General features: G+C 44.9%; 1 protein-coding gene and 1 long non-coding RNA gene across 3 annotated transcripts; both read left to right on the forward strand.

Annotated features, from left to right (window-relative positions):
- Positions 1-9,416: 9,416 nt before the first annotated feature.
- Positions 9,417-30,405, forward strand: SIAH2 (siah E3 ubiquitin protein ligase 2). The gene is made up of 2 exons (XM_045903553.3): positions 9,417-10,473; positions 27,837-30,405. Exons 1-2 carry the CDS (start codon positions 10,039-10,041, stop codon positions 28,392-28,394), a joined length of 993 nt encoding a protein of 330 aa, XP_045759509.1. The 5' UTR covers positions 9,417-10,038; the 3' UTR covers positions 28,395-30,405.
- Positions 30,406-33,949: 3,544 nt separating this feature from the next.
- LOC135363858 (uncharacterized) lies at positions 33,950-55,982 on the forward strand. 2 transcript variants are annotated; one of them, XR_010410082.1, is made up of 3 exons: positions 33,950-42,605; positions 43,561-43,730; positions 48,157-55,982. It is a non-coding gene; the product is annotated as an uncharacterized LOC135363858 (long non-coding RNA). The 2 variants fall into 2 exon arrangements; XR_010410081.1 differs by having other exon boundaries at positions 43,594-43,730; positions 48,157-55,981.
- Positions 55,983-72,031: the final 16,049 nt, after the last annotated feature.

Raw genomic sequence — 72,031 nt, forward strand, 5'->3', positions numbered from 1 at the left:
AAAAAGGTAACAATAAAGAAGTGAAATTATTATTACTATTACTATTATTTTGAGAGAGAGAGAGAGCAAGAGAGCAGGAGTTGTGGGGAGGCACACACAGAGAGGGAGAGAGAGAATCTTAAGCAAGCTCCATGCTCAGCAGAGAGCCTGATGCAGGGCTCGATCCCACCCTGAGATCAGGACCTGAGCTGAAATCAAAAGTCGGATACCTAACCAACTGAGCCACCCAGGCACCCCAAGAGGTGAAATTAATTTTAAAATATATCCTATTTAGCTAATATATCCAAAATATTATCATTTTAGTATGTAATCAATATAAAAACATTAATAAAATATTCTATTTCTTAATAGTAAGTCTTTGAAATCTGGTATGTATTTTACACTTATAGCACATATCAATTCAACCCACATTTAAAATGTCCAATCACCACATGTAGCTAGTAGTTGCCATATGGGCAGTTTAGCTCTAGACCTAACTTCCAGTTTCATGGAAATATGAGAAATAGAGGAAGGCCTCTCTCCATCAAAGAATACAATTAGCCTAATCTGCAATTTGTGAAATTCTACACGGAGGACTCAATTTCTTCAACAAAGAAATGGTTTAAGGGAAAATAAAAGGCAGGACAAACTCATATAGATTAAAGGATTCCTGAGAGACATACTAACCAAATGCAATCTTTGGACCCTGTTTGAATTTTGAGTTGAAAAATAAAACTGTATAAAGATATTTTTGTAGTCATTTGGGGAAAGTGAATACAAGAGATTCTCTCCTTTTTTTTTTTTTTAAGATTTTATTTATTTATTTGCCAGAGAGAGAGAGCACAAACAGGGGAAGCGGCAGAGGGAGAAGCAGGCTCCCTGCTGAGCAGGGAGCCCGATGTGGGACTCGATCCCAGGACGGTGGGATCACGACTCGAGCTGATGGCAGACACTTAACCGACTGAGCCACCCAAGTGTCCCAAAAGATTGTCTTTTACATGTTATGAAATTATGATTAATTCTGTTGGATGTGATAATATTATTGTGGTTATATTAAAGAAAAAAGTTCTTATCTGGTAAAGATGTATACTAAAGTATTTATGTGTAAAATTGTATCATATCTAGAATTTGCTTTAAAATAATCCAGAAAAGTAGGGGCGCCTGGTCGGCTCAGTCGGTATAGCATCCAACTCTTGATCTCAGGGTCATAAGTTTGAACCCCATGTTGGGTGTAGATATTATTAAGTAAATAAACAAACAAATAAATAAATAAAAGATATTCCAGAAGAGTTAAAAAAAAAAAAAAGTAGGAGGGTGGTAAATGAAACAACAATGACAGAATGTTGACATGATGGGTGATGGTACGTGAGAGTTTATTATACTCTTTCCTCTACTGTTGTGTATGTTTTATATCTCCATAATAAAGTATGAGAGAGTTTATTATACTCTTTACTATTAGTATGTTTTAATATCTCCTCCTAATATTTCCTCTACTGTTGTGTATGTTTTATATCTCCATAATAAAGTATAGTAGCAACAGGGGCCCATGGAGGACTTACTCTCTCCACAAGTATTAAGGAATGCAGCTGATAAATTCCTCTATAGACGTAATTCTATAGCTGCAGGATCAAGGAGCTCACATGATGCATTTATGACTCTATCTCTGAGCTCTTTTGTCTGCTGTGTTGGCATTACTACTCTCAGACCGACTCTTTTATGTGGTACAATTACCTCTCATTGGCCAGACATGGGTCACTCCCCTTTCCCTGATCTGTGGCCAGGGGTAGACTGCTTTAGTTGGCCAGGATCGGAGCAGCTCCGTATAGCCGGGCCGGTTATGCAGTACGCAGAACACCACATGTAAGGAGGCACTATTCATAACAGATACCATTGATCTATATACGAATTACAACAATTTACGACAGATGGAAGTAAAATGCCCTGAGGAGGGTACTGTATGGTTAGTCCTGGCCAGGGCCATGTGTCTATCCCAAACTGGGAGGTGAGGTCAATCCTACCCAAACTAGAATGTTTACCCAAAGTGACACTGAGGAGCATTTCTCAGTAGTGGGAATGGATGCTGGGCAGACAGAAACAACAGATGCTCACTAGAAGCCAGTACTCGTATCCCTATTTTCTAGATGAGGATACAGAGGAACCTGTCTAACTCACATAAAACTATAAGAAGAGACAGACTCAGAGATGTGTGTCTGATTCCAGAATACACTCAGTTTCCATTTAACCATCCCAATTCACTGTCCTTAATAGGACAAGTCTAAACCTATTTGGTGTTCAAATTCCTCCAATGCATATCCCCCCCTTACTCATTTAATCTCAACCCTCACCATTCAAAACTGAATCTAGCCCAGGAAGGAGAATTTATCGCTCTCACGCATTCCTGCTAGGAACCAATGATCCTTCTATTCTACTCATTTGAAGTAACCATTCTCTCCAAAACTCAAAGCCTTATGCTTCCTTAGAGTCAAGGTCAAAACTTCCATCACAAACTCCAACTTCTTTCCACAAAAGCAAAGATTTTACATTAGTTTGAAGTAACCCCAACTCACCACTCAAATTCCCCAATGGGGCTTACATGCTAAGAAGCTAGAGGTCATGGCTTTCCTTATAACACAGATAGCTTTTAGAACATCTAACCGGCCCCAAACTCACTTCTTAGAATTCTTTCTCTCCAACCCCCCGCCCCCAACAAGAGTGGGCAGCCAGCAGCCATGTTTGCATTGAGGGAGGCTGCCAGCCTGGCCTTAGTGATTGGACAGGACATTTCCAGCCTACCTAAGCTAGGCCAATCATATTTTCATCTGAGACCTGGACTTAAAGCCAAGATCTGGCAGTGCTTCAGTCCTTAGGGGAATGAGCTGGAATAGAGAGAACCATAAACTCAAAATGAACAGGCTAGCTATATCTGACCCTACGCTCTGGAAAACAGAAAGAGGAAGAAAAATAAATATCCTCTTTATGAGGAAGAATTAAAGAGCACAAGTTGACTTGTCCTGGAGGCCCCACTGATCCTGATTCCAATGTCAAGGCCTGCTAGCAACTGCCTACCCTTTTGTCCCATGTGAGACCCCCCAGATTAGTCTGAAGTAAGTTCCATCTTCTGCATTCAAAGAGCCTAGGCATACCTGGCCTAAGGCAGGGCACACAGTAAGCACTTAATTTTACACTTGGTGAACGCAACAATAAGGTAAATGATTTGCATGTTATCTCTCATTACATGGTATCCAGCCATTCATTTACCAGGGTTATTTATGTTTGCACTTCAGAGGTGGCAAAAGAGGTGCTGCAGGTGGAAGGCTAGTGGCAGGAGGCAGAGTCCCCAGGTGACTCAGGCAGAGCCTCAGGAACAGCAGGGAAGCAGGGATGGCATGGAGGGGTATGCTGTGGAAGACTGAGGATACAGAACTAGGGAGAGGTGAGCAGGACTCCCCACGTCCCAGCCAGGTAAATAGGGGCAATAACGGGACCACTTACCCAGTCTGACCAAGTAGAAGGGGAAGGAGCTCGTCTGCAGGGAAGTGAGGAGAACTGGGGAGGAGATAGGTGCACAGGCTTTTCTACCTTCTCTGAATCTCCAAAGCACAGACAGCTGGAGAAACCAATTTTAAAAAATCACCTGCTTTCCATTATGGAGTCAGATTCTTCCTTTTATTACCATCTCTTTTCTCAGACTCAATGACAGCCTGTTATTGGATTTTTAATCTGATGAAATTGATGTTGAAGGAGAGGAATGTATTATTTGAGGCCTCAAGGTTATGTCAATTTTGCTGGTTCTCAATGATCCACATTCCATGTCAGGCCCCTACATGAATGAGGCTCTCTGGGGAATCTAAATGAGGCTGGGGAGGCAGGGAGAATGGGGAGGGTATTCAGGACTCTCTCTCCCCTCTGCCTTTCTTCACTTCTCACTAAGGACTAAACCTGGTTTGTCTCACTAAGGGAGGGATCCAAGAATAAATAGTCCAGGGAGAGTGCCTAACATGCAACTCTACCTCAATAGCTAGCTCAGAAAGAGGGGGAGAGCAGGGGTCTGATTTGGGGCGGTACGTAAAGGGATAGGACAGAAGCCTCCCCAGGGTAAATAAAAGTTTAAAGAGCTCCATACCTTCATGTGCACGGCTCCCTCTCCCTGGACTGCCTTCTTTACACCCTTCTTTGCTTGTCATATTCCTACTCCTGCTTCAAGACCCAAATGAACAAAACTGCCCAATCTTTACATTTTTAGTTATGTTACATAAAGACATATAAAGAAAAAAAACCACTCAACTGAAATAATGTCCCTTTTTCTTAATATCGTCCTCATACTTATCCAAGAAACACTAGTTTCATCCTCCTCTCTTTTCCCACCTCTATTATGGTATTTATCACACTGTTCTAGAGTTTCAGAAAGATTTCCTGCACGATGGCCAAGTGATTAACAGCACAGATACTGGAGTTAAAACCACCTGGATCCAAATACCAGTTCTGCCATGTACCAGCTGTGTGACCTGGGGCACGATTTAAATCAATGGGGTAACAGTCCACGCATCATAGGGTTCTTGTAAGAATTAAATGTTATGTGTTTAAAAGGGTGTCTGATATATAGTTAGCACTGTGTAAGAGGGAGCTACCATTAATATTATTCCCCCTCTGAGCTACTGACTCCCCGAGAAGTCAAGCCTGGGTCTGATTTTAGCCTTGGCCTCCAAACTAAATAAATCTTTGCATTTAGTCTGCTGACCAATGGTCACAACTACTTGGCTCACAACTCCACCCTCACCTTTGCCCCAGGACTGAATTCTGGCTTGTGCCAGGAAGCATCCCTTGGAGCACTGGGCGCCCCCCAGCCTGTCTAGTTTCTTTCCTCCATGGTCTACAAGTGGTACTCACACACTGCCTTTGAGTTACTCTTATTGAATTACCAATTTCAGCAAGTCACCTCCCAGACGCAAGGAACTGACTGAAGCTCCTGGTCCCTTCCATGCAGTGTAAGGACCACCTTCTTTGGCTGTTTGGCCTTTTGCACATCACTCATTCTGGCACCAACCCTACAGCTAAAGCAAGGACAGACAGACAAGAACATCTTTTTTTTTTTTTTAATTACACATGAATAAATTCTCATTGCAAAAAAAGGAAACAAGTAAAGAAAAACAAAGATGAAAGAAAAGGTGAAACTACAAAAATATAGAAAATACAAACTAAAAGCTTCCCCACATCTCTTCATACTCCCCTCCCTAGAAACCATCACTGTCATCAGTTCACTGGCTCCTTCTAGGCCTTTCTATGCCCTTTTTGGGCATGCAAAGAAATAGTAGTTTTGCTTGGCTTGGTTCTTTATACATAAATGGGATTTTTGGCGGGTTTCTTGGTTGCAGCTTGTTTTTTCTGCAGAGCAATTTGTCTTCGAGACCTTGCCCCAGTTGCAGAGGATTTTGTAGGATGGCTTTACATAGTCTGTTTTCCTGTTGATGGACATTGAGGCTGTTTCCAAACTAAATGATGATTTCATTTTAGCACATCTTCCATCATATGAAACTATCATTTAAAAAGTATGACTTTAAATCAAAATAAGAAACATGAATTCTTGATTTTTTTTGGTATTCTAATTTTTTGTTTATAGTTGTATACAACAATAATCATAAAACTTTCATTCCTAGATTTGGTTCTATATACTTAAGCAGCATTATAATAAAAATAATTTAAGATAAAGTAGGGGGTTATACTTTGCATCTCTTTTTACAGACAAGCTTTTGGACTTTGGGCAAGTGTATTATTCCTATAATGCTATGTAAAAAATTACCCCCAAACTTAGTAGCTTAAAACACACATTTATTGTCTCACCATTTCTGTGCATCAGCTTAGCTAGGTCCTCTGGCACAGGGTCTTACAAGTTCAATCCAACTGTCAGCCAGTCCTGGAGTCCCCCCTGGCTGTTGGTCAGAGACCTCAGTTCCCTGTGGTGTGAGGCTTTCCGTAGGGCTATTTGCAGCTTGGCAGCTAGCTTCCCACAGAGCAGACTTAGAGACAGATAGATAGAGAGTGAGGTGGAAGTCTTAGTCTTCTTGTGACCTCATCTCAGAAGCGACCTTCTATCACTTTGGCCACAGTCTAGTCATTTCAAGCGAGTTAGGAGGTCCAGTTCTCCCTCAGAGGGGGAAGGGGGATTACACAGGGCGCAGACACCAAGAGGAGGGATCACTGGAGCCATCTTAAAGGCTCCTTGCTACCAATATCTTGGCCTCTCTGTACCTGTTTTATCATCTGTAAACATACACCTTGTAAGTCATGGTGAAGTTTAAAAGAATTCAGCTATGCAAAGTGCTTAGAACAGTGGCACAGGACACAAAACCAATGCAAATGCATAACATACACCGTGCAATACACAATACTAAGTCCATGATGGTTGTTCAAGAAATACCCAAACTTACTCACAAGTTTGAGCATGTGGATTTACCCCAGAAGCAAAAGTACTTTATAAAAGTAACAGTTCCTACCATAATTGCCAGGAGGCCTCACCGTCACCTCCAGAATTTCCCACAAGCTTTCCCCTTATCAGAAATTTCCGTGCAGCATGCTTCAATGCACTCCTGAGTCATCTTTAAATCTCAACAGAAAAGGCCGACCACACTTTGCTCTGAAAATGCACACCATTTGCCTGAGTGCAGAAGTTGCCCAATGTGCAAAACCACACAATTTGTAAACTACAGAAAGAAGAGCAAGAACTTGTCCATCTAGCTGGAGCATTTTTCATTGTGCTCAGCAGTTTAAGGGAGATTAGGGGCTCACCTGGGAGTTGTTTTTTTTTTTTTTAAACAAGACCCATCCTGGTATTTTAAAGAAAGAAAGGTTACTCAGTAGACCCCTTGTCTTTAAACTGTAACACAAAGGGGGAGAAGGGTTAAGGAGAGGGGTCCTGCTTCATACATGTCCCTTTTGTGCAATCCGGACTCAGTGGGTGGGGGATGGAAGCCAACCCGTCCTCCAGCAGATGTGCTAAATGAGTCATCAATCAGGAGATCACAAAAGACTGGGGGACCCCCCCCCCGCTACCTCCCCAGGCCACAAAGTCATGCATAAAACACAAGCCTGGCAATAGCAGCAACTCCCAAGGACAAACACACAACTCCACGGAACACACATCCCCTTGGGATAGAGAGTGTTCTCGCTCACAGTGCCCACGGTGCAAAGTCCACCTTCCTCTGATTCAAAGCCCCAAGGAAGGAAGAAGAAAGAAGCAGGACCAGAAAGGCCAGTCTGGCAGCCTGGAGAGGTCACTGATGTGGGTCAACCAGCAGGCCTGTCCACTCTTGTCCCACATACCTTCAGCAACTGCCCAGAGGAGATTTTTTTTTTTCTTTAATCACCCTGGTCGACCTAATCAAGAGGGCAATGACGTAAAGGAGGAAACAAGAAGAAATTTCTTCATACCACGGGAGGCATCTGACAGGGTAAGAGTGGATAGGTTAGTTGTATTTTTAGAAAAATAAACCAATTGTCTCTGCGGAGAACTGTTTTTCTTGTTCTTTGTTTCAACGTCTCCAAAACCAAATTGCTTTTTGAACCACCATGGCCTAGCTGGCTGGAACACTGGAAGCTCATGCCAACATGGCCAGGGTGGGAACCCTGCTTGTCCAGTAAAAGCCAGTATAAGCCCTGGGAGCGTGGGGTACCTGCACTGAGAGGCGAGAGGTGGAGGGAAGGAAAATAAATTCTGGTAAAAAATTCTACTCACTTGGGTTTTAAATTAAAAGTGGAAAATATATTTTCTCCAACAAAAGTGAAACCATGGGTGATTTTTTTTCTATCGGTGTCACTATTATGTTCTGGGTGCTCTAAAAAGGTAAAAATGAAATAAATACAATTTAATTTTTTTCCTCGCAAGATCTGCTGAGGAAAGAATTTATGTAAAGTGTGCCCACCAAATTCGGTGCTTTATTACAGGCTCTATAACTGTTTTCTGACCGTGTTGAGAGTGCTAATCTCAACTCCTTAACAAGACTGTAAGTAGGAGTTGGGTATAAATGAAAGGGATATAGACTAGTAGTGAAAAGGGGGCTCTGGGGCATTTTCCAACATTATCAGCTGTTTCATCTTGAGCAAATTAATCCCCCTGTGTCTCAGACTCCTCAACTATAAAATGGGGAAACAACAGTACCCATCACGTAGGGTTGTTACAAAATCCTTAGAACCATCCATGCCTGGCACATAAAACTAGGCAAAACCATTCTCAGAGCCCAAACAATGGCTGGCACATAAGTGTTCAGGAAACATTTACTGAATGATTGAATGACATCATGTCTATTAATTTTTTTCAAGACTTAGATCAAATTTCACCAATTCTATGCAAGTATTCTTTCTGGATGCCTTTCTAAGATGAAAGTTTATTTCTTCTGGGCTCTAACAGGATATTTCTTACATGATTTTATTCATTAAATATTCACTAATAGTATTTTTTTAAATACCTGACAATGAAGAAGTGCTTAGGATACGCCAAGTTCTTGGCATTTATCAAACTCATTTAATCCTCGCTGTCCCACTTATAAGGTAGGTACTGTTTTTATCCCACTTTTACAGATGAGGAAACGGAAGCGCAGAGAACTTAAAAGACCTTGCCCAGAGTCACACAGTTGGCAAACGCAGGGGGCGGTTCTTCACCCAGTCCTGACTGCTATTCCTCACCACTGTCTGTCCAACAAAGAATCATCCGATTCCCATCTAGGTAGCACCTTTCCCCAATTCCAGCGTCAGTGGCTCATCTTACGCCGAACAGCAATTCAACTGGGCGCATTCAGTATACATTAAATTAGTGCGTGGTTCACTCCGGAGTATCATCACCTCTCTAGGGCTTCGGCTGGTGTGCGGGGCCGCATCTACACCTTGCCTTCGACTTCCACGGGATTTCCAAGACGAGGACGCACCGCGTTGTACTGGAGGGTCTCCCAGTCTTCCTGAGGCCTCAAGACCCAACCCACATTTCTGGCACTCCCTCAGTGATCTCGAACTCTCCTTTTAACCAACGCCTTCCAGGATCTCCCTCTCCCTGGCCGGCTATCACGTCAGAGGCGCTCCATTGAACGTCGCCAGGTCCGCCGGTAAATCAAAAAAGAGTTTACCTGCTCCCTCCCCACCACCCACCACCCCCTCCCCGGGGGACCAAGACTGAGGAGTGGTCCACACCCACCCTTAGCAGCCCAGCACCAGGTCCCGTGCCAGCTGCCGACCCAACCCGAGCCCCTTGCCCTGCGCCCGCCCAAAGCTTCGCGCCCTGACCCAGCGTTCCAGACTCAGCCCGGCTGGCCGCGGCGCACTCCTCCGCTCGCGCGAGGGTGACTCAACCCGGGGAAAGAAAAACCTCACGGGTTTTTCCGACCTGTCCAGGGGCGCCGCGTCCCGCCCCGCCCACCACCCTAGCCCCCGCCCGCCTGAAGTCGTCCTTCTGGTTTGCGCCCGGGGAAACGCCGGCGTGACTCCCCGGGGTGTGGCCTGAGGACTTCGGCGACGCCTCGCCAAAGGGCGGCCCCCTCCTCAACCCGGAAGGCAGAGCCCGCGAGGCAGCGGCGAGCCGGGCGTGCTCACTGGCGCGGGCCGGGCCCGCAGCCTGGGCAGAAGAGACCCGCGCTAGGCGGCCCCCTGCGCGGCCAGCTGGACGCGGGCGGAGTCGGCGCCCCAGCGCAGGGTGGCTCTGCCAGTCCCCGCGCGCCTGAGCGGCCGCACACGTGTCCAGGCGTCACGTCCGCGCGCGCCCCCGGGGCTTGCGTCAGCTGCCGCTTCAGAAGCTGGTGGGCCGGGGTTCTGCGCACCGCTCGGGTTCGGGGCCCGCGACGCCGCCGGGAGGAGGAGTCTGGGGGCGCGGAGGGGTGTTGGGAACGTCGGGGGCCGCGGAGATCGTTGGCGCAGCCCAGTCCCCGGCCTGCCCGGCGCCGGCCGTCTCCGCTGCTCGGTTCCGGGCAGGGCGCGGTGGCGTTGCCTCGGAGCCTGCCGCCCGCGGGGCGTGCACCGCCTTGACCCCGGCGGCCCCGCGGCAGGCAGGCGCCCGCAGTTCCATGGTTGGTTCGGAGCGCGATGAGCCGCCCGTCCTCCACCGGCCCCAGCGCTAACAAACCCTGCAGCAAGCAGCCGCCGCCGCAGCCCCAGCACGCTCCGTCCCCGGCTGCGCCCCCGGCCGCCGCCACCATCTCGGCTGCGGGCCCCGGCTCGTCCGCGGTGCCCGCCGCGGCGGCGGTAATCTCGGGCCCCGGCGGCGGCGGCGGCGGCGGCGGCGGCGGCGGGGCTGGCCCGGTGTCCCCGCAGCACCACGAGCTGACCTCGCTCTTCGAGTGCCCGGTCTGCTTTGACTATGTCCTGCCCCCCATCCTGCAGTGCCAGGCCGGGCACCTGGTATGTAACCAATGCCGCCAGAAGTTGAGCTGCTGCCCGACGTGCAGGGGCGCCCTGACGCCCAGCATCAGGAACTTGGCTATGGAGAAGGTGGCCTCGGCAGTCCTGTTTCCCTGCAAGGTAAGCCCAGGTGCCACCCGCGCACCTTCGCCGGGCGATCTCCCGGAACTCCTGTGTCTTCCAGCCCACTCACAGGAGCTGAGAGGCAGGCAGGTGGCATCTCTTATTTTTTTAAAAAACATGTTTACACTTGTCCACCCTCCCCCATGCCCACCTGTCCACTTTGGGAGTAACTCTGAGCTGACAGTTGCCCCGAGCGCTGACCCCGGACTAATTGGCACGCGATCGTTGTAGAACACATCACAGCTCTCGCCGCCGGGTGCCTGCGTACCCTGCAGAAGTGTGCTTGGTGTGCTCGGTAGGGCTAGGCTGCACCAGTGAAACTTGGACCGGGAAGCTGACTGGGGGGGATTGAGGAGGGAAGAAATGGGCCAGCTAAACGCACCCTTTACCAGCGCTCGGCTTGGAAGGATTGGTGCTCGATTCCTCCTGCGCCCCGCGCCTGCCCTCTGCGCACGCCTGACACGTGGGAGCCCTCAGGAGTGTAGCTAAAAAAAGGGCGCCTACAGCCTGTTTTCCTCCAGCAACAAGAAAACCCTGCAAGCCACGCCTTTCCCTCTCCTAGCCTTCCAAGGACTGGGGAGATTTGTATTTGTACTAAGTGGGGGTGAAAACAAGAGTTGATCAGGAATTTAACTGGAAGGACACGCAAGAGCTGTTAACAGTGCTTCCAAGCCTACCACTTTATTTAGTTTAAAAAGTTATAAGTGCTCTTGCAAAAAATGCAAACCACTCAGAGTCAAGAAAAGTCAAGGGAAAGACCAAGACCTCTCTCCCCCTTTTCCACCATTACTGTGTATCTTTATAGATTTTTTTCTAGCCATATTTTAATACATTTTCACAGCTGAATATAAAATCGTGGATGTCGGTGTGTGTCACAAAGGTTCATAAGCACACACAGTAGACGCAAATTCTCCAGAAATAACTTGTGCAAATTGCTGTTTTAAAGTCATATTATCACGCATATTTTTCTACATCTGAAACGTAGCTCTTTCTCACTGTATTTTAAATGGCTGCATAGTTTTTGTGTGGTCACATTATAGCATCTGTTTACTTACATCTACCACTTGAAAATCTTCAGGAGTAGTTTCAGAGACATACCTCTCTACAGTGCCTCATTATAATCTAGGGCTAGACCATAACGTTCATTTTCTAAACTTAGAAATGGAAATAATGTCATTAATACTTTTGAGTTGTTTTTCTTTTTTCTTTGTAATAGGAACTGTTCTGCCTCTTGGGCCATCTGAGCTGTCTTGCATTTCTCCTTGGTGCTGCTTATTTTTATAGGGCAAGAGCTTATTTTTAAATTAAAAATAGTCACCAGAGAATTGAAGCTTGGGACTCAAGTCAGTAAAATGAGTGATTTAATTTGGTCTGTGCCCTGCCACAAATCCAGTTTAAAATAGCATATTCAAATAAAGGGTTGAATCTGTGTTTGGGCTCTGGGTTTTCAGTTAACCTTAATGAATTACTCTGCTTTCAACCACTTCTCATAGAATGCTAATTCACCCAGCCCAGTAGTTGTTTCTCATCAAATTTGGATAAAATATTTCTATAATTTTTAGGGTCATGAAGAAGGTGGCAGCCTAGTGATCAAGAGAAGATTTGGCAATAGTTGACATAACAGTGGGGGGTATTTGATGTTTGAGATATATTGTGGGGGCTGCCGGGGGTGCCCCACAGGATTTCTGGGGAGCTATCTTTTCAGCTCACTTTTTCCCAGAGCTTCAGCAGCTAATAGAAGAAATGGCTGTAGGTGAATTACAGTTCACAAATGAGCATTTGGTATCAGTCAGTATTCCGTAATTTATTTTTAAAAAGCAATCTCATACGAGCGTTTTGTTGGTCCCAAGAGGACGAGAAGCAAACAGTTGTGCTATATAAAGTGTGAAGTTTCACTTTCAGGGTCTAGGATTCTGGTTCCTACTGAAGCATGTTTTCTCCTAATGTGTAATATGCTAGTGAAGCCCTTCTCGAAAAACAGTTCTCTTGGGAATCAGGGGTACTCCATGTTTCTGACCATGTCAGTGACTCTCTGTGTCCCTATTCTGTATGAATGCAGTTAGGGAACACCATCACTTTGCAAGCTGAAATTAAACAGTCAACCATTCCCTTAGAGCCCAGGTGCCAAGTTCAGAAAGTGATCTTGGGGTCACTTGTGTGTGTGAGATTTATGATGCAGGAGAATGCATGCCTCAACTTTGGTTGACCAATAATCCGAACTATTGACAGGGCAACTCAACCAGTTAGTTTAGATAAACCAAAGTTGGCTTTATACAGCAAGCACCAAAGATATGTCAGTTGAGGAGGACTGAGGGAAATAGGGAGTAGTAAGACCTAGGTCAGACTTCAACAAAATAGATCTGTGTAGCTAGCTAGCTCTTGGCTTGTGCTTGCTCCTGGTAATCATAGGGATTGCCCTGTGACTGCCCCTGCCTGCTCTCAGAATCTCTCTCACGTGGGCTGCCTCATGTGAGAAAAACAATGTTAGACTGAAGTACCAGAACCCAGGTCTGAAGAGTAGCCTGGTGCTGCCATTGTTTGCCTGAGAGACCACCTCTTGGGGGCCTTCATTTCCTCAACTGTAAAGAAAGGGACGAACTGCTTGACTTCTAAGGACCTGTAGCTTCTAGAATACCATGAAAACAAGGGAGGCTGTCTGGAATGGTTATTGGGTGCCCTCTGTGTGCCAGCTACTTTGTGAGGGCCATCGTTTTTTAGTTTGCCTTTCTTTTTTTCCAGGTGAAGAAACAAAATGCCTGTAGAGAGATTAAGTGACTTGTCAAGATCAGTAGGCCAGTTCATCAGCCTGCGTCCCAAAGGCACGCATCCTTTGTGCTACATAGTGATTATGTATATGAGCCTTTATTCCAGGGCTCCACATTGTAACTTAAGGTTGACACCAGTAACAAAACCATCTGATCGGATGAATTTACCAGCTCTGACGGGAATATCCCAATGAGACAACATACATGTTCACTATAAAATTCACTGGCAGGAATTTTATAAGACATGTGGGATGGGAAGGCCAGGGGGAAATAGCCTGCAAACCTAATACTGGGGGGCATGTCACCAGTCCACAGCTCTGGACTGCCTATGCTTCCGTTGGCCCAAAAACAGATTTGTTGCCAAATAGCTTCCTTACAGAGGTATGGGGCCACTTAATTAAAGGCTAGAGTATTGCCAGCGTCTTTGATAGAGGGCATCACGTGCATTGTTAGCTCAGGTCTCCTTTTAAGAAAAGGATCTCTATCAGAGTAGGGCTCTCTTCCACTTGTGATATTTTTAGTCCATTCTATGGCTTGCTCTACTCCTGAGAAGTTTTGACATCCTGTTCCCATATCTCAAACCCACCGTCTCTCAGTGGAGCGTGGGTATAGGGTGAGAAGTGAAGGTTGACACATCTGTGCCCCCACTCAACAGTGTATTTTATTTTAATATCAGCCAAGTATTTCTCTCCACAACTGTAGGGAATGCTAAACCACTTCAGCCCACTTACACTATGATACATTTTCTCTCCTTTTTTTTTTTTTTTTGATTTCTTTTCTCTAAAAGTTTCCAGTAGCACATCTCCAAATAATTATTGAACTGGAAAGCCTAAGTGAGACAAGTCTTCCCTGCATTTGGGTTGTGACAGTGTTGTTTTTATTCCTTAAAATAAAAAGCCAGATAACCCCATTGAAAGTTCAAGCCTCTTCAGTGTGGACAAACCTAAATGCCAGCAGGGACAGGTGATGCAGGAGAGAGGTACCTGACTCGTGGCCCCAGAGTTCAGGAGACCTCAAGGAGCAGTAGAGATGGGAGCCAGAGAACACACCTCCGAAGAGGACAACTTGTGCTCAACTCTGGATGATTGGCAGGGGTGGGAGTATGGATGCAGCAGGCCAGACCTTTGGGTTTTTTCAAGAAAAGCCAGAAATCTGAATTTTTAAAATGCGAAATATCTCTATTTTCTTAACATTGGCCGAATTCATATTTAAATCCAGAACTTGCAGGCCAAACCCACATGTCTGCAGACCAGATTCTGCCTGCCAGTGTGCGACCTCTGATCTGGTTCCCTCTCAGAAAGCATTCACTGAGCCTGGAAGTTTTCATTTTACTCTTACCATACATGAACTTTGGAATTCTGAGAGGTCCCAACTGTAAGTGATTTTATAGCTTATTTTCATCTGTGTTTTGCCAAGAGAATATTCTATTCTGGCCCCCTGGAAAACCTGAACTGTTGTCCTAGTGACTAGATGTTTGACTTTGAACAGGTCAGTTTATTTCTTTGGACCTGAGTGTCTTTAAGAGAAAGAGTTGGACTAAATCATTGTATCAAGAATCCTGTAGGGCGCCCAAGTGGCTCAGTCGGTTCAGTCTCCCTGTGGCTCATGTCATGATCTCGGGGTCCTGAGATCAAGCCCCATGTCGGGCTCCCTGCTCAGTGGGGAGTCTGCTTCTCCCTCTCCCTCTGCCCCTCCCCACCACCCATGTGCTCTCTCTCTGCTCGCTCTCTCACTCTCTCAGATAAATCTTTTTAAAAACTAAAAAAAAAAAAAAACCAATCTTTTTGTGCCCTGAAATTTCAGAATCTAGTAAACTGTTCCAGGGAAGAGAGCACTAGGCCAGAGACAGAACTGGGTCCCCATCCTGGCTTTGTTTGACCTCGGTCCAGTCACATAGTTCCCTGAGCCTGTCTATCTGTCAAAAAGAATGGAGGTAATACCTAGCTGATGGGTGCTCTGAGATCAGATTAGAGCTATTAAGTCTTTTGCTTCATCATTTCAAATGGAAGGTGGGTGGTATCAGGGTGGTTGCTAGGTGATGGGTGATCAGTCACCTAGAAGTCTGAAAGGATACGTCAATTTTCCAGAACCATTTCAAAGATCTTTTCTTCATCTAAAAAGTTCCCCTAAGACAAAGATCATTTACTTGGGATATTATCCCTGTGGTCCTCACTACTGCCTGAAGTTGGACAGGCTTACTCGTGAAAGCATGCGCCAGCAAGCACTGGAGTCCACATACACTGATGGGGAGGCTCAAGATTTTCAAGAACACAATTGACAGTTTTTCAGTGTAAAATTAAGAACATAAGCACTAGGGTGCCTGGGTGGCTCAGTTGGTTAAGCTTCTGCCTTCGGCTCAGGTCATGATCCCAGGGTCCTGGGATCGAGTCCTGCATCAGGCTCTCTGCTTAGCAGGGAGTCTGCTTCTCCCTCTGTGCTCTCCCTCTCTCTCTCTCTCAAACAAATAAATAAAATCTTAAAAAAAACAAAAACCAAAAAAAACAGAAGCACTAGAAATGCTGTGTCGGAGCACTAACATTTAATGCTGATTCTTCACGTAGTTGGCAGCCACTTTTCACAGGTCATCACCTCCTACAGCCAGGAGTCAATCATTGTTACTTAAAGTTGACCTTTGGTACGACCAGCAAGGGGGAGAACCAAAAGGTACAGCAGGTCTAGCCTATAAAATCCCCATCCTGAGATTAGATTCTGCTGTTCTGTGTTAGATCCCTTTTTTGAAGCTCCATAAAAAGTGCCATATGTGTTTGACTACAGTAAGACCTCCCTATAAAATGTCTTAAGAGGGGACACCTGGTGTGGCTCAGTCGTTAAGCGTCTGCCTTCGGCTCAGGTCATGATCCCAGGGTCCTGGGATCGAGTCCCACATCGGGCTCCCTGCTCGGCGGGAAGCCTGCTTCTCCCTCTCCCACTCCCCCTGCTTGTGTTCCCTCTCTCGCTGTGTCTCTCTCTGTCAAATAAGTAAATAAAATCTTTTTAAAAAATAAAAAATAAAATGTCTTAAGAGCCAGACCTGGGCATCTGACAAAATTTGCAAACAGTGGCATCTCTCATTCAAACTCATAAGGTCCCCAATCCTGAGAGGGGTACACAGTAGGTACACATTTGCTGAAGTGAATGCCCAGCCTTCGGGGCCATTGTGTATTGCTAGCAGGTTGTGCAGGGCGTGATTATACATGGGGCAGTAGAATGTGACAACACTCTGCACATCCTGAAAAAATAAGAAAGCTAAAACGTTTTCCTGATTAAGTGTATCTTTATATTAAACCTGAGGGTGTACTTTCAAAGGCTTAGGAGAGATACTGAAAATTCTCTAGCAGAATTTCATCAGCTTTACCCCAGATGCCCATCTAGCTCCATTAGTTTTTTAAAAATTGAGAAACGGTTCTCATTTCCAGTTTCTGCGTGATTTTTAGATGGTATGGTATCTGTGAGTAAAAGGTTACCCGCCCCCCCCCCCAGTTTTCAGCCACAGATACTGTAGATGGATGAAAGATACACCTGTGTTAAATGTGTGGGCCTGGGCCCTATTTTAAAACTTTGAGTCAACAAAGGTAGTATTTTTGGGTTACTCCTTCCCGAGGCTACCTCTTACTCTAGTAGTTTGGAGGGAGGCCATATTTGAACCTCCTAGTCTAGATCCCTGCTCCATCCCCACACGAGGGGTTTGGTGACCTCTCCAAACCTCAGTGGCTCCTTGGTAAAATGGGGTACAGATTGGGTTGCCATGAGGATCAAACATAGTAAGAATTCATGCAAAGAGCCTAGCACAGCCCCAGCACAGGAGAAACACTAAATAAATGTGCACAGTTAGAAGCTAGCAGAAAACAAATGGCAAGTGTCTGAGGTCAGGTCCAAGCATAGACTTGAAAAAGAAAAAAAGAATGTTTTCTGCCACAGATTCCCCCACTGAGCTTCTCTTCCCTCCTCCTAATCATGTAGGTTTTCATACAGCTGGGTACATTGGCCCTGGCATTGGTTTTCCAGTGATAAGACTTACTTTTTTCATTTCTTTATTGCTTTTAGAAGAGAAAGCCTAGTCAGATTAGGCAACGCTTTTTAATGTGTATATTTTATTTTATACATTATAAAACATGGGTTTGGTTTGTTTGTTTGTTTTAAGTAGGCTGCATGCCCAGCATGGTGCCCAACGTGGGGCTTGAACTCATGACCCTGAGATCAAGACCTGAGCTGAGATCCAGACTTGGGACGCTTAACCAACAGACACACAGAAGCCCCTATAAAATATGTTTTTAAAAGTTATGATCATTATTTTTAAATGTAGAATATATAAAATATAAAATCTCATAACAATCCTCCCACCTAGAAATAACCACTACACCATTTTTGCATAAGTCCTTACAGGAGTTTTTTCACTCAAAGAAAAGCAGGTAAGATAGGGAAACCACACGCTATTTTTTCGTCTAACACATCGTGACTGCTTTTCAAGATTGGTAACTAGTCTTAAAGGTCATGTTTAATGGCTGCATAATACTACAATAGGACCAGGATTATTTAACCAAGCTCCCGTTTGTGGTCATTTAATCATTCTGTTTTCTTACTGTTGAAAAAACAATTTTTTAAAGTACTGCTATAACAATCCTTGTGCATAAGAAAGTAATTATTACCTAATGATAACTTCCTAGAAGTTGGGTGGTAGGGCCCAAGGGTATGTATAGAAATCAAAAAGCAGCCAAATTGCGTTCTCACTTGAGATCCTTCACAATTGAGTGTCCATTTCTCGCCAGCCAGCATCACCTACAACGGGTGTTATCCTTTTGGTTTTCTTAATGCTACTGCCTGCCTTTTCTCCGTGGTGTAACCTCAGGCCAGAGCTGGCTCCTTCTGATTACCTACCAACTTTTCATCACATCCACCCTTGCCTGGGAATCTCTTGCAGCCTCTCCCTCCTACAAACCATCTGCCCAGCCAGTCGTTGCCCCATCCCCAACCTCACCCTTCTGAAACTCTGAGTCTAACGGTGGAGACAGACGTGTGAACAGCGCCCTTCGGAAGTAGTAAGAAGGAGCAGAGGAGTCTGGAGACCTCCCAGCAGTGGTGGGGTCAGAGCTACCTTATGAAGGACAAGCTGCAGTTTGCCCAGGAAGAAGAAAGGGATGTTAGATCCTGAGAGGGTTATGTAGGGAGGCTGGTGGAGCTGCTTGTACAGAAGGTTGTTTACCTTGTCTGAACTAGGTGCATGATCTCGTTATTTTCCTAATACTTTGTAAAGGAAACAGGACACAGTATCCTCTCAGAGCGATTTGCCTGAAGTCATGCAGTTTGTAAGTTCAGGGGACAGAAACTCCAGAATGGGCGTTGTATTACCCACACAGTGTCTCTTCTACCTCAACCTCGTGCCTCTTCCGCTACCCGCTTCACCCCACTTCACCCCACTGAGGAACAGTGGTTCCCCCTTCCCATTCCAAAATCACATAATGGCTTTTGGAGGGATGACAGTGGTACCAGAAGGGCCCTCTTATTGGGATTGCCAGGTAAAACACGGGATGCCCACTTAAAATTGAATTGCAGAGAAACAATTTTTGGGGTAATTTCTTTTTTTTTTTTTTTTTTTTTTTTTTAGTGTAAATATAACCCAAACATTACCTGAGACGTACCGGGCATCTCATATTTTTAGTTGCTAAATTTAGCAACCCTAACACTTAAGTCTTCTGGTGAATTCGATTGCTTTAATTGAGAAATAAAGACTGTGGAGGGTTGTAGCACTGTTTGAAGCATGTCAGAACAGTTAATGTGATTATGCAGGGGGAGGCTGGCCTAGGAGAGGAAAGGCATATTGAAAAAGAGGGGGCAAGGTACTAGGAGTGTGGCATAAAGCCTTCAACTCCGGCTCTTATGTTAAGGTGCTTTTGTTTGCTTGAACCTACACTCCGAAGGGACCTTACCAAACTGGTTCTCCAAGACAGTGTGTGGTCCCTGGCTAACTCTGGCCATGGTCAGGTGAGAAGCGTTATTTGGTCAAAAGTCAACTTTTGCTTAAACCTTCTACAATTAAAAACCAGCCCCTGCCAGCCCAAGGAGTCTTTGTAAGGCCAGATGCACCTTGCCCCCCAACCCCCCAATAGCAGGATGTTCTCTGATGACTGCGCTTTTATAATACGCCGAAGTCTTCCACCAAGACACCTTTAGTAAAAAAGCTATCTGCAGCAGTGGGCTTGTCAGGGTTCTCTGAGGCAGGAGGAGGAATTTTTGAGCCCAAGATTTGAATTAGAGTTGCCTTCTCGGGAAGAAAAGTAATGAAGTTTAGATGTCAGTATTTTGTTAGTCTCACCACTGTTTGAGGGTCCCAGAGCCCAGTGATACCACCTTCTCGTGTTAGTATCCGTGAAAGCTTTATGGCATCACTGGCAGAGAATTCTCTCTCTGCACCACCTCATCGTGGAGGTAAGGAGTCTACCATTTGGGTTAGGGAAGATCCACCAAGGTTCTTAGAGGAAGGATGCTAGACAGATGCAGGTTGAGCATCACAATTAAGGCACAAGAAGAGAGTTCACTTTCTCCTGTTGCCCGGGTCTGCACTTCATCAGAGTCCAGGGATGAGTTGACGGTCTCGTGGACGCACTCGGAGCTGATGTGGTGGCCTGCATTAGTGCCCACAGACACAAGGCGCCTGAGCTCTAACTATATGCTTTTTTTATATATATCAGGAAGGATATAGAACATTTTTTTATTTCTTTAAGATTTTATTTATTTGACACACACACACAGAGAAGTGCGCTCACAAGCAGGGGGAGCGACAGGCAGGGGCAGAGGGAGAAGCAGGCTCCCCGCTGAGCAGGGAGCCCGATGCGGGACTCGATCCCAGGACCCTGGGCCGAAGGCAGACATTTAAGCGACTGAGCCACCCAGGCGCCCCGCTCTAACTGTATTCTACCAGTGGTTGTAAACTCACTTTAAGCAAGAGGAATATATAGCCGTCTGAATGACAACAGTATCGTCGTTTCTCCACCTATGTGAGGTTTCAGAAAAGCTTCAAACACGCCCATCCCAAATAGTTTATGTAAATAAAATATGTGAAAAGCATTTATCAAAAATAACAAACCCACACTGGCTGAAGTCTGAAATAAACATTTTTCCTCATATAATCTTAAGGTCTATTGAATTTTTTAAAATTCTAAGTTCCCTAGTAAGACTTCTAATTAAAGTAAAATTAACACACAGTGGAGAACAGTCATCTTCTGCAGGTAAATCTAATATGTATTCATTTATCTACACATATCAGGTGGGTGGGAAGCAGGCAATAAATCAGTAAATCAATAAAATTAATAGACCCATAAGTTAACTAGAAAATAACCTGGGATCATCATCCACTGATATCTTGAGGCCAGATTAACACACTTTAGTCACGAAGGAGCTAGTTTGAATTGCTAGAAGTCCTTTTTAAAAGTGGTAAAGTCTAAGTTCAACCTCTGGTTAAAACGTAAGTTTCACCATGATTTGATTCTGTACAAGGCTTAGCTACAACTCCCATTCGAATAAGTCTCAAGAGTGTTGAGAAGATAGAGACCTCTATCAGTAGTCCCCTAATTATCTGCTGATCAGTCATAATAAGTTATACCACCAGGAGCTCATCCTTCCAGCCAAACTCATACAACTCTGATTCCATCTATGGGTTCACCCCGCAGTAGTAAAAGGGGTTTACCTGTGTAAGCAAAAGGGGGTGTGGGTAGCTTCATTCCTGGAGCCTCTTTCTAACATGTCTGGAGTCAAATAGAGGAGTTTCCCATGGACCACTAAGCATGGTGGATAATGAAACTGCAGTAGCCAGAAACTACATATAGTCCAGGCCCACAGATTTGTAAGGTGCCCACAAACTTTTAAAGGATCAGAGGAGTAATGGAGAAGGCTTTATCTTCCATGGGGTTGCAGGGAACTCAGAGAAGTGTTGGTTATTATAACAATGGTGTCTTCTTCATTGAAAAATTTGACTGGTTCACTACAATGAGTTCCAAGAGCTTCTCGTAAAAGAAAAACTATTGACTGACTTCTGTTTATCTGTAGATACGCACTTAAAAGTGTATTTTCTTAAAAAAAATAACCTAGTATAATAAAACAATTCATTCAACCTTCTCTGCCAAAAGAATCTCTATTCCATAAAGGATAAATACGCTAACTTAGTCTCTGAATTTTTTAACACATTTTTATTTATTTATTTATTTTTTATATATTTATTTGAGAGAGAGAATGAGAGATAGCACGAGAGGGAAGAGGGTCAGAGGGAGAAGCAGACCCCCCGCGGAGCAGGGAGCCCGATGCGGGACTCGATCCCGGGACTCCAGGATCATGACCTGAGCCTAAGGCAGTCGCTTAACCAACTGAGCCACCCAGGCGCCCCACGTTTTTATTTTTATATGATTTCAAATGTCCACAACAGTCATAATAATACAAAACTATTCTTATATATCCTTTATCCAAATTCACCAATTGTTTCCTTTTAGCCCCATTTGCTTTATCATTTTGGGTGCTCTCTATTCATACATACATTTATTTAGCCATTTCAATGTAAAATGCAGGTGTCCTGCCCCTTTGCCGCTAAATACTGCACTGGGTTTCTCCTAAAAACAAGGACGTCTGCTTGTATAATTATGGTCCAGTTATCAAAATCAGGAAATGTGACATGCATAGATACTAGTATCTACTCCACAGTCCGTATTCAAACTTCAGCTGCTGCCCCAATAATGCCCTTTGTGGCAGTTTTGGTTTCCCAGTCTGGGGTCCTGCATCACATTCAGCCATATGTGTGCATTTCTTGATCATTACAGCTCATTAGATGGACGGAGAAGCTCAGTTTGCTTGTGGTTACTCTCAGACAAGGTCATTGCTTGGATTTAATTCAAAAGTTGATGAGCATCAACAACAAAATACTGAGTGTGTTTTGTCTTTCCTGAGACACTCTCCTTTGAGGCGCTGGCAGATACTTTGCTAATAAATTTCAGTTTCCTAGGAGGTGTAAGCAGGCAGACGCAGGGCGGTTACCCCCCAGTCCCCGAGCAGGGACGTGCCCCTGCCCAGAGCTCAGGGCGCCTCCATTGTAGTAGACTGTTGATTGTTGAAGCTCAGGAAATCGTTCTTGAATTGCACGGACTCACATTTAATTAAATAGATTAAGTGACTTGTTCTAAACCAGTCACAAGATCCGTGACCTTCACTAGCACCCCAGCTAAGCAGGGTTATTCTGTTGATATACTCATTCCATAAACAAATACAATGTGACTGCGTTTATTAGGTAAATAACAGGTGTCTAGTGTTTGTTTTCTGACGTACCTCATCATATTTGTAAGTAAACGGGTTTCTGTGCCAAAAAAGGAAACTCTCCCTAAATTCAACTGAAATACAACCTTCATACCCCATGCCCAGGAAAAGAATTGGCACTATTTACTGCTTTCTACAAAGACTTAAAAAGGAGGCACGGGGTCACACATTGCCCTTTATGGCAGAACGTGTTTGCACAAGACTTTTGAGCCACCGCAACCTGAAAAGTTGCTAAAGAGAAGTCAGAAATGTTATTTCAACATTTGTTTCTCATTCTGCTGGGTCAGCCTCCCGCTCCCTATGTCTTCTTGAGCTTTGGGCTTCTGTGCGTGGTTGTGTCTCTGTCCCCCTCCCCCGAAAGAGGTTGACTTAAAGTGAATTTCCTCCTCACCCCACCCCCAGGGGACATGCGCAGCTGTTCCCCAGTGGAGAAAGCTCATTTATAGCTGTGGACGTGTGCCGGGGGCACACAGGCAGCCCAGGTGTGTGCAGGAAGAGCCAGGCATCTCAAGGGAAGCAGGCATCCTCTGAACCCTCCCTGTTTGGTGGGGCAAAGCCCTAGGCAGAGTGTGCAAAGTGAAACCTCAGAACCTTCTTGCCAGGTACCAGCGAAGTCGGGAGGGCCTAATTACTGGGTACTTACTGGCAAGGCGCTGCTCCTCATTCCTTAGGGAGAGGCGCTTTCAGGGCTGTCTTTCTCCCTGCAATCCAGGGAAGAAGTCAGTATTAGGACCTGCTTCTAGAAGCAGTCCATCCGTGGACCCTGGGTCTTGTGTGTGGAGGGTTGGGGACTGGAGGTCCAGGCAGATGTGAATTCTTTCTTTTACTTCAAAATGTTCCTTGACTCCCAAGCGATTGTGTACCATGAAAGAGCACTCGATGAAGAGCAAGGGAGTGCAGGGCTCTGCCTGTAGTGTGGCCTCAAATGGCCGAGTAGCCCAGTAGCCCGGATGAGTCAGTCAGGCTGTAAAACGGGTAGAACTAGCAGCCTAGCCTACCTCCATGGTTTGCAAACCACCGAGTTCTAGTTGTGTGTCTCAGCTGGCAGCTGGTGTCCTCGGTAGCGCCTGTTGGGCAGGGCAGTGACCAGCCTGACCTGCTTACTGGTGTGGGCCCCTCCTCACAGCTGTCATTGTGGCTGCCCAGGCAGGTTTTGTCATCCGTCAAAATCAACCCCAGGCCGTTTTGCCCTTCCCCAGACATTTGGCCATGCCTGTGACATTTCTGGTTGTCACGGTGGGGGAGGGGAAGATTGCTACTGGCATCCAGTGGGTAGAGACCAAGGATGCCGCTAATCTGCCTACAATACACCGCACAGCCCCCACCACAAAGGATTATCTGGTCTAAAACATCAGTACAGCTATTCCACCACTTTTTGAATGTTCACTTGACGTTACTTTGCTTTTATAAAAGACCTGTTTGTGCTAACCAAAAGAAATCCGAAGAGGATTTTCAGTATTACCAAAAAAAAAAAAAAAAAAAGGCAGAAAGGGAAAATAGCATTCAGCATTTCTCTTGCAGTGTGCATCCTGAGCAGCAGGAGTGGCCTCCCCAAGCTCCTTTCCTGGGACCTACACTCAGCATCTCAGCATCAAGACTCCATAGCTTTGAACTGCATCTGTGAGCATCTGTGCTTTATCTCAATTGATTTTGTGCATCCGTTAGCAAGATGTGTCCTAAGGTATCAGAAAAGCCCAAGAGAGGTTATTTTTTGGAACTAGGAATGCTCGAAAATTTTTCCATATAAGTTAATGGTAATTGCTTCTTTGCCTTCTGCCATTTGTCTTCCGAAGGGTTTCATGGGAACACTGTACTTTCAGATATCGGGGAAAACCTGTAGTGCTACCGTAGAGAATCCCGGAAAATAAACTAAATTGTCAGTCAAGTCCCCGAAGGAATCTGGACCTGCGTTCTCATTTAGGTTGTATCCCCCACTGTTTGCTCCGCTCACCCCATGCTAGAACCAGATGGAACTGCTCCATCCATCATCTACTTTGCCCACAGTGAAACTTTCCGTCTCTCCTCCTCATCCCATCCCCACTTTGAAATCACCTGTCACCCCTCTGGTCATACTTCGCGTAGCTCTCTGTACTTTTGATATTTGTGAGTTGTTTGTTGCTTGGTGTGGCCCCTCTCGACAGGAACCACCACAAGGGTCTGCAGTGGATTCCCTCTGGGTGCTCTAGGACAGAGGTTGGCAGTTCTTAGGAACCCTTGGCGCCTGTCGGGAAAACGCAAGCTAGGGGCCAGGGTAATTTGGGTGTGCTGCTCAGAGGCACCTAGATAGTTCTGCAATGTCAGGGAATCCATAGACCCTGAACCCTCCCTCCGATCCCTGGATGAAAGCCCCTATTCTAGAACAATGCCGAGACGGTAACAAGGCTGAAGTGTGGCGTAAGAGTGCGTGTGTCTGTGTGTGCATCAGTGCACGCCTATTTAAAGTGTAGATTTTTCTTTTTAGAGATCATCTCTTACATAGTCATCATAAAAGTAGCACCAGTGGTCATGAAGACATGCCCTCACCTATGATGGAAAAGAGAAGGAATAGATTGGCTTTAAAGTTCAGCTTGTTTAGGGGCACCTGGGTGGCTCAGTCGTTAAGCATCTGCCTTCGGCTCAGGTCATGATCCCAGGTTCCTGGGATCGAGCCCCACATCGGGCTCTCTGCTCCGTGGGAGGCCTGCTTCTCTCTCTCTCCCACTCCCCCTGCTTGTGTTCCCTCTCTTGCTGTGTCTCTCTCTGTCAAATAAATAAATAAAATCTTTAAAAAAAAAAAAAAAAAGTTCAGCTTGTTTAGAAAAAGCAGAGTAAGCACCTCATACTTTAAAAATGTATTTATTTAAGGGGCGCCTGGGTGGCTCAGTTGTTAAGCATCTGCCTTCGGCTCGGGTCATGATCCCAGGGTCCTGGGATTGAGCCCCACGTCGGGCTCCCTGCTCCACAGGAGGCCTGCTTCTCCCTCTCCCATTCCCCCTGCTTGTGTTCCCTCTCCCGCTGTGTCTGTCAAATAAATAGTCTTTAAAATATATTTATTTATTTATTTAAGTTAATAGAGGCTGTAGCAAGACACTTTTTTGTAAGGTCATTGTCCACACAAATGCTCAGTAATGCCTTTTCTATTTGTGTCGCTTGGGGGAGGTTCCCTGTTCTCTATATTTGGGTCGAAGGAAGAGTGTCTGGCTTGTAGGGCAAACCACATAATCCCGAGTATAAATAAATATTCTACCTGAGCTACACGAGAAAAAGTTCTAAAATAATCGCTGGACGATAAATATTTGTCGTACATCTGAGTCCGTGAACGTGGAGTCGTTTGGGGCTTTGGGTCAGGGAAGAGGTGCAGGTGGTACTTTTCTGGACGCTCTTTGCCAAAGTTCATCGCGTTCCTGGAGCTGTTCCTGGGCAGCTGTGGTAAACAGCCCATTCTGAAACTTCTTCAGATCCAGAGATTAGGGGCTTGTTTCGGCCAGAGAATGTTCCAGGCTTTGGGCTAATTCTTGCTATTTTTATTGTGTGTAATGTGTGCGTTTAAAGTGGGCATAAATGCCTCACCCCTCACTCACAGAAGAACATCAGAAGGTTCTGTATTCCTAACCACACTCTAGATTTAAAACAGAGTTAATAGGGATTTGGGTGTTTGAAGGCTTTACTGTTAGAAACACCAAGTAGAAATATATATGGATAAATTAAAGTTTGTTTCTCCTTCTGATGATAAAGTTTTTTATACCCCGTGCTTTTAAAATTAGTCCATGGTTCAGAAAGGCGAATAAGCGCTCCCTATGGGCAAAGTAAATAGCAGGGAAATACTTCTACCAGTTTCCACCGAAGGTTGTTATAATCCACTTTAGGTATCGGGGAGGAGCCAGCTGCATTTCTTTCTTGAAGCCAACCCCTCCTTCCTTGCTGGGGAGATTCATCTCCCTAAGAGTGGAGCTGGCCCCCCCAGTGACTGTAGCTTAGGGTCCTGTATGGAGAAGGTGCTCGGTGTCTGCTTGTTGCGAGTGATAAATTCATCTACAAAGGTTAGAATTCGACTGACTTAAAGTTTATAAGGGGTTTATTCCTTCCGCAGGATATAGAGGCTTTGTTTTGTGAGCAGATGGACACCGCATCGTAGGCATAGGACCTGGCCCTGCCCTCATTTGCTGTCTTCCTGTCTCGGGAAGGGGTGGGAGAATCCAAGTGAGGTAACCCAGACAGTTTACCTGCCAGTGCTCCGGCTCCCTAGTTTCACCCAAAAAGGTGATTCAGCTCTCCTTATTCTTTACAAGACAACAGCGCAGTTCTCTGGGCAAGTGTCTACTTGTGGGCTGATTCCCCATCTGGTATCTAGGAATTAACACTGTCATTCTTGTGAAGGTTGGGAGCAGGAGTCTAATTCCTTTTGGTGTGGTCTTTTCCCAAGATAGGTGCGATTTATTCATCAGAAATGTGATCCCAAGTGCAGGGGAGAAAAAGGTTTTGTCCCTACCCTATTATGGCAGCATTGGGGACTGGCCATATCCCAATCCTCGCCTGGGAGCCTACCCTGGGACCACTTTAGTTCCCCTGCCTCCGGGGCCTGGCATGAGGGCCTGACCTATGTGGTCATGAAGATGGGCGCTGGGACTTGAGGAAGCGGTCTGGACCCTTCTCATTTTTAACCTCCACTGGTTGGAACCAAACTAGCCAACAGGGTCCTGAGTTAGTACCCAAAAAGTATGTCCAAAGCCCCTTGGGGTTGGGGGGTTAAAAGGTGGAGAAAATGAGGTAATATTTCTAGCGATGTGAGGGGGGTCCAGCCCTCTCCTGCCCTGGCTGGTCACTCCGGCCGGCAAGAGCGGGGACCGTCCCACAGCCTTCCTGCCAGTCACTGATTTGAGCCAGGAAGAAGGCGCAGGGGACAACCAAGAGGGGCTCTACCGCTTTCCTAATTGTCTTTAGGGGAAAACCAGTCTGGAGGCCACATATCCCTTGCCCAACCCTATGCCTAAGCCATTTTAAATTTTACAAAATTCTTTAAATTCACAGAAAACATGGGGCAGGCCAGGTTTTCTAGGGCTGGCTCAGCAGTCACTGGTACGTTTTCGGCGATGTTGGAACGGCATGCCGTCCGTTCCTGGGGGAGGAAACTCCCCCGATTTTCTGGCCGGCGGGACCGATGACCCGTACGAACGGAGGCTTGTTGGTCGTAACTCCGGCGCTCCCCTGGAGCGAGCGTAGTCGGAACGAGCCTAGAGTTCCAGGCCGGCAGCGCACGTGGGTGAGCCCTCTCGGCGGAGCTGTGCGCAGGCGCGGCGGCTCACGCGTTTCTTTCCGCTCTTGCAGTACGCCACCACGGGCTGCTCCCTGACCCTGCACCACACGGAGAAGCCAGAGCACGAAGACATCTGTGAATACCGCCCCTACTCCTGCCCTTGCCCCGGGGCCTCCTGCAAGTGGCAGGGGTCCTTGGAAGCCGTGATGTCCCATCTCATGCACGCCCACAAAAGCATCACCACCCTGCAGGGAGAAGACATCGTCTTCCTAGCCACGGACATTAACCTGCCGGGGGCCGTCGACTGGGTGATGATGCAGTCGTGCTTCGGCCACCATTTCATGCTGGTGCTGGAGAAGCAAGAGAAGTACGAGGGCCACCAGCAGTTCTTCGCCATCGTGCTGCTCATCGGCACCCGCAAGCAAGCCGAGAACTTTGCCTACAGACTGGAGCTGAACGGGAACCGGCGGAGACTGACCTGGGAGGCCACGCCCCGGTCCATCCACGACGGCGTGGCGGCGGCCATCATGAACAGCGACTGCCTTGTGTTTGACACAGCCATAGCGCATCTGTTTGCGGATAATGGCAACCTTGGAATCAATGTGACCATTTCTACGTGTTGTCCATGAGGCGCCGCAGTTATCTGGGCCCAGGGCTCTATGGGGAATAAAGGTTTTTACAGATGTTCTATTCGCTGTGTCTTCACGGATCAAGACCCACAGTTAACCCCATGTTCTGTTTGAACAAGCAGCTTCCCATCTGGCATTGGCCCAACAGAGTTCGTTAAACAGGGATGAATGCGGTTGGCCTGCTAGTCATTTGGAGTCTGTTCTGTGATCTAAAATCAACTTTGTTATTAAATTTTATTTACTTCCTGAACAGCACTTGACAGGTTGCTCAGGGCTCCTGTAGACCAGTACGTTAGGAATGGAGGCTCCTTCCTGCCTGACTCCCTCTCTTGGTTCCTCCAAGTGGACAAAAGCACAGTGACTGTCGATAGATTCCTTAACTTTTACCTTTTTAGGGGAGTAGGAATTGTTTTAATGCATTTTAAACAGTGTTCTCAAACTGGATGGCTAGCCAATAGACAGAATCACCTGTAGTTCTCATCTGAAACATCCAGATCTGGGGAGCCTGTGAATTTAACAATCTCGTCAGGTGATTCTGTTCGACAATAAAGTTTGAGAATTGCTGGATTAAATTGTGGAAAGGGTCCAGATTTTAAAGGTGCTTTACGATTGCCCTCTACTGATACTGTTTGTCTTTCTACTATTTCATGCCCCCACCACCTACCATTCCCAAATTAAAACCAGAACTGCAGATCCCCATGAACACACTCCTGAGATTTGGTCACTCTCTTGTGTTTGGGGTGAATTGCCTAGGAAAGCAAATCATATGGCCACTGATAGTTACCACATAGTTTTTGCTCATCACTAGTACAGATGACCTGTTTACATGTGGCTTCCCTCAGAGGCCATCCTTGACTGTAGATGGTGGGAAAGACTAGATCAGTAGAGTTGGAAAAGCTTTATAACCGGTGTCATATGCTTGCTATTTAAAGGTATGTGTTGGATTGTTGTTGTTTTTTGCCACATTCACTTTAGTTTTTTAATAAATACTTTCCAAAAATGAATATCATGCTGCTTTTTCCCAGTTGTATAATGTTTATGTATTGGGTGCTTACTGTGTACAGGTACGTGAAACCTCACCACTACCTTGGGCTTGCAGCTATCACTATTTCCACATGAAGAAATAGTCATTTGTCCCAGGTCCTGACACGGGTCTGTCTTAGAACTGGGGTCCAAACTCACTTCCCTGCACCATGCACAGTCCTCGGTGTTACTGGTCTCTTCCTTGGAGATGTTCTTTCAAGTGCCAGCACTTGTGGAAGAAGAGTATTTCTCCTGTGTTACAGAATCAGAAGGAAGAGCCTTGGCTAAAGCTGACGTCCAGAGTGTCCCAGGTTTGAGCCAGGGTGACCCACTCTCTCAGTCCCAATCCTGAACTGTCAGAGGAATTCCGAACATTAGCCCCATATGCCTGGTGCGGATGGAAGACTGCTTAACTGAGCGGCCCAATGACATTAGCATAGCACCCAATGGAAGGGATGGCTTTAAAGTTGTTTTCGTCTTTTAGGTGAGATGCAGTGTTGAGTTTTTGTCCAGGATAGGTTCTAGAAAAGGTTCTAGAAAGTTTCACTGTACACAGCTCGGCCACAGACATTTCTGCCACGAGTGTTATTGCCACAAACATTTTCACTGCCTAACTAATTGGCCATAAGGCAATTTTGCCATGAAAGACAAAAACCACAAAAAATAAAAGTGGGAGATTCATTAAAAAGGACATAATGAAGGGCGCCTGGGTGGCTCAGATGGTTAAGCGTCTGCCTTCGGCTCAGGTCATGGTCCCAGGGTCCTGGGATCAAGCCCTGCATTATTGGGCTCCTTGCTCCACAGGGAGCCTGCTTCTCCCTCTCCCACTCCCCTGCTTGTGTTCCCTCTCTCGCTGTGTCTCCCTCTGTCAAATAAATAAAAGCTTTAAAAAAAAAAGGGCATAATGAAACATGAAAAATAACAAAACAAAAAGATTATTGTGGAATACAAAATATTTTTTTAGAGAGAGAGTGTGGGAGCGGGGTGGGAGGAGGGAGAGGCCAAAGGAGAGGGAAAGGGAGAGAGAATCTTCAGCAGGCTCCATGCCCAGCATGGAGCCCAACACGGAGCTCTATCTCACGACCCTATGATCATGACCCGAGCCAAAATCAAGAGTCAGACGCTTAACTGACTTGAGCCACCGAGGTGCTCCAGAATACAAAATATTTGAATACATTTAAAACGTGTGTAAAATGTGATACTGCACAAATAACTGATTTTAGTTGGTGGATTATACCTAATCACTGGTCTTCAAGTCTTTCATTCATAGTATTACACTTTTTTTTGCTTGTTGATTAGTCTCCTTGTTCAGCATCACACTTTTTACTTTTTTGCTAAAATTTCTTCCTTCATTAAGAAAGGTAGCAGCGTGGGCGCCTGTGTGGCTCAGATGGTTAAGCGTCTGTCTCCGGCTCAGGTCATGCTCCCAGGGTCCTGGGATCGAGTCCTGCATCGGGCTCTCTGCTCCTTGGGAGCCTGCTTCTCCCTCTGCCTCTCTCTCTCTCTCTGTCTCTCATGAATAAATAAATAAAATCTTTAAAAAAAAAAAAAAGAAAGAAAGAAAGGTAGCAGCTTCCCAGTACTATGGTACATACTTGTAAGCTTTGTATCATGTTGCAAAAGCATCTACGCTGTTGTTTGTTCTTGGCATCCTGTCATATGTTCATTGCTAGACCTTCCAAAGTTGTATGGGCAATGTGCAAGAAATGCCAAAGGTATAATGCGCTGTAACTGAGCTTTGTTATCATTGTGCATGATGGGCTATCATTTTCTGGTATAGATTGTAATCTGGCTTTACACTCATTTCACACTTCCCATAAGTTTAATCACTGTACTTTCTGTTAAGTCGATCTATTTGTTACAATCCACTATTTCAAGACCACCACATCTACTTGTCCCTGTACAGACCATTATGAGGGCTAGCTAAGATTTATAGCATACAGAAATGAGAACTTTGTCAATGGAGAAACAAAATAGACAACTAGTTTCAATACATTAACTCTGCCAAAAGCAGTTGATTTATCAATGGAGAAATGAAACCAGTTATTTGATCTTTTATGGCAAAATTGCCTTACGGACAATTAGTTACACAGCAAAACTGCTTGTGGCAAAGCTGTCTGTGGCAAAGATGTTTGCAGCGAAGATACCAGACACAGTTAAGGAATTGCTAAAGTAACTTATCTTCCAGGCTGTTCTTCAAATAAAGGTGAAAATTTGTGCCCTGAGCAAAAGAAGGTGCTTATAACAAGTTTGGTAAATGAATGAGAACTATAGCTCTTGTTACCAAGAAAAATCACACTCAAGCCAGTTCAAAGGGGGGATCTGCAGAGGTGAAACTAGGATCCAGGAGCAGGTGGACTTAGATCCTCAGAGCCAGAGCTGGTCCAGATGCGGCTGTCCAGTATGTATACAGCACCTAGGCAATGTGTTTTGGGCATAAACCAGCCTAGCTTGTCATCCCTATCTAAGCCTTCTTGTTCTGTGTGATAGGGAAAATCAGGACTGACTGGTCGACAAAGTACTGAAGGTAAAGAAAACTAATCAAAAGCCCATGAAAATGGAGATTGTGGAATCAGGTTATTCCTAAAGCATAAAGTGTTAGCTTTTCAGCCCCAGGAAGTAAAGTGATGGGCCAGCAGCCATATGGTGCATTCATGGCAGCACTGATTCTAGAATTCACACTCCTAGTTCAAACATGCATGATTCCAGAACTCAACAAATGAAAGTAAAGTTTGAGGCAACAAAACTCTGAACTTTTACTTTCCAGAGTTATTTAGCTCCCTTTAATCTCTGGAAATCTGTAAGCTTAATTTTACTGTCTGGCTTTTTTAAAAACTAAGCATTTTCTGCCCCAAAACAAACAAAAATCCCCAGGTTATTCCCTGTTTTAAGAGGAAGTGAAGGGGCGCCTGGGTGGCTCAGTTGGTTAAGCGACTGCCTTCGGCTCAGGTCATGATCCTGGAGTCCCGGGATCGAGTCCCGGGATCGAGTCCCGCATCGGGCTCCCTGCTCGGCAGGGAGTCTGCTTCTCCCTCTGACCCTCCTCCCTCTCATGCTCTCTGTCTCTCATTCTCTCTGTCTCAAATAAATAAATAAAATCTTTAAAAAAAAAAAAGAGGAAGTGAAAACAGCAAAAAAGATCATGTAAATTAAAACATCTTTTTATATAGTTCCAGTTGCACATGCAATTTAAAACACAGTGATAGGCATTTGTCAAAACTCATCACATGGTCCACTTATGTACTATATTGTTTTTAAAAAACTATTTCTTTCCCTTTTCTGTCCTGGTTCTATATTCTAATTTGATAGAAATCAGGCTGAGCAAGCAAGATGGTAGATTTAACCTGTGTCTTCCAATGCCTGAGCCATTCTAAAGAAAAAAGATGCTCAAAATTCTTTGAAAGAAAATGTTCATAGTTGTTAATTCTGGGTGGCAGGAACCTGAGTGTATGTTATATTCATATTTGCGTTATTCTATATTCTATACTTGCAAAAAATTTTTTAAACCAACTAACCTTGAGATCAGGCATTCTTAGCCTTTCTGTGAGCAAGAGTATGTCTTGGTTTACCTGATTCCTTAACATTTAGGGGACTAAGAGGGTGATGTGCCCACAGTCAACCATCCAGTGCACATGATGGCGAATTTCACAGGCGAAGTCACTGAGGGTTTAACCATCGAGTAGGATCTGGAACTACCAGCAGATTCAGACAAATAGCTGAGTGTCTCTGTCTTAGCAGCAGAATCATGCAACCTCCCTACAATACCATCCAAGGAAATTTTGCCTGTACCTAACTTCAGGTTTTGGGGTCTTGCCAAGTATCAGCAGCGTGACCTTAGGTGGGTCACTTGACCTCTCTGGTGCCACGTTTCCTAACTTGCAACATTTGAAAGTTTGTTTTCCAAATGCTTCCACTATAGTACTAATTTCTGCGAGACAATTGAGCTATTTAAAGTTGAGGTGAGCAAATCATGCCAACCAGGTTTTATATGAGGTGATTCTGGGATAATTGTGATGCAGCATGTGTCAGTCGGCATTAGCTGGTGACTCACCTTCCAGCTGCCTCTCAGATTCCCACGGTCTAGAGTAGGCACAGTGGCTGGGCACAGAAACCATTTTTGCTTTGTAGTTCTGTCTTGAGACGCCTGTGGCCTTGACTTTTCCTGACTCATGCAGCCTGTGCTTGAAGTATGATTATAATTTCACTGGCCCAAAAGAAAGCAAGTCAAGAGTACTTAAAGATATAGGAAATCTAACTCTCTGTATTGTTAAACCTGCTTCAGCTACTAATTTGAAGCTCAGAATTTTGTATTTGTGAATCCTTTTAATTTGTATTGGAGTCCCCAAATGATAGGGCAAGGAAAAATGTTAGACCCTATTGATACCAGCACCTGCTATCACCACCACTATTTTACAGAAGAAAGAGAGAGAGAGAAAGAAAAGAGAAAGAAAGAAAAGAAAGAAAGAAGAGAAAGAGAGAGGGAAAGAAACAGAAGGAAAGGGAGGGGAAGGGGGAGGGGAGAGGATGGGAGAGGGGAGGGGAAGGGGAAGGGAGGAAGGAGAACTACAGAGGGAAAGCCACACATGAGTTAGAATTTGTCATGATGACAACATGGTATCTTCTATATTGAGCAAAAGGGAAAAATTATAAAACTATTAAAACTACAAGCCAACATTTTATAATAATTAATGCAAATGAAGGGTATTCTTCCAACTTCTCCCCAACTCCCCTGCCACCACCCAGGCCTGGACAGCTATAAGAGCTCCCCACAGCTTGTCCCCACTCTTGCCCTGCTCCAATCAGAGGCTCTTTTTAGATGAAAGTTGGTGGTGTCACAAGCTCTTTAATAGTTTCTTTCAGGGTACCCTATTCTTCTCCTTCATAGCACTTTCCACAGTTACACTGTTTATTTTATTTGCTTAGTGTCTGCCTCCCCTCAACAAACTCCAGGGTGATATAGACTGAATTTTTTGCCCATCCCCGTATCCCTGGGTACCTGGGCACACCACGAATATCTGATGAAATCAATCACTACCAACGTTAGTCTGCTAACAGCACTACAGGAAACATCTCAAGAGTTAACACTGTCTGTTTTTATATCAGAAATAACTGGGGAATTTGCCTCAGGTAGGCAGGGAACGAATATGGAGAGATAATCAAACAATCCAGAGAAGGGAGGAAATAGTCTCTCTGTCTCAGTCATTCTCTAGGCAACGGCAGAAATGCTGGCCTGAAGGGTCCGTGCCCTAAAATTTCTTATGTCAGAGTATCACCTGATATTCATATCAAAGGCAGACTCTGCTCTGCGTTTGATGATCCTTGCAGGGGACACAGAGGAGGGTTCCTTTGACCCTACGGGGACCTGTGTTATAAGATTGGATCAGCTTGCAAAGTTCAGCAGGATAATAGCAACTGCCATTTATTGGGCACCTGTGTGTGCCAAGTGCTTTGTCCATATTAACCCATTAAATCCTCCCCATATCCCAATGGGGATAAGGGTTTATTAGCCTCAATTTGAAGTTGAGGAAATTAAAGTTCAGGGAGATGAAGAAACTTGCCTAAGCTCACAGCTGGTAAGCAACAGAACTGGGATATGACCAGGTGCTGGAGTCCGTGACCCTTCACCATATTACACGATGCATCGTTATTGCTGTTTAGGTTTCGCACACTTTGACCACCAAAAGAAATACTGCTTCTCTGTAACAGACAGGGATGAACAGAATATAGAGATGCAAATGGCTGGTGGATACAGAACACGTGTGCTTTAGAACTGCTTTTCTACTGTCACAGCACGTTAGACGGGGACCGTAAGCTAAGAGCATTCAGACCCTGGGTACTCAAAGTGTGGTCCATGGACCAGCAGCATCAGCATCACCTGGGAGCTTGTTAGAAATGTGAGCATCTCTGGCCACACCCCTGACCTACTGAATCGGAATCTGCATTTTAACACAATTCCGAGTTTGAGACACACTGGTGAAGACCGGGGATTCTCAACCCACTTACCCTTCTGAGGACAAAAGTATATGAGGACCAGAGTTAGAATCCCTGGCAGTAGGGCTGAGCTTCTGTGGGCTTTTTTAGAGCTTCCCAGGAGAGTCCAACATGCAGTTAGAGTTGAGAACCACTGATCTGGTCCAAACACCCACCTTATTTTTATTTTTCCCTTGTTGTACACTGCAGTTAAAATAAGCAAAGTGACCTACCAAGTATAAGGAAAAGAGTGTGAACTTTAGAGACCACACAGATCAACATTTGGATCCTGATTCTGCCACTAATTTGCAGTGGGAGGCTTTTGGCAAATCAATAGACTCCCTGGGCCTCAGATTCCACATTTATAAAATGGAGCTAACACCCACCTTAGAGGGTCACCGTGAGAAACATCCATGCAAGGCACAGAGGCAAGGACGTGTGTGCACAGCAGGACGCTGACCAATGGGGACTACTCTGACTGCCTGTCAGATCACTTGGGCAGCAGGTGGCTGGCAGAGGAGCTAAGTGCTGAAGCCTCGAAATTCCTGCCCCCGGAGTCCTCTCCAAGTGTACAGCCAATGTGCTAATATGACTTTTGTTAAGACTCTGCTGAAAATGGGGCACCTGGGGGGCTCAGTCGGTTAAGCGTCTGCCTTTGGCTCAGGTCATGATCCCGGGGTCCTGGGATCGAGCCCCACATCAGGCTCCCTGCTCAGGGGGTGAGTCTGCTTCTCCATCTCCCGCTGCTCCTCCCCCATCTTGTGTTCTTTCTCTCTCTCTCTCTCTCTCTCGAATAAATAAATAAAAAATCTTAAAAAAAAAAAAAAAGACTCCGATAAAAAGACGCGGGAAGAAGCAGTTGAAAGGCAGTCTACAGGGAAGGAAGTAAAAAGGGGCCTCCTCTTCCATGTGCTCCCATACCCGCAGCCTGCACCGCTCGTCCCGTCTGTTCCAGCCAGCTGGTGCTAGGGGTCAAAGATGTCTCATCGTTTAGTTAGCATTTTTCAAACATACAAACAAAAACCACTTTCCATACCGCATGTTGATCTATATTTACTAGAACAGGAAATTAACACAGGTGGAAATAGCTCCTCTGGAGAAATGCCTTCACTGTGACGGAAACTAAGAAAACACAAAATGTGGCTTTGCATCTCTACCTGAGAAAGTCCAGGGTTCAAAGAGTGTGGGAAAGGAAAGGTGTTCTCATTCCTGTGTTAGCAGTGTTGTTTTTTTTTTAAACTTTTTTTGTGGTAAAATATACTTACCATAAAATTACCATGTTAACCATTTTTAAGGGTACAGTTCAGTGGTATTAAGTAAATTCACATAACTGTGCATCTTTCTAACAGTTTTCTTCTTATACTTCCTTCGTTTTCTTCTTGCACACACCTACACATATGCATACGCACTATCTTCATGATTTTGAGGCTTTGGAACTTTTCACATATATAATTAGAAATTATCTGAAGAGGGGTCCCAGGGCAACATGCCTTTTCTTCTCATTGGAAGAAAATTTATTTGGTGAGTGACAATCATGTGCCAGGTGCTTTCACATACTTTATTCATAACAACCTATAAGGGAGGGAGGGGGTGTTACACTCATTTTTTACAGATTAGGTAACTGAGGCTCAAGGAGGCAGATCAGCAGGTACACAGCCACGTAGAAAGGACTATGGCCAGCATTCATACTCGTACCTGCAGGACTCCAAAGGCCATGCTCTTTTTTCCTTCTTTTTTAAAGAAATATTTTTTTATTGGGCACCTGGGTGGCTCAGTCAGTTAAGCATCTGCCTTCAGCTCAGGTCATGTCCCAGGGTCCGGGGATCAAGTCCCACATCAGGCTCCCGGCTCTGCGGGGAACCTGCTTCTCCCTCTCCCTCTGTTGCTCCCCCTGCTTGTGGGCTCTCTCTCTCTGTCAAATAAATAAGTAATCTTTTTATGAGTTATTATCTTAAAAAAATACTTTTTGATACCAAAAAATGTAAAGAAAAAATAAAAATCACTAACAAACTCCTCCCCTAATCACTGATCCATATTGAGGTCTTCCTGTCCAATTCTTTGCGTACACCAGTACATTTACTTCCCTGATGTCCCGTTGAATGCGGGACAGGAGAGGGGGATGGCAAAAGGATGTGACAGGGAGGGATGGAACTTCCACGTATTTTTTCCTCTGTATATGTATATGTTGCTTGAATCTTTTACAATAGATGTATTTGCAAATGAGTTGTGCAGTAAATGAATGGAAAATAATTGGAAGTAAGATCCAGAGGGGAAAAAAAAGAATGTATTGATCAACAAGGGAGACTTGTCAACCTAGAAACATTGAAAAAGAAAAGCCCAAGAGGCAAAGATTGGCTCAGAACCAAGAACTCTTTAGGGTAAACAATAAGGCTCAGGCTGATAGGAATGTTTCTAACATAAAGACAGACGCATCAGGCTTTCAAAGCAGAATGTCATTAAACCTCCCTATCACCTAGTAGTGCAGTAGTTTTGGTCTAATTCTGTGCCTGCCAGACAGCTTTCTAAATACAATTTAACTTCCCATGTAATTTGCTTACAGAGTGAGAATGTTCTGGGTAGATTATTATAAATTTTCCAACTACTTGACAATTAAACCTTTCTGCCAATTAAATTAATTGGTTTTCAAATATTTCTTCATTCTCTGAGAGCTCTGTTCGTCAGTCGGCATCACTAAATTCTGTCAACCCAGGATTTGGGTTTGAACTTTCCAAATCCGTAAGTCTGGACTCTGGTTTATGGGAAAGGTCAACTGAATGCCATTCCTTGGAGTACTTTCTAGGCTGAGGGGCAGGAGGATTGCAACAGACATCTCTGGTCTTACACATCCAATATGTGCCAGAAAACACCATTATTAGCACCATTGCTAACATTCCTCAGGTCATGTGGCTAGACAGGGCCAATCTTAGGCCATTTAACAGCAGTACAATGTGGTAGTAGGCCAGGGCAGGTTTTGAAGAGACAGACCCCAGCCACAAACACTGGGGGAAAGCCCCATCCAGCAAGCACAGATGGTATCTGGCTCAGGCATTAACAGAAGTAACTACCAATTTCAACAATCATTCAGCCTCATGTAGTAGAGGTAGGACTGAGGTGTCATGAGGGCTGAGAAGAGCAATGGTAGAAGGGAATCGAAGAGTAAATGATAGGCAGGGATCCAGGCAGGTGTTGACCTCAGGTGAGTCCACCTGCAGGCATCAATACCTGGTACCTAGGCAAAGACTGGGTTTCTTTCTTTCATTCATCATTCATTCATTCATTCATTCATTCATTCATTCAACAAATATTTGTGACATACCTCTTGAGGAGACACTCCTCTATGGGACTCTCATGCTCCTGCATACCTTGTTCAGTATACCAGGGATACAAGGCCTGACTACTCTTCACCTGGGCCGTTTCTCAGGGTTGTGTTGTCAGCAAGCAACCTTGAGGGATGAAGTAATGCCTTCCCCAGGGATGAAGAGCAGGCTTGCTTACTGCTTACTATAAAAGACATGAATTCCCCAAGTTCAGCGTTCCACACCTGCAACACAAACTCACTGCACAGTCTCCATCTGACCCACATCATGTCTCCCGTGAGAACTGGGGGCAAAGGAACTGAGGCAAGCATGCGGATGCTATGCTGCTTGCTGTCCTGGGACTAATAAAGTCCTGTGTTTCTGACCCTGGAGTCTCATGTCTCCTCCAGCATCCAGGGACTAGTAAAAGGCTAACTTACTAGCTTGTAAATTGGGTAAAACCAAATTCCAGACCCTACAGCACCTAGTATGTGCTAGGCCCTATACTGGGTCTTGGGGATAAAGCAGTGTACAAAAACAGAACATTCAAGTGGGGGGGACGAACAATAGATAACAAAATAAAAAAGAAAACAGTAAGAAGTGTTCTGCAGACAACATAAATGGGGTGATGTGCTAGAGATGACCAGGTGCCTATACTAGACTGAGTGGCCACAGAAGGCCAAGAAAAAAGCACCTAGAGGGAAGCACAGAGGCAAGACGAGAACAGCAAGTACAGAAGGCCTGCAGTAGAACCAGCCAGTGTGGCCAGAGGATGGTAGTCACAGGGGAGACGGTTTGAAGGCAGGTCAGTAAGGAGCTAGATCCTTGCCCTGTGAGGCCAAAGCTAGGGATTTAGATTTCTTCCCAGGTGCAAAGGGAAGCCATTGGAAAATTTTAACAAGGAGCATAAATGATCTGATTTAGATTTTTAAAACTGGCTCTAGCTGCTAAGCAAAGACAAATGGTTGCAATGGGCAAGAATGCACACATTTGGGATGTTATTGCATTAGTCCACGTGAGACATAATTATGGCTTAGACAAGGATGGGCAGAGGAATGCTAAATAGAAGTGGACAGATTTGGGCTGAGTTTTAGTATTTTTTAAAATTTTTATTTATTTATTTATTTATTTGAGAGAGAGAGAGAGAGAGCATATACGGGGGTGGGGAGGGGCAGAAGGAGAGAGACAATTCCAAGCAGACTCCCCACTGAGCACAGAGCCCGATGTGGGGCTCAATCCCACAGCCCTGAGATCATGACTGGAGCCAAAACCAAGAGTCAGACAGACTGACTGAGCCACACAGGCGCCCCAGATTTGGGCTGAGTTTTAAAGTTAGAGTTGGCAAAAGTGCTAAAGGACTGGATGGGGGAGATGGGGAAATGGGGTGGAATAGTAGTTAATAGGAATAAGAAAAAGGGAAGAACCAAAGGTGATCACTCCTAGGTTACTCCCCTGAGAAACAAGGTGAGTTCCAGTTGCTGAGATGACTGAGACGAGGGAAAGAGCTGGTTTAAGAGAGAATCCAGCGAGTCTCATGGGTGAAGGCAGACCCAGACGGTTGCTGGGGTCTGGAGTTCTGAGGGGAGACCAGGCTGGAGGTATCATTTCGGGGGCCACCATCACATGGACGGTGTTTAAGTTGTGAGGGGTGTGAGGGGATGAGAAGACTGGGCGAGATGATCTGGATAGCGGAGAGTGAGACTCAGGCCTGCATCGCACAACTACCACATGAAGAACCAGAGCCCAGAAATGGGACTTCTAAGAGTGGCTGCCAAGGTGGGGGAAAGCCTCGAGGATTTGGTGTCACAAACGCCCCAGGAAAATATCACATTCAAGTAGAACAGAGGGGTCGGCTATTGAACATTGCTGAGAAGACTGTCCATCTCCAGTTCCCTGAGAGACAAGCCCTAAGTACTGCTCCAGTTACTGCCTCCAGACCCTGGGACAGTGATATCAAATAAGACGCACAATGCAGCTCAAAGGCAGAGTTTCCATTACACCAGACGAGCGCGTGGGGCTACCTGAGTCCTAGAGTTACAGAGGCTTCTGCTGACAAGAAGAGATGTCCCATCCAGAGTGTGGCACGCTTGCTACCCTTCTCCCTAGACAACCCACCCTTCCCCCCTCCCCCTCCCACCCCCGAGGGGCCGGAGGGCATACCTCTGGGTATGGATTCCCTTATCTGTCCAGCTATGCTAATGCTCCTCATCTTTCAAGGCCTAACTTGGTCCTCCTCATTCAATACACCCCCATCAATTGTTCTGTGCTTCCTTCTATGCTCCTTACATCCTTGATATAATTTAATTCTCGTAGACACACTGAGGTGAATATTATCATTTTCATTAACAAATGAAGAAAGTCAAGCTTAGAGAGGCTAAGGAACTTGCTTAAAATCACACAGCTTGCAAGTGGTGAAAATGGGATTCAAGGCCAGGACTGTGGCCCTTCCCACTGACCTGCCTGCCTGCACATGTGGCGAGGTTAGGGACTCTAAACAGTTTAGCTCAAGGCTGAAAGCAGAAGACAAAAAGGCAAATTACAATCACAAAAGGTGCAACTACATAAACTGTGTCATTACAAGCAAATGACAGTCAGGGGACATGCAAATTGCTATGGAGTTCAAAAGGAGATCAGAAATGCTTCTTGGAAGAGGCAGTGTGTGCAATGGGCCTTGAGAGCTGGGTAGGATTTTGCAGGGCTGAGGAAGCTGGGAGGATGTACGAAGAGAAAGGAGCAGCCACATGGCTCCCCAGTTGCAGTCAGTGCCTAAGTCCAGCCTTGTCCACCTCACCATCCCCTTTACAGGGTTTTCCATCTCTCATATTTCCTTTATCCCTACATCCCAGCACCTAACCCAAGGTCATGCACACAGATGTCCAGTGAATATTTGTTGAGTTCAACAGTGTCCTGTCTGATCTCCTAACTAGTCTCTCCTTTATCTAATCCATCCCTGTACCAGCCAAATGTCGTGGCTAACCCTGCCCACAATTAAACCTACTCCCTCTAGAGAATTTGCCTAGTTTCTGGAAAACTCTATGGGAACGCCCAATAACTCACAGACCCACAAGCTCACAAAGCTGGCCTCAGTTGATATGACCTAACCCAAGGCCAGCCCATTCGTTGGCTGAGCAGCAACCAACCCGATTCTCGAGAGAGAAAGAGAGAGAGAGAGAGAGTGGAAGACCATCCATGGTGGGCACGGCACCACACAGTCCTGGGAAGTTGGGGCTGTGCCAAGATGAGCCCAGCAAGAGAAGCAGAGACATGGGAGCAAGGGGCCCCAAGAGGTGGAGGGAGCAGCCACATGGCTCACCCTTCCAGGTCCCAGTCCTCACTCCTCACCCCACAAGGCCCAGCAACACTCCTTTTCCTGTTCTGAGCTATCTGGGAGATAGCCCCTATGCCTTCCCAATGAACTCCCCTAGTTACTTTTTTCCCTTTCTCAGTTTTAGACTGTATTTATTGACTCCCACCCACCACCGTTACAGCGAGTAACACATGCTTTCTCTCTCTGATTTTCATTCTATGATTATTATTGTCAAGATTTATAATGTTTTTTAAAACCTTTTATTATGTCAATTTTCAAAAGAAGGAAGGGAGAACAATGTCATGAATTTGATGTACCTTCACCAACTCCAACAATTATCCACCCTTGGGCCAATCTTGCTTCATCTATACCCTCTCCTATATCCACATGTGGATTTTTTTAAAGATTTATTTATTTTAGAGAGAGAGTGGGGAGAAGGGCAGAGGGAGAAAGAGAATCTTCGAGCAGACTCACTCCCTGCTGAGTGCCAAGCCCCATGCAGGACTCAATCCCAGGACCCTGAGATCATGATCTGAGCTGAAATCAAGTCAGACGTTCAACCGACTGAGCCACCCAGGCACCCTCCACGTGTGGATTTTTAAAATCAAATCCCAGGTATTTATATCATTTCATTTATATTATTTCATCTCTCTGTGTACTTCAGTATAGAGTATCTAAAGATTGTAACTTTTATATGACAATACTGTTATCACACCTATTAAAATCAGTAACTCCTTAATATAATCAAATACCCAGTCAGATCTCCTATTTCTCTGGTTGATGTATTCTGTTTGAATGGGAATCCATGTGAGATCCTACATTGTTACTGATGAAATGGTTACATCTCTTTTAATCTATAGATTCTCTCTCCATCTCTTTTCTTTCTCTGAAATTCTTTATTCAAGAACCCAGATTTCCTATAGCACTTTCCTGTAGTTTCATTGCATCTCCAGACGATCACTTAATATAATCTTCTGCACCTTGTATTTCTTTTAAATCTGTGGTCAAGACAAGAGGCTTGATCGAAGTCAGATTTGACTTTTTCTTTTTTAAATGAGGCTGCTTCATAAGTGGTGGGGGTATTGTGTCCTTCCATAATAGGAAGGACAAAATCAATCAATCAATCAATCAATCTCTATTGGTTATGTTATCAGCTGCTGATAGCCCACATCCACTTATTAGGGATTACAGAATGATATTCCAAATTCATCACTCAGTCTTTATTGGCTGGAAAACTTCTATAGTAAGAAACTTCCCCTTTTCAACCATTTGAAGCCTCATTTGAAGGTACATTTTACAAGGGAAAGGTAAGATAAATGCTTATTTTCCTTCATGAGTTTACAAAACAGTGAGATGATTTCTTTGCATCCTCCAAAGTAACCAATGAAGTAACATTTTTTAAAATACCATTATGTATCATGGATTTAAGCATTTTTTATGTATTTCAATCTATTGCAGTTATTATCCTTATTGATGTTCATACCATTTCATCTTGGCCTAGTGAATGCTTATTCAGCTTGATTCCTGGGTCCTTTTCATATGACCTAAATAGTAGTCTTTAATGTTCCAGGCTCATCTCATTCTTTTCCTGCCTTCAACCTAGAATCAACTAGGTCTCTGAGGAACCTTCAATTCTTTTAACGGGAAATAATAATTCAAGACCACTGCCTAACGTTCACTGCAGCATTACAAGCATACCCCGGAGATATTGCAGGTTCCGTTCCAGACCACCACAATGAAGTGAGTATCACATTAAAGCGAGAAGAATGAATTTTTTGGTCTCCCAGTGCATATAAATGTTTACACTATACTGTAGTCTATTAAATATGCAATAGCGTTATGTTTAAAAAAAGACAATGTACATAACTTAATTAAAAAAGTTTATTGCTAAAAAAAATGCTAACCATTATCTGATCTTTCAGCAAGTTGTAATCACTGATCACAGATCACCATAACAAATATAATAATAATGAAAAAGTTTTAAATATTGCAAGAATTACCAAACATAACACAGGGACATGAATGAGCAAATGCTGTTGGAAAAATGTCACCAAAAGAGTTGCTCAACGCAGGGTTACCACAAACCCTCAATTTGTAAAAAAAGGCAGTATCTTCAAAACACAATAAAATGAAGCCAATAAAATGAGGTATGCCTATATTTACAATAGCTAAGACGTGGAAACAACCTAAATGTCCATTGATGGATTAATGGATAAAGGAAATGGGGTGTATATATATATACAACGGAATATTTATACAGCCATAAAAAGGAATAAAATCTTACCATTTGCAACACCATGGATGGTACTTGAAGGCATTATGCTAAATAAAATAAGTCATACAGAGAAAGACAAGTACTAGATGATCTCACTTATATGTAGAATCTTAAAAAAAAAAAAAAAAAAGCTCATTTATACAGAGGAAAGATCAGTGGTTGCCAGAGGTGGGGGTAAAGTGGGTGAAAAGGGTCAAAGGTATGCATTTCCAGTTATAAAATAAACAAGTCATGGGAATACAATGTACAGCATGGTGACTATAGTTAACACTACTGTATTGCATATTTGAAAGCTACTAAGAGAATAAATCCTAAAAGTTCTCATCATAAGAAAAAATAGTTATATGTAACTACGTATGGTGACAGTTGTTAACTAGACATAGTGGTGATCATTTTGCAATATATACAAATATTGAATTATTATACTTTGCAGTTAAAATATAGTGTTATATGTCAATTATACCTCAATAATAATTTTTTTAAAGATTTTATTTATTTGAGAAAGAGACAGAGAGAGTGAGAACACAAGCTGGGTGAGGGACAGAGGGACAGAGGGAGAAGATGCAGGGCTCAATCCTGGGACTCCAGGATCATGTCCTGAACTGAAGGCAAACACTTAACCAACTGAGCCACCCAGGTGCCCCACCTCAATAATAATTTTTTAAAACTAAAATGTTTTTTAAAACATCACAATCTAGGCAATAGGAGCATTCCCTTTATTCTTGAACCAGTTTATATGGATTTTATGCCAAATACACTTTGACTAGAATTTTCAATGCTTCCACCAAAATAAATGACAGAGAAGCAAATTAGATCACACAAATCTGATTTTAAAATCTTCCCCTGTTTTTAGACAATGATGCCAAGACAATTCAATATGGATATAATAGCTTTTTTAACAAATGGTGCTGGGATGATTGCATACTTACATGCCAAAGAATGACTTTTGATCCCTACCTCACACCACATGTTAAAATTAACTCAAAATGGATCAGAGACCTAAATGTAAGAGCTAAAACTATAAAACTCTGGACATCATCAAACTGGACATCATCAAAGTTTAAAATGTGCTTCGCAGGATACCATCAAGAGAGTGAAACACAGCTCACAAATTTTTTTTACAATGTTACATCTAATAATGATCTAGTATTCAAAATATATAAATAATTCTTTTTAATATATATAAATAATTCTTCTAACTCAACAAAAAGACAACCCAAATTTAAAAATTGGCAAAGAATCTAAGTAGACATTTCTCCAAAGAAGATATACAAATGGCCAATAAGCACATGAAAAGATGCTCAACATCATCAGCCATCAAAGAAATGCAAATCAAAGTCACAAGAGGAATCATTGCACACCTCCTAAGAAGGGCATAATAAAAAAGACAGATACTGATGATCATTGGTAAGACTGTGGAGAAATTAGAAATCTCATACATTGCTGGTGGGCAGTTCTCCAAAACGTTAAACATAGAGTATCATATGACACAGCAGTTCTACTCCTAGGTATATATCCAAGAGAAATGAAAACATATGCCCACACAAAAACTTGTATATGAAGGTTCATAGCAGCATTATTCATTACAGGCAAAAAGTAGAAAAACTCAAATGTACATCAACTGACGAATGAATAAACTATGGTATATTCATATACTGGATTATTATTCATCAGTATAAAGAAATAAAGCATGAATACATGCTATAACACAGATGGACCATGAAAATGTTACGCTAAGTGAAAGAGCCAGATATAAAAGGTCACATGTTATACGATTCCATTTATATGAACTGTACAGGATAGGCAAATCTACAGAAACAAAAAGTAAATGAATGGTTGCCTAGTGCTGGGGATATAGGGAGCCAGTGAAGAGTGACTGCTAATGGGCATGGGGTTCTTTTTAGAGTGATGAGAATGTTGTAAAATTGATCTTAGTGATGGTTGCACAACTCTGAACACACTAAAAACCATTGAATTGTATATTTCAAATGGAGAATTGTATGGCATATGAATTATATCTCAATAAAGCTGATATATATGTATATACATACATATATACACATACATGTATGTGTATATATGCATATACATATATGTACCTATGTATACATATATATACATTTTTTACATCTCCCCCTGGTGACTTTGTGCCTCCAGGACTTGAAGCTATATTCATTCATTCATCTGTTTATTCAATACATATTTACTAGGCATCCACTATTGAATCATTCATTTATTCAACAAATATATATTGACTACGTACACTGGGCCAGGCGCTGTTTCAGACACAGAGGATTCAGCAAAACATACAAAAAAACCTAGCCTTTTCATGGATAATAACAGGCAATAAACAAAATATACAGGAGGATTTTATACAGTGTAATACATAGAAAATAACTGATGCTATGGAGGAAAATAAAGCAGGGAAGGCATAAAAGTAAAGCAAGGTCAGTGGGGAAATAGCAGAGGGGAAGGGTTGCAGTTATAAATAGGGTGGTCAGGAAGGGCTTCACTGAGATGAGACATTTGAGCAATGATTTGAAGGAGGTGAGGGAGTGAATCACGGCAGACTTCTAGAGGAAGAACACTCTAGGCAAGGAAAATAGCAAGTGCCAAGGTCCTGGGGTGGACGTGCCTAGTATGTTTGAGGAATATCTGGGGAGTAGAGTCAGTAAGAAGGAAAGCAGACTATGAAGTTAGAGAAATAAGGAGAGAGACAACCTCTACTATTCTTTTGAGGTAGAGCTGGGTAGAGTACGTCCATCTAAGAAGAGCAGAGATTATTCTGGACACCGGTCCCATGAGGGGTGCATATGCAATCACTAAAGTTACAATCACTGGTGTACTGACACACGTTTTGAGTGAATTTTTGAGGAATCCGGAGATTCAGTTGATAAACACAGCTATTATTAAAAATCAAATTTATAATAAATTTACAATTAAATAAATTATGTTAAAAACAGAAGCATTAAGTACTCCCACTTTCCCAATTATTTTGCTACATTTAACTATTATCTAGGCTGCTGAGGTTATTCATGTCCATCGTATCTGTATGGCGGAGATACTAGAAAGGGTGAGCTATGTAGTGCTTCCCCTCTCAACTCTGCATCACGCTCAGTGATGGCGCATTAGCTCGCTTGAAATGGGTCATGGTAGGAGTATTTATACCACAGAAATCAGCAAACGCTCCACATTGTGGTTTGATTTATTGTTTCGTTTTGTCTAGACTTTAAAAAGTGAGGGAGGGTGCCTGGGTGGCTCAGTTGGTTAAGCGACTGCCTTCGGCTCAGGTCATGATCCTGGAGTCCCGGGATCGAGTCCCGCATCGGGCTCCCTGCTCGGCGGGGAGTCTGCTTCTCCCTCTGACCCTCCTCCCTCTCATGCTCTCTGTCTCTCATTCTCTCTATCTCAAATAAATAAATAAAAATCTTAAAAAAAAAAACAAAACAGGGGCACCTGGGTGGCTCAGTTGGTTAAGCGACTGCCTTCGGCTCAGGTCATGATCCTGGAGTCCCGGGATCGAGTCCCGCATCGGGCTCCCTGCTCGGCAGGGAGTCTGCTTCTCCCTCTGACCCTCCTCCCTCTCATGCTCTCTGTCTCTCATTCTCTCTGTCTCAAATAAATAAATAAATAAATAAATAAATTTTTTAAAATAAATAAATAAAAATAAAAAGTGAGGGAAAAAATGCTAGTAGTACAGCTTTAACAAGAAAGTATGTCATATTATGAATCGGTACATAGCAAACAGAACAAAATAGTGAGGAAATACTTTTCCAGTATTTTGAAAACTATTACATAATTTAGCAAAGAAGTCACTCACATCATTGATGACACTGATAAACTAGTGAAATTCTGACACGTGTCTTTGTTTCTTCCCTCTGACCTCACTAGTGTCAACCTATACGTAAGCTGTAACTACACTTGCTCGTCAATTTCAACCTCAGGTTGGTACAGATGGGTGAGCTCAGCAAACAGCAATGAAAACATTCTGAGGGAATCAACGGACTATCCAGAATTTACAGTAAAGAATACTGTATATTGGGATGCCTGGGTGGCTCAGTCGGTTAAGCATCCACCTTCAGTTCGGCTCATGATTCCAGGGTCCTGGGATCGAGTGCCACATCGGGCTCCTTGCTCAGCAAGGAGCCTGCTTCTTCCTCTGTCTCCCACTCCCCCTCTGTGCTTGCTCTCTCTCTGTAAGTAAGTAAAGTAAGTAAGTAAGTAAAGTAAGTAAATAAATAAATAAATAAATCCTTTTAAAAAAAAGGGAAGAAAAAAAAATTCCCAGGGAATCAATTGGCTATATCGAATTCACAGTAGAGTACTATACATTTTTCTTTGTAACGTGTGTGCTACAGGTCATTGCTATCAGTAAGATGTGTACTAAGTGTGTGTGTGTGTGTGTGCTTACATTTATTTTTGGAGAGCTGGTTGTTAAGCATTTACCAGCTACCAGCACTGCTCTGGCTCCAATCCAATGTCAGATCAGTGATTACAGATCTTAGGGGCCCAACAGAGGGAAGAGAGGCTTCTCAGGACAACCAATCAACTGAAAGGGATGGAGTTATTTTGAAATCCTTCTGCTCTGATATTCAGCCTGCCAGGATGGAGGCCAGAAACTCCTTTGCATTTCTAGGGATGGTTACCTGATTTACGGTAGGTGAGTCTCGCTCTCCATTTATGGTAGTGATCCAGTTTCCTTTTCAAATGAAAACTGTTTAAAGTACCAGGGGAAAAAAAGGTCAATTTCCAAAAGGAAAACATTCAGTCAATGATAAAGGTAAAACACAGAAGGGACAAAAATTCACATGGCGGCCTGCAGTTGACCACACTTTGCGCAACACTCACTCAGTGCTGAAGAACAGAGGCTGTGAAGAGCTACACCGGGACTCCTATTCAGGCATTCCTAATGACCCCTGGCTTTTTGAACTTACAGCCTTCATGTCCTGGCCTGGACCACAGGGACCTGAGTCGGTGAGAGGCGGGAAGCCCAGGGCCTGGCACCGGTGCAGCGGACTACAGAGGGGCCCCGGGGAGGAGCCTGGGCTGGGCCGGGCCTCCTCACTGACCCACACCAGGCACCGCCTTCCACCTCCGCTCCCCGAGCTGCTGCGTAAGGTCCATATTCACACACACACAGCAGTTTTGCTCCGTCATTCTGTGATGGCCTGGACACAGCGGCCGGCGCCCTCTGGCCGTGACTCAGCACGCCCAGACCAAAGCCGCCTTGCTGCTCAGGGCTGTTCGGGGCTGCTCGGGCAGCCAGCTGCCCCCACGGGACAGAAGAAAACTCCCACTACCCCCCAGTGCACTCTATGAGTTCTGCTTTTTCATCTTTTTTTTTTCTTTTTAACTTCCCTAGGTGGGGGATAAGGTACTCTTCAAGTAGGTAAAGTAAACTTTAATAGATAAATACAGTTAAACATTGGTTGTAAGAGATTTCATCCCTCTGTCTGGGCTTTAAGGGTGGGAGACATTGCTCGTGGTTTAAATAAAAAGGCCTAATGCTTCTCCCAGGTTCCTTCAGCGATGGCCCATCAGAGCCCTGGGGGACGCGTGCCCAATGGCCTCCATCCCCGCCCGCGGAGTTTTGACCAGCTAGGGAGGGGACCAGCTGTCGATAGCACAGTGCCGTCTGACTGCCGCCAGACCCGGTCTCCCCCTTTTGCTCTCTGCTGGCTCTTCTCTGTGCTGGGCAGTTTGGCTTGCAAGGAAGGGACATCAGTCGAGTTCTGAGGTGACAGGCATTTACTGTCATTATCACGACGGCGGCAGCAGCCGCGTGAGTGGGCATTTGTGCCAGGTAGACCCCACTGTCTCCCCACCCTTCACCCTACCCGCCCCCCCTCTGGGCCGTGGCAGGCGGACTTCTGTATTGTGCACCCACCTCCCTGCCTTGCGCTCTCGCCTCCAATTGGATTGGTCTTTGGGTGGCATGGGCAGGAGATGAGAGGGAGGGAGGAGAGGGCTTGGGGGTCTGTACCCCCTCCACTTCTTCCCTGGATGGCTGACTGGCCCAGCTGCACGCTTGTCCAGAGCCCACGGTTCCTGTCCCGCCGCCCTCTCTAGAGACTGGGTGTCTGGTAACTGCCCCTTCCTCGCGCCCTCAAGCCAGGAACGGTAAGGGCTCTTGCAGGGGCTAGCCCCAGGGGACTCCGCCATCCCTTGCTGCTGTCCCTGCACCTCACCCACACCATTTGTCCATGGTCCATTCCACTCTCCTCAGTTACCCAACGGAGGGTCCTGCCCAGACCCAGACTGCTCCCTGGGCACCTGGCTTCTCTCTACATCCTCTATCCTTTAACTCATGCAGTCGTCACAACAATTCCACTAGGTGGACACCCATATTAGCCCAGTTCACAAAGGAGGAAACTGAGGCACAGAGAGGGCAATTAACTGCCCGAGTTCACACAGCAGTAGGCGGCAGGGCCGGCACCCAAACCCAGACAGTGCAGCTCCTGACGCCATTCGGGGTCAGGACGTGTAAGGGAATAGCAGCGTAGGTGTCTGTCTTTGGCCCTGAGAGCACAGGGCCAGCCAGACACTTAGGCCGCCGGAGTCTGGGGTGGAGTGCAGAAACGGAAAGATCCTCCAGGCCACTCTGCGGAGCCCTCCCTATCTCACAGCTCCCAGGACTGCCGCATCACTGTGACTCAGCCACATTGCCTCTGCCCACCCTGTCACCAGCACCCTGCTCCTCTCCGCTCTCTGCTTTTTTTAAGATTTTATTTACTTATTTATCTGAGAGAGAGAAAGTGCGTGGGGGGGGGGGGGCAGAGGGAGAGGATCTCAATCTGGGCCCCCACCCCCGCCCCCACAGTGTGGAGCCCGATGGAGGGCCCGATCTCAGGACCCTGAGATCACTACTTGAGCCGAAACCAAGAGGCAGTGCTCAATCCACTGAGCCCCCCAGGCACACCTCTGCTTTCCATCTCTTGTCCTCACTGCTTCTGCCCAGGGCCTTCTCTGTGTGTCCTTTAATTTCTACCCTCCACCAACTGCTGCTGACACCTTCAGTGGAGGGTCTGCTTGATTGGGTCAGTCACCAGTCAGTCTGTTCCGCTCCGAAAGTCACTGGCCTGGCCCTGGGTCAGAAGCTGCGTGGTTACCACAAGGGGATGGGGGTCCTGTGGAAAGCCACCAACAGCCCCCACTGTAGGATTGCTGCACACAGAGAACACAGGAACATACAGAAGCTAGAGTCTGCACAGCTGGCGCTGGGGCAGAGATCCAGGCTTCTCAGGGGGGAGGAAGAATAGACCTTCTCACCACTCCTCGGGAGGCCCTGGCTTCATGCTGGCTCTCCTTGAGAGCAAGAAACTGATGCCAAATAACCCTCGCACATTACCACGAGCTAGGTGAGGCAAGACTCAGCTTCTCAGAGCACCCCAGCAGACTTAGGCCTCAGGCCTGTCCCAAGTCCATCCCTGTAGACATCTACCCTGGTCGATGGGTATGGCCAGAGTGGGAGGGTCACCTAGTACCGAATGACAAAACCAGGCTGGTCGCACATAAGAAGCCACTCCGGGCCCCTTCTCAGACCTCTCCAGGTATAGCAAGCAACCAGATCCTGATAGATTCCTCTGGGTACATTCCTCATGCGCCCTCCACTCCAGTCTCCCGAAACTTTCCACAGGTTCTAGACATAAAGCATTCATGACTCAGGATGCCTGGGTGGCTCAGTCGGTTAAGCGTCTGCCTTTGGCTCAGGTCATGATCTCCGGGTCCTGGGATCAAGCCCCATGCTCAGCAGGGTGTCTGCTTCTCCCTCTCCCACTGCCCCTCCCTGTTCCCCTCCCCCACTTGTGCGCACTCTCTAATAAATAAATGAAATCTTTATTTTTAAAAAAAAAAGCATTCATGACTTCCTGTCTGCCCAAACCATTCCCTCAGCCCCGAAGGTCTTCCTCCACTTACTTCCAGCAAATTACTTTCTCTTTAAGAAAACTCCCCAGATACCCCAAACTGGATCAATTGTCCTATCGCCTGTGCCCCCACTTCTTCGTTCTTTGGAATAGCACTCACCATGTCCCACTGCCAGGTTTTAGCTGCCTGTCTCCTCTCTTAAACCATGAGCTCCTCAAGAACAAGGCTAGTGTCTGATTCATTTTTATATTTTAGGGCCCCTCCCCAGAACATGAACATACTAGATGGCCCCCAAGTGATATAGATAAATAAGTGATAAAGAAAGACAGATAAGTGATATTAAAGAAATGAATAGATGAAGAGCCAGGAACATAACCAGAAAGTAGCAAATAGGAGGGTGACTGTTATTTCCCTGCAGGGAATGGTGATGAGGGATGGGGAGGAGGGGAACAGGCAAGGAGGGAAAGCCAGCGCAGGGGTGTGAGATCAGCTGGTCACCATGTGGGCCTCGGGGCCTCATCTTGCTGGAAGCTTCTGAGGAGCCACACAGAAGGACCTCACAATTGCCCACCTAATGGACAGAACGGGGGGGGGGGGGATCTTCACCCTTCAGTCCCATCCCCCATTGGTTGAAGTTTGCCCCACAGCATGGCGGGTCCCTCACACATCCAGAAGGCAACCAGGAAGCAAGTGTGTCCACACTGCAGGGTCGGGGAGACACCAGGCAGCAAATGAGTGATTCTCGGCGCCACTAAAGTGAGAGCTGTTGGGCCGCAGGTGCAGAGAGCTGTCTGCCACGGCAGTGGCTAGAGCAGCAGCTGGGCCAAAAGGAGGCAAAGCATCCATGCGGGTCTCTGGAAGGCACAGATATTAAGGCTGGAAAGGCCTGCTGAAGGTTATACTGCAGAGGGCCTTGAAAATCAGTCCTTAAGGCTTAACTGGGTAGGCTTCCCAGAACCGCCGTGAATTTCTGTGCAGTGCAGAATATAAATGGCAGCACCAAGGGGTGGCTAGAGTCAGTTGTGGTCCCCTCCCTCCTAGGCCAATCTGCCCTCTCCCCAGACCTCTCCAAATAAACCTAGAATTTAGTGAAAACCAGTCCGAGTGCTGTACCCTGACTCCCATCAATTAATGGCCATGCCTGAGCCCCTCGAGGAGACCGAAATACTAAGCCCCAGTTGGAGCTGCTGCCTCCCCCCCTCCCATGAGGAAATCCCTATATTTTTAAATACTGAGCTCTCTGTGTACATCTTTAAGATCTAAGGAAAGAGGAGCTTGGGAACCTTTAAGAAAAAAGCCAGTCACGAGAGATTCCTGGTTGCAACCCACCAGCATTGTTACCTGCTGAAGAAATAGTTCCATTCTAATTTCCAAAAAGGTTTAGAGAAATGATAGGTGAAAGGGGGAAGGAAAAAAAAAAAAAACCCTTCAAATTGGTGAAGAATCAAGAGGAATGCACCTGGAAAACGCCATGACATTAATTTTTCAACTTCTTAAACAACTCTATTAGGACCTATACAATGAGAGCTGGCCTTTGGTGCACCTAACACTATGCATTCCCTATCTTAGCTCCAGACTCTGGTGGCACATTCATCTGAATCTCCTCCACAGTAGCTTTCTTTGTCCTTTCTAAACTGGATTTTCCTGAACAGTCCAAGATCAAAGGCAAGAGGATAGATTAAGATGTATTTTCTTGTGTGAGACATCGCCTGGATCACCAAACACAGAGTTCACCAAATGTTTTGAGTGGTGATGACACCATGCAGACAAGATTACAGAGTTCTGGTGTGATGTTTAATTAAAACTTTTCATCTGATCAAGGGCACCGTCACTGGTGGTGACAATGTAAATTACCCATCACCCAGAAATTCTGCTTCTGGGAATTTATCCTGAGGAACTAATAAAGAATGTGGGGAAAGATTTAGCCACAAGGATATTCACTAGACTGCTCTTGAGAAGAAAATTTAGAAACAACGTAAGTCCCCCAAAGAGGGGGATTAGCTAAAGATAGTACCATCATTCAGTGGAATTGTGTTCCCTGCTGCCATCAATGTAAACACTGTGTGTGTGTGTACATACACACCAAGAGACATGTTTATAAATTATGCTCTGACATAGAGTGAAAAGAATCTGTGGTATTCCCCAGATTTGGGTAGATGGGATTAGGAGCATGTTAAACGTTCTCTTTGCTTGATTTTTTCCATTCTGAGCATGAACTGCTTTTGTACTATAGAAAGAATAATTAAAGAAAAGTCCTACCCAGGGGAGTCCCATTGCTCGTGGACAAGGTGGTCAGAATCTCCCTCTTTTTCCAGGCTCAGCTCATGGACTAGTTTAGTCTAATAGATATTTAACCAGCTTCACTAGGCCATGCCAAGCCCTGCAAATTTGGGGGGACACAATGGTGAAGGTGAGGTATGGTTCCTGGCCTTGAAGGACTCCGGTCAAGTAGGAGCACATATACCTCAACAGAAACTCATCAGCAACCTAAGGGGAGCCTAGGATTTGAAGCGCAACTGCGCCCCCCAACCCCCAAGATCAGATACTACAGTAAAGTGCTTTGAAAGGCAGCACTGTACTAACGTAGGCTCCCAGACTCCTCCTCCCATCAGAGCCTCCCATCAGAGGGACCAGCTCGCAGGAAAAGCTAAGTGTTCTCATGAGATATAGTATATAGAGTGTACCCCATGTGAGGAAATGGTTATAAGCCTCTTTTTGGCAGCCATATGTAGGTAGAATTTGAGTAATGCTGTGGTCAGCCTTCTAGCAGCAATACCCTTCTGATATAGTAATATTTCCCTCCTAAGATTCCCTCCTATAGAACAATACTACAAGACACTATATTAAAGAAAGATATTCCACTTTCCTTTATACTAGATGTTTTAGATCTGATCTGAGTTTCAAGTGTGCCTTTTTTTTTTAAATTGCAGTTGCATGTTGCCCCCTCGTGTTCATCTGTATTATTGCACCCTGTTGTAAGGTGTGAGGAAGAAGTGGAGGGAGGTCTGGGCCCTTGACTTCCCAGAAGGGGAAAAATAAATGTAGTGGATATGTGATAGGGCTTGCAAAAGTACACAGATAATAGCCACTTAAACTGTAAAATATAAGCCATGGCTCTATTTTTTCTGTAACAGTATAAAATGTTCTAGTTTTTGGTCGGAATAATAAGAGGTAATATTTAGTGTACACTTACCGGGTGCCAGGCACGAAATTAAGTGCATTGCATTTGTTACCTCACTTAATGCTCACAACAATCCTGAGAGGGGAGACCTATTAGTTGCTCGGAGCTCACAATTCAAGGGAGGAGATAGACATAAAATGTCACATCAAAACAAAGCAAACAAAGCCAAAGGGCCTATGATCTGCAGAGAGAGTACTGGAATGAAGAGCCAGAAGCAGATGGCAGGGGCTGTGTTCCATAATCTTGTTACATTCACTGTCATGGATGATGCCTGGATGATGTGCTTTCAGTCTACCCTCAAAAGTAAACCATCTTGAGGCACCTGGGTGGCTCAGTCGGTTAAGCGTCTGCCTTCGGCTCAGGTCATGATCCCAGAGTCCCGGGATCGAGCCCAGTATCAGGCTCCCCTCTCTGCTTCTCCCTCTGATTCCCACCCCACCATGCTCACTCGCTCTCTCTCAAATAAATAAAATCTTTATTTAAATAAAGTAAACCATCTTTTCTTAACAGCTTTACTGAGATATAATTCACTTATCTTACAATTCACCCACTTAAAGGGGACAACTGAATGGCTTCTAGTATGTTCATAGAGATGTGCGACACCAGGGTCAATTGTAGATCATTTTTATCACCCCTAAAAAAAACCCACATATCCATTAGCAGTCACTCATTTCCCTAAACCCCACTGATCCTAGACAACCACTAATACACTTTTTGTCTCTATGAATTTGCCTATTTTGCCTATTCTATATTCTTTAACAACAGAATCACGTAATACAGGGTCCTTTGTGACTGGCTTCTTTCACTCAGCATATTTTCAAGGTTTAGCCATGTCACAGATGGGTAAGTACTTCATTTCTTTTTACTGCCAAATAATATTCCGTTGTATAGATATACCACATTTTATTTTTTTTAAGATTTTATTTATTTGACAGAGGGAGAGACAGAGAGAGTGAGCACACAAGCAGGGGGAGCGGCAGGCAGAGAGAGGGGGAGAAGCAGGCTCCCTGCTGAGCAGGAAACCTGATGTGGAACTTCATCCCAGGACCCTGGGATCATGACCTGAGCCAAAGGCAAACGCTTAACCGAGCCACCCAGGCGCCCCGGATATACCACATTTTAATGATCAATTTACCGGTTTATAAACATTTGGATTACTTCCATGAATAAGGCTCATATGAACATTCATGTACAAGCTTTTGTGTGGACATGTTTTCAGTTCTCTTAGGCATATTTCTGGGAGTGGAATTGTTGGGTCATATGGTGACTCCATGTTCATCACATCAAGGACCCGCCAGACTGTTTTCCAAGGTGACAGCACCATTTTGCATTCCCACCAGCAGTATATACGAGTTCCAATTTCTCCACGTTCCTCCCAACACGTGTCTTTTTGACTACAGCCATCTTAATGCGTGTGAGGTAGTGACTCGTGGTGGTTTTGTTTTGTATGATGGCTAATGATGTTGAATGTATCAAACCATTTCCTTTTTTTTTTTTTTAAAGATTTTATTTTTTTATTTTTTTTTTTTATTTTTTTTTTAAGATTTTATTTATTTGACAGAGAGAAACATAGCGAGAGGGAACACAAGCAGGGGGAGTAGGAGAGGGAGAAGCAGGCTTCCCGCTGAGCAGGGAGCCCGATGCGGGGCTCGATCCCAGGACCCCGGGACCATGACCTGAGCCGAAGGCAGACGCTCAACGACTGAGCCACCCAGGCGCCCCAAAGATTTTATTTATTTTTTAGAGAGCGAGAGAGAAACAGCATGAGAGGGGCAAGGGTCAGAGGGAGAAGCAGGCTCCCCGCTGAGCCGGGAGCCCGATGTGGGACTCGATCCCAGGACCCTGGGATCATGACCTGAGCCGAAGGCAGACGCTTAACCATCTGAGCCACCCAGGCGCCCTCCTTTTGATACCAGTAATATGGTAGCCGCACAGGCCAAATTCACATAGTCTAGTCTGATTTTTATGAAGGGTCTCAACATATTGGTAAAATAGGAGTAAGGAACAATCAGAAGAGATGGGAGTTGAAAATTCTAAAGATGGCAAGTCATGAATTCATTCATTGATTTGAGCCCCTGTTAGAGAGAAGAGACTGTGTGGGGTGCTGGAAACAGGGCAGACAGCCACACAGTAATAGTTTCTGCCCTTGTAGAGCTTCACATTCCATCAGGGGACACTGACCAAGCAACTATGTACATAAGGAAGTGATTACATTCATGAACAGCTCTGTGAAGGAGAAGTAGCAGAGACTCTGAGATATAGCAGAGGGTCCTGACCTCGTCTAAGGGCTCAGGGAAGTGACATCTGAGTGGACATCTACAGGATGAGTTCAGGGTCAGAAGAGGGGGTGGTGGTACAGGCTGAAGTGGAGGGGGCCATGCGGGGGGGGGAAGCTGAGCAAGCGGGAGGGACAAAAAGGTGGTCGCTGTGGCCTGTGGCCGCAGTACAGACATCAAGGAAAGCAGGCTGGAGTCACAAGCCAGATCACAGGAGGTATTACAACTTGTGTTCAGGGTTTGACCTTTCTCCCAAAAGCAGTAAGAAGCCACTGTTTGAGGGTTTTAAGTTGGGGAGCTGGATGATAGGATTGGATTTGCACTTTTATTTTATTTTATTTTTAGAAACATTATTTCATTTTCATTTTTTTAATTTAAATTCAATTAATTAACATATAATATATTATTTATTTCAGGGGTACAGGTCTGTGATTCATCAGTCTTATATAATACCCAGTGCTCATTACAACACATACCCTCCCCAATGTCCATCACCCAGCCACCCCAACCCTCCAACCCACCTCCCCTCCAGCGACCCTCAGTTTGTTTCTTATGATTAAGAGTCTCTTACGGTTTGTCTCCCTCTCTGGTTTCATCTTGTTTTATTTTTTCCTCTCTTTCCCTATGATCTTCTGCCTTGTTTCTTAAATTCCACATATGAGTGAGATCATGTGATAATTGTCTTTCTCTGATTGACTTATTTCACTTAGCATAATTCCCTCTAGTTCCATCCACGTCATTGCAAATGGCAAGATTTCATTTTTGCACTTTTAAATGATCACTCTGGCTGCAATTTGAAGAATGCAAAAATAAGAAGGAATGTAAGCAGATCTTTCAGAAAGGGATGTTAACTAATCCGGACCAGAGACAAAGGTAACTTAAGTCTAGAATTAGGGACACTAGAGAGATTTGAGAAGGAACTAGGACAAATTTTGAAGAAACTTCGTGAATGATTGGATTCAGGGGCTAGGAAGTGGAAGATGTCAAGGATGACTCTGCAGTTGGATAGATAATGGTGCCACAGACTTGATAATGTGGAAGGAGCAGGTTGGGGATAAGGGAGCTCATGAGTTCATTCCAGAGAAGCTAAATTTAGGTGCCTAGGAACATCGAGCAGAGAGGTGGAGTGGACAGTCTGATATACAAGTTTAGAACTCAGGGGATGCTCAGGGTGCAGATGGTAAATGTGGAGCCTTGGGTGGAGATAAGCTGATTTAGGGAAAAGATGTGGAATTAGAAGAGAAGGAGCCTATTGATGAAGCATGAGTCACTGCAATATTTAAAGTCACATAGAAAAGAATTCACCAGCAGAAGAGGCTAAGGAGAGTTGAAAGAGGTAAGATGAAAATTGGGAAAGTTACTTGAGTCAAGAGATAAGAGTTTCAAGGAGACAGTAATCAACAATATTAGAAACAACACGACAACCACTGGATTTAGCAACAGAGAGATCACTGGTGACCTCAGCAGGATCTCATGTGTTGAGTGGGAGGGGCTGAAGTCAGGCTGGAGTGAGGTGAGGAAATTGAGGGGAGGCGAGTAGGCAACTCCTTTAAGAACTAAGGTGGTAAAGGGCAGAAGAGGAGGAACAGCTAGAAGGAGATGTGCAGTCATGGGAGGGTTGCATTTAAGATGGCAAGCTGAGGCATATTTAAATATGGAGGAGAAGGACTCACCCTATTGATAGAGACAAGAGGATGAGGTACAGAGGTGACAAAGCTGAGTGACAAAGATCTCAGCTTCTGGAGCCAGACCACTTGGGTTCAATTCTGGCTCCTCTATCTGCTGCCTGTGTGGCTTTGAGTGGGATGTTTGGCCTTTCTGTGCCTCAGTTTTCTCATCTCTAAAATGGAGGAAAAAGGGGCACCTGCGTGGCTCAGTTGGTTGAGCATCCGACTCTCAGTTTTGGCTCAGGTCATGATCCCATGGGATCGAGCCCCGCATTGGACTCCGCGCTCAGTAGGGAGTCTGATTGAGATTCTCTCCCTCTGCCCCCACCCTCAGCTCACGCGTGTGCTCTCTCTCTCAAATAAATAAATAAATCTTTTTTAAAAAAGAAAATAAAATGGAGGGGGGGAAATGGGACTACTGTTGGAAGGGTTAAATAAGAGAACATATGGAAAGGGATGAGATTTGGATAGAGTCACTTTGCCAATGCAGAATTCCAGAACCACACTGATCATCTTCACCAGTCTCTGGAGCTTTGCTCTCAATCTCAGATTGCTCCCCCTTTAAATTCTGACAGCAACAAATCAGTTTCTGATTCAAAGGGGGTGATGGTAAACTATTTCTACAATTAAAAATAAAGCACCAACAAAATGTGAACCTAGGCTCACCAGAAGTCATAGACTAGAAAGTTCAGAGCAGCATGAATCACAATAGCCTCAAGTTGGAAGCTATTCAAATACCCATCAACAGAATAATCAATCAATACACTGGTATATTCAAACAATGAATACCGTATGGCCACAAGAACACACAATTTACAACCACACACAGCAATACATGAAAGAAGCCAGATGCAAACGAGTGTTTGTTGTATGGTTCTATTTATATAAAGGACAAAGAGAGACAAAATTCATCGTCACTGTTAGATAACAGGACAGGGATTTCCCTTGGGGGTGGGTAGTGACTAGAAGTGGGGGAGGTTTGGACAAAAGAGAGTTTCCTAGGGGGTTGCTAATGATAATAATACTTTTTAAAAAACATTAAATAAAGGACATATTTGGAAAAATTACTGCTTGATAATGCTCTATAGCCATCTTTCAAATTCAAGTTTCTTTATCGGGTTGGTGAAAAAAATACATCCATTCTGAAATGCAAAGCGACACAAGTTTTTGCATTGTTCCCACAAAGGCAATGATCCCAGACTCTATAAAAGGTGTTTAAGAGGCACCACTTTAGGGCACCTGGGTGGCTCAGATGGTTAAGCGTCTGCCTTCGGCTCAGGTCATGATCCCAGGGTCCTGGGATCGAGTTCCACATCGGGCTCCCTGCTCCTTGGGAGCCTGTTTCTCCCTCTGCTTCTCTCTCTCTCTCTCTCTCTCTCTGTCTCTCGTGAATAAATAAATAAAATCTTTAAAAAAAAAAAAAGAGGCACCACTTTACAGAGGGGAGAAAAACAAAAACAAAACAAAACAAAAAACCTCTCATGTCTTCTTAGGATTTGAGGTCTTTCTTTTCTCAGAACATTCCAGATGGGTAGCTTTAAAGGAAGCATCTTCCTGACTGAGCCTCAGGGAGAGTCAGTATGTCTAGCCAGGCAGTCTCACCCATGTGTTTGAACCAGCATCTAACTGCTGACGTTCTCTCTAGGACATGCTTGCCCAGAAACTAGGAGTTTTGACTGACAGTTACTTCTCATCAGACATCGAAATCCCTGTATGTTTCTGAGACAAAGCTGAGTTGCAGCCGTGGCCCTACCCTGACCTTCTCCTGCCTGAGTCTCTTGACCTTATTTTTCTCTTCACTCAGAGCTTTTGCCCGGACTTCTGACAGAATGATTGGAGTGACCTAGCTCTGAAATTAGTATCAAACCTTTACCAAATTTTCTCTGAAACTATACCTTCAGCTCGTTTCCACCATATTGGATTCCCTATGATTTGAGAAAATAAGAACTGCACTGGATAAGTCACATGCTGCTTGGAACTTGACCTGAGTGATGGCCTCTTCCCTAGGCCTTGCTTCTGTTCCTACTTGTCCCTTATTTCTTGTTCTCTTCATATTTGGGCTCCTTCCCATTTTCCCAGGTGTGTCCCCTAATGTCCTGCTTGGGGCCAACTGTGATACTACAGGGTTAAAAATTTCCCCTTTCTCTTTCTCCCACCTGCCTGCTTAGTGCCAATTTGGAATCGGAAATAAAACCATCCAGACTCAGCTAAGTTGTAGATATCAATCATCAAAAATGAAGCCTATAAATAGATTCCTTCCAGTTTTTGGTAATTTCCTCAGGAAACATTATTCTTTTTTCTTTCTTTCTCTTTTTTTTTTTTTTTTTTTTTTTAGAGAAATGGGGAGAGAGCATGTGGGCAGGGACTGAAGAAGAAGGAGAGAGAGAAGAGCCCCATGCAGGGCTCAGTCTCATGACCCTGAGATCATGAACTGAGCCGAAATGAACAGTTGGATGCCTAACTGACTGAGTCACCCAGGCGCCCCAACATAATTATTTTCAAATTGATCTGCCTTTGTTTTTGACTTCATTCCATAAATTAGTATTTGGAACTTCAACTATCTCACTTAGCCAATTCAAGAAGGGAGGAAGCAACTAAATAAATCACGTTCCATTTTGTCCTGAAGAACCAAGGTCTATATTAATAAAGTTCTCATTAAAATATGAATAAACAGCTATAAAAATAACCCACTGCACATATCTTTGTGAAGTAAACACACAGTGAAATCTGCTTATCAGAGATGCTTCAAGTGAAGAGGTTTAAATGGCTTTGCAAGATATTCTATCGGAATTAGCCTGGAGAGAGAAACAGAGTATTAGGAAATCAAAAAAAGAGTGGTTGTGCTCCTTTATAATGAGCAGTTGATCTAGTCTAAACTGCAATCATCTCCTCAATAATATAATGGTGAAGGATTCCAGAACTTCACAACTGAAAATGTAGGGCTCAATTATATTATTATTGGTATACACACCCATCTTTGTTAATTCTTACAAAACCAGTCCAAGCATGTTGGCACAGAGTGCTCTCAATGTTTGATCCCAGACCAGTAATATCAGCATCATCCAGCAAATTGTTAGAAACAAAAAATTCTCAGAACCACCTCGGACCCACAGAATCAAAACCCCAGGGAGTGATGCCCACCAATCTGTATTTTGACAAGCCTTCTAGGTAATTCTGACGCATACTCAAGTTTGACTGGAATTCATCTTCCCCTAGCACACAGAAACACCAGGTGCCCCTACTTTTGTGTGAAGTCATACTGGTGTCTCTCCTCCGTGTCCCATTAGCCCACCTGGGTATGAGACTTCATTCTCTACCTCTCTTAACAGGGCCACGATAGAGACTGCTATCCTCAGGATCCATTCATTCCTTATCCCTTTTACTATTACAATCATCACCCACCCCATTCCACCACAACTTTTAACAGGTCACAGGGCTTTCCAGCAAGAAATTACATATCCAATCCTCTCTTACCTCTAGAGATGACTATGCAAATAATTAGATCAAGAACACATGAATGGAAGTGATGCATTCAACTTCCAGATTATATCTTTTTAAAAATCCCAAACAACCTGGTTGGCCTCCCTCCTCCTCTCCCTCCCCTCTCCCCAACCGGAATGCTAATATGGTTATTTGGCCCTGAGGGTGAGGACCACATTGCTCTAATAGAGCTGCAAGATAGAGGACACCTGGGTCCTGGGACACTCCTAGATCAGAGCTGCCCCAAGAACCTCAACTACATTCTTCTGGACTGTTAAGCGAGAGAGAAATAAATACACTGTGATTTTATTGCTATCTCTCTCTCTGTTACAACCTAGCCTATTTCTTTAGTGGGCAGAGCTTCCTTCCTAGAGCTTCAATCCTATTTCCTTTCCTAAGGCTGAGATTTCATGCTTCATTCCCATAAATCCACCTTTTATATATATTCCCATCCAAGACAGTTGGCACTTTACATAAAGGACTTCTAGTCATACCTGGGTTTGGTAATTTGGACCAACTTTCCCACTGAGGACCTCTACAAAAGCCAGACACATCTACTTAAAGTCACTGAAGAGGTAACAAGGCAGTTTAGATAACTAAGCTGAGATAATGGAGAAGAGGGAAATCCAAAATGGTACATTTGGGCTTGCTTTTTACCCAGGCATTTGACAATTCTGGAAGAGGTGACTGAGAGGCTGAGCAAGATTTCTGACAGCCTTGAATGGGCTAAGGAAATTTTTAAAGAAAGAGAATCAGAGTCCACCAACTATGGGAGAGAGGTGCTGCTAACCCCCACACTTGAGACGGGGACACTGAAGACTGCATTCCAGCATAGGATGAAGTGTAAGTAGAATAATCCTCGTAGGATGCAATCTAGCTTTGAATCATGGTAATCACCCGAAATTGGATTAAGGTAATCCTGGATTACGAGCCTTTCTAGGTCCCTTCTTAAAGCAAATGTAATTCCTCTCCAGAGAAAGATAATATTTTATAAACCTCAAATCACTTCTACAATTTTTTCAAATAACAATGTCTGGCACAAGATTAAAAAAAAAATAACCAGGTGTCATGGTGACAGATACACTTGTGGTGAACAGAGCATAACATAAAGTATGTTGAATCACTATGTTGTACACCTGAAACTAATGTAACATGTGCGAACTATATAAAAAAAAAAAATCAAAAGAAAAAAAAACCCATGTATTTAGAGACAAGACTACATGAATAATAATAACTACTACAAAATGATCAGAAAAAGAAACAACAGAAACATACCTGGAGGGTTCTGGATATTGGAGCTACCGGACATAGGCTTAAAAATGACTATGCTCACAAGGTTAAAAGAGACCAAAGACAAGACTGAATTTCAACAGGGGATCTGAAAATATTAAAAAGGACAGAACAGAGTCTATTTTTTTCTAGAATTTCTAGAATTCTAGGATTTCCGAATAGAATTAGGAATTTCCTAGAATTAGGAAACTGTGGGCTGACTCCTGTTCATGGAGAGAGATTTTGAGATCATCCTCATTTAAATCCCATGAACTGGGCTCTCCACAAGAAAGGGGAGTAGAGAGAAGGAATGCTGGGCCACCAAGAACAATCACTACCCACCAGAGGGATTTATAATGACAGGGACAGAGAGTGGATAGCTAATAAAATTAAACAAGGGGAATGTCAACTTTCAGAAAGTTTCCAAATTAAACCCATCCTTAGTAAAGAACTTTAGGGACCTACATTATCCTCTATGCTCAGCCAGGGTTTTTTTCCTGCATGGCCCCTGATTTTTGTTTTTTTTGTTTCTGGAAATCCCAGACCCCATCTGCTCTCCACTGTTCTGCATTCAAAACCTAAGCTCCCACAACTTTCCCACTGAGTCATCCAGTGGAAGGAGCTTCTGAGTCAGCAAATGGGTTGATGGAACAAGCTCCTGGGCACTTCCCCCAACCCCTCCAAAGACCTGAAGTTATTTCCTCTCCTCTGGAAATAACAGAACACGTCTCCACTTCCTCTTCTTTCCCTTCCTCCCCCACCTTCTCTCTACTGCCCTGTACCCACCAATGGACACAAGGACTGAAAGGGGCAGAGAGCTTCGCAGGGCTGCTGTGAGCCTCTAACATTTAGGCTTACAAAGAGGATCTCCTCCCATCTCCTGAGGGAAGGAAAACCCCACAGGGCTGTGGTTGAGAGGGAAGGGGACTGGGTCCCCCAGGCCACAAGTTGGGGACATAATGGAAGCTCCTCAGCATGATGTTCATATTTATTTAACCAGTGATTAGGTATAATCCACCAAGTGAAATCAGTTATTTGTGCAGTATCATGGTGAATCTGCACACATTTTAAATGTATTCAAATATTTTGTATTCTGGAGCGCCTGGGAAGCTCAGTCAGTTAAGCATCGGACTCTTGATTTCACCTCAGGTCATGATCTCAGGGTCACGAGATCAAGCCCCTTGTCAGGCTCCATGCTGGGCGTGAAGGCTGCTTAAGATTCTCTCTCTCCCCTCCCTCTTCCCCCTCCCCCCTTCAAAAAAAATGACTCAGGTGGTATTGTAAATATATATTTACTGCAAAAACATCTATACAGAGGTGTATACAGAGCTAAAATTAAAGGACTTCTTCACTCCCCCCACCCCTAACTCATTCCTATTTCCCAGCGGTATTTGTTTCTAACATTAAAAAAAAAAAAAGCCCTCTCCTCTATGTATGTGTATACACGTGTATGTATCTCCAATCCGTACCTAGGATGCTACCCTACCTGAGGGGTATCAAATGTGTGTTTATTCATTTCTTTAGAAGTTCCAGCTACTGCACTATCTAGGCTACAACAGAAAAGTCACTTTTAACTCTGTCATCTATTGCCATACAAAAAACCACCGTAAAACTTAGGGACTCCAAAAACAAACCAAAAAACTCACCATTTTTATTTCGTTCACGATTCTGTAGTTCAGCTGTGCGGGGCTTCCGATGTGGACCAGCTGGTTCATCCCTGTGGCCAGTTGGTGGGTGAGCTGGAGCTCTCCTTCATGTTGGGCTGGTTGGCAGCTGGGCGGTGTAAGGCCCCTCAGCCGTCCCAGCTTGTCCCGGCTCCACGTGGTCGCACACCCTCCAGCAGGCTAGCGCAGCCTCCCCCACGGCGATCTCAGGGCTCCCAGCAGCAAGGGCTGCCAAGCTTCCCAACCAGCGCTCTGGGCTTCCGCCCACGTCACGTTTGCTAATGCCCCATTGGCCAACGCAGATCACGTGACCAACCCCAGCGTCTGGAGCCGACAAACGGGCTCGCTTCTTGATTGCAGGAGAAGACTGCATTGCAAAGGAGTGTATGGACGGGGGTGGGAATTTGCAGCCTATTTAAGCCACCAGACTCCTTGAGGGCGTGTGTAGGGCACCTGGGAATTCCTAGGGATGTCTCTCCTGGAAGCCGTATCATTTGGTCAGAAGCGCAAGTAGCTCCGTTGTCTTAGACCCTTTGGGCTCCGGATGTTTAAGGGAAAGGTCTTCCCTCAAGTGCACGACCTCAGGAGATAAGGCTGACAGGAGCTCTAGGTCTGAAAGGTCGTGGATCCTGGGACCTGGACTGGGGCAGCTATGATGGGAACTGAGGGGGGCTAAGAGCCGTATCTTCATGATCCTAAGAGAGGGGCACTTAACAACGAGAGTGGATGATCCTCTTTGGAAAGCCCAGCACAGCTGCCTCTGCAGGTGAGTTCCTTTAGGGGCTTCAGTGATTAACTGGGAAGAGAAAATGTGACTATTTTCACACCAAGTTTATAGAGTTTATACTAATTACGCATATTTTAGCTAATTGCTAATCATTAAAGCTTGTCCTAATGTGTTTACTTTGAGAAATTTGCCAAGCTGTACACTTACAATTTGTACACTTTTCTATGTGTCTATTTTAATTAAAAGTTTGTATTTTTAAAAATTGGTTGATCATAACAGCTCGAAGGTGTAAGGCCCCTCAGCCGTCCCAGCTTGTCCCGGCTCCACGTGGTCTCACACCCTCCAGCAGGCAAAAGCCAATAGCTTTTGTGGTGTTGGGAAGACAACATTGCCTGGGAGCCAGATGACTTGAGTTGTCATCCTCACTAACTACTCCTGGCCTAAGATAAACCACTGAGCTTCTCTGAGCCCAAGTAGCTCACCTGTGAAGTGAGGGATTCTAACTTATACCTAAAACCCATTTAATTTTCCGTGATCCAGCTCCTTTTATTAAGAACCTACTAGGCCTTCTGGACACACTGGAGGACAACATAGAGGCATTTCCTGCCCTGGTGGGGCTTACAACCTGGTAAGTACAGACAGACAAACAGACAAGCAGAACCTGCCTGTGATCTGTGCCATCCCCTGAGAGGAGTCACAGGGGCAGTCGGGGTGCTGGGGGAGCCTTGTGGAAATCATGAAAGATGAGCATTAGCCAGGTGAGGCACAGGGGAAGAGTACACGGGAAGCAGGAACAGCATGCCTCAGGTCCTGAGGGCAAGGATGGCAGGTGCATTTAAGGAGCGCAGGAGAGGATAAAGGTCTCAAGACACAGCGGAGAAGTAGGGGCCCGCAGCTTATTAAATCTGCCTGCACCTGAACCCTGGCTGAGCCATTCACCAACAGAAGTCTCTGACAGGGAAGAGTGAACATGTAAACAGTTTATAATCAACCTGCCACTTCCTTCTCGGGCCATAAATCCACTTGAGTATTTATTATCTATACCTTGAAGTCTCTTTTTTCCTGACCTCACTTATTTTTCAGATCACTGACAAGCTTTCAAAGAGGCATCTACATGGCTGCACCCATCCACAAACTGTTACTGCATTCTGGCCAATTGCAAGACAGTGGACAATCACAAATGTAAATGGATAGGGCGCCTGGGTGGTTCAGTTGGTTGAGCGACTGCCTTCGGCTCAGGTCATGATCCTGGAGTCCCGGGATCGAGTCCCGCATCGGGCTCCCTGCTCAGCGGGGAGTCTGCTTCTCCCTCTGACCCTCTTCCCTCTCGTGCTCTCTGTCTCTCATTCTCTCTGTCTCAAATAAATAAATTTAAAAAAAAAACAAAAAACAAATGTAAATGGATAAAGCAATATTTACAGTGTGCCAGGAGCTGTTCTAAGGTATTACATATATTAACTCATTGAACCCTTATGACTGGTCTATAAAATCAGTACAAAGAATATTAGTGCCCACCTCATGGGCTTGTCAGGAAAATTAAGTATTAGTCCTGTTTTACAGATGTGGAGACTGAGGCATGGAGCAGTTAGTGTCTCAGGTCAAGCTGAGGGTCAGTTTCAAGGCCAGGATTTAAACCCAAGTAGCTTGCTCCTTGAATCCATGCCCTTAACTGTGGTTTTTAGCCTCTTCAGGCTCCCTCTCCCCTTTTCTTCTCAGACTTTTCCCCCCTTGGCGTGTAACTCTTGGAGGCTCCAAACTAACACAAAGCTCTTGAAGGATGAGCACACTTCTGCCCTGTCCCTGACAAATATCAGCAATCCAGTCACCAAGATCCAGAAGTCTTTTCTCAGGCCTCGGTCATCACCTCCGGCACAATGGTTCACCTGAAACCTTGGCTCCTTTGTTTCCTTCAAGGTAGATCTTGTGGACTGATTGTGCCTTCTCCAAATTCCTTATGTTGAAGCCCTAATTCTGAGGGTGGTTATATTTGGAGATGAGGCCTCCAAGAAAGCAATCACAGTTAAATGAGGTAAGAGGGTGGGGCCTTGGTCCAATGGGATTAGTGTCCTTACAAGCAGAGACACCAGAGAGCCCACCCCCACTCCACTGGGCTCATGCAGCAAGGAAGAAATGGCCAAGCAGCCATCTGCAAGCCAGGAAGAGGGCTCCCACCAGAAACCATATTTGCTGGCTCCTTGGTCATGACTTCCAACCTCTACAGCTACGAGAAAATTAATTTCTGTTGCCTCGGCCGGCCAGCCTGTGGTATTGCACTGTGGAAGCCCTCACCAACTGATAGAGTGGGAAGACCTAGTCCTCCGCCTGCCCTCCACTGCTTTGTCAGTTTTCCTTTCTCCTGTGGTCAGAAGTCTGCAATGAGCGTGGGGCTAAAGTCTGCAGGTTGGCAGGGCTGGTTCCTTCTAAAGGCTCTAGGGGAGAATTTGAAAAAAAATAAAAGAGGATGATGTGTTGGAGGCCCGGGGGTGGTTCCCTGTGAGGAAGTGCCACTTGAGGTAAGAGCCGCCTGAGGAGGAAGCAGACACGTGGAGAGCTAAGGGGAGAGCGAGAGCGAGAGCGAGAGCGAGAGCCTGGAGGTGGAAATAGCTTCGTGTATTGGTTTCCTGTTGCCGCTATAATAAGTTACCGCAAACTTGGTGGCTTAAAGTAGCACAAATTTACTATCTTACAGATAGAACTGCTTATTTATTTGTTTCCTTCTTTAACGTCTTTCTGTAACTTCCTTCCAGAATATAAACTTCATGAAGCCAAGGGCCTTGTAGGTCTCACTCCCGGCCATATCCTCCGAGACTAAAGCACTGAGATCAAATATTTGTTGGATAATTCTCTAACTGAATGCAAAAATTATGGGATAAACTGCTTGGTGTGACAGAAAAATTAAATGTTAGAATATTTATGATGTCATGTTCAAATGAAGAAAAGCATGGTACAAAATTATATATACTCACGAGATGTAAAACAAATAAATATGCAGAGAAAGATGACTCACAGAAAATACCTCAAAATGTTAATAGTGTTTGTTTCAGGATGGTAGAAATATGGGTAGGCTTTTTTTTCCCCCTTTTATCTTTATTTTCTGCATTTCCAGATTTTCTGTAGTGAGCGTGTATTACTTTTTAAATGTCTGGAGCTCTGGGTTAGAAATAATCTACCAGGTCATACCAGGTAATGGTTGCCTCCTTCCTGAGTGTCTCCTGATTCCCTTCCCTACCCAGGAGCAATCTCATCGAGCTCCAAGACATCCTCTGTGCCCGTCTGGCAGCCGGCCACACGTTTCTTCTTCTGTTATAGTTATCAAAGAACTTGTCACATCTCTCCTCCCTCTCGGCTTCCTTATTCATCTCTATATTCCCAACAGTATTTCTTTGGCCCTTGGGCTGCACTTCAAACATGCTGCCCATTACCATAACCTTTTATCTCTATCCTCTCTATTCTCCCTGATCCTACTCTCCCATAGTCTAGTGAGTCTAGCAGAGTCTAAATGTAACCACACCTTGCTCAAAGCCTCCAGTGGCTCCCCATCTTCCCTCCACAATTGATCACTTGCTTTCTCCACTCCAGCCACACTGCCCCCCCCACCCCCGCACTCCCTCCCTGTGCCTAGAATACTCTTCCCCGAGATCCCCTGGACCAGCTCCCTCACCTACCTCAGGCCTCTGCCCAAATATTACCCTACTAGAGAGGTCTTCCCTGCCCACAACTCTGCACCCCTCCTACACACATTCACTTTCTGTTTCTCTATAGCACTTAGGACCTTCAGACACACTGTTGATGGTGTGGTCTCCCTCCAATCTAAGCACCATGAGTGAGAGCAGAAACTGTGCATGCCGCTGCTTCCCCAGAGCCCGGAACGGTGTGTGCTATACAGCAGGCGCGATAAATAGTTTTTGAACGAACAAATTACTGAGTGTACTAGATGGATGGATGGACGGAAGGATGGATGGAAGGAAGGGAAGTCCTGTAGGAGGCAGGAAGGAGAGGGATAGCTTCAGCAGGGAGAAAGAACATTTACTTCTCTGTAACTGTAGGGACAGTCCAGAGACAAGAAACAATAAATAGAGTCAGGCTTACAGATTGAAATGGATGGAAGCAGAAGGGCTATAAAGCCAGGCCTGACCTCAAAAGAACTAGTGAGAAGATATGAAACCAGGGAGGAGAGAGAAGGAGGATTTAGGGACTTCCCGTAGAGACAAGTGTTTGTTACGGCACCTTTCCCAAGGCAGTCTCTGCTGCACGCATAGCAATCAGGGGGAGATAGCGTTTGATATAAAATATTAAAGGGAAAGATAAAGTGCATGTCACTGCTAATTAAGAGGCATTAAACATGCTTTCAGAAATCATCTTGTGAAACGAGCTTGTGGGAAGGGAGGGTCTGACATTTACAAAGATTCCTCTCATAGCTAATTGTTATGGTCTGAATCCTTGTGTGCTCCCCAAAGTCTCATGTTGAGATACTAAATAAAGCCCAATATGATGGTATTAGGAGGTCGGGCCTTTGGGCGGTGCTTGGGCTCTGAGGGTAGAGCCCTTGTGAATGTTCTTATAAAAGACCCCACAGAGCCCCCGACCCTGCCATCACCTGAGGACAGAGTGGAAAAAACAGAGGTCTATGAACCTGGAAGCAGGCTCTCACCAGACACCCAATCTGCCACCACCAAATCTCCAGAACTGTGAGAAATAAAGGCCTATTGTTTATAAATAAGCCACCCAGCCTGTGGTATTTTGTCATAGCAGCCCAAATGGACTAAGACACGAACACAGCCAGGCTCATTCTTCATCAGCCCTCATCAAGGCTGTGGTCCTTTGCTATTGTTCCTCCACTATGAATGAGAGCAATGCTTAGCCAAAGCATTCTGAAGGGACCCTGTGCTTTCCTTCTGAACTGAGAGCTAGCTACCAAAATATTCTGCATGCAAATATTGTTTGCACTGGGCAAAAATTCTCTCTCTCGCCTTTCTCAAAGTGGATGTATTCATGTCAGTCTTCAGAGAGACAATGGTAAATAGAGCAACGATATACCAAATGATGACAACAGAGAACAATTATATAGGACTATATACTTTTGATAGGAAAAAAAATTTGAAATTGACTTAGCATTGGAAGCACCTAAAACATTTTACGGATTATAAAAGTAACATTTTCTAAACAAAACTGTGTGGTTCGAAAAGTAAAACACAAGGGGCACCTAGGTGGCTTGGTCATTTAAGTGACCGACTCTTGATTTTGGCTCAGGTCATGATCTCAGGGTCCTGGGATTGAGCTCCACATCTGGCCTGCATGCTCAGTGGGGAGTCTGCTTCTTTCCCTCTCCCTCAGCATCCTCCTCCCCCACCTTGCGCACACTCTCTCTGATAAATAAATCTTTTAAAAAATAAAAGATTAGTTCTCAATAAGAAAAAGTTTTAATAACATGTATAATATAATAAAAATAATAATCAAATTGTATCTCAAGATATCCCCGTGAATTAGATCGGAAATCTCAGATCGAGGGACCGAGGCTGAACAAGCTCAGAGTCAGTTAGTGAAGGGTGGTGCCTGGTTCTCCAATCCCAGGCCCCCAATTTCAGAGAGCACCTGGACTAGGGGAGAGGAACAATAATGGCCCAGTGCCATCTTGT

The sequence above is a fragment of the Mirounga angustirostris genome, unplaced genomic scaffold (genome assembly GCF_029215605.1).
Source record: "Mirounga angustirostris isolate CCGP_5_RB_7025 unplaced genomic scaffold, mMirAng1.0.hap1 SCAF_1, whole genome shotgun sequence".
Classification (NCBI taxonomy): domain Eukaryota; kingdom Metazoa; phylum Chordata; class Mammalia; order Carnivora; family Phocidae; genus Mirounga; species Mirounga angustirostris.

Bases quoted from the DNA above. Each gene is read 5' to 3' on its own strand.
- SIAH2 (XM_045903553.3), top strand. From the start codon at position 10,039: ATGAGCCGCCCGTCCTCCACCGGCCCCAGCGCTAACAAACCCTGCAGC. The intron at 10,474-27,836 runs GTAAGCCCAGGT...CCGCTCTTGCAG, and splicing joins CAGTCCTGTTTCCCTGCAAG to TACGCCACCACGGGCTGCTC.